The sequence below is a fragment of the Rousettus aegyptiacus genome, unplaced genomic scaffold (assembly GCF_014176215.1).
Source record: "Rousettus aegyptiacus isolate mRouAeg1 unplaced genomic scaffold, mRouAeg1.p scaffold_m13_p_3, whole genome shotgun sequence".
Classification (NCBI taxonomy): Eukaryota; Metazoa; Chordata; class Mammalia; order Chiroptera; family Pteropodidae; genus Rousettus; species Rousettus aegyptiacus.
This window is the reverse complement of record NW_023416306.1, coordinates 158,993,720-159,065,808: the sequence shown is the minus strand read 5'-3', so window position 1 is coordinate 159,065,808 and position 72,089 is coordinate 158,993,720.

Sequence of the window (72,089 nt, the reverse complement as noted above, 5' to 3'; positions counted from 1 at the left end):
AAACACAGTGTATTTCACAACAATGTGCTGAGAATAAGAAAATAACTTTAAGTAGGTTTTGATTAATGAGATGCTCAAAAGGTTAATTGAACTAAATTTTGACCTGTATTTTCTTCTAAAGGCTAATTATAAAGTTTGTATAACTCAATCTATAGCCTTAGAAAACGTCACACTTTCAGATATCTTGTTCTTTCTTTCACTAAGTTTTCACTCATTATTGTTATGTTTTTATTTGGTTTGCTTTGTTTTTTAGAACAGGAAGTTTAGGTCAGGGTCAATAGCCTAGCCTTGAATTATAATGAGAAGCAAAAAATATCCCCATTATTATAAGCAGATCTTCACTATTTTACTAATAATAACTAATTATGCAACTTATTAACATGTGAGGCAAACATATCTGACAGACTTTTGCAAATGAGATAGCTCTCTGTCAAGCATACCAATGAATGCCACCTAACTCTCACATTCCCTACATAGACCTATTTCAGTTACAGAAAGGGGGGGATCCCTTTTATATTTCCAATTTTATAAACTTCTGATTTATTTCTGAGAATAAGAATTCTTGTTTCAGAGCCTGTTGCTCTCTTAAACATGCTTAAGAAGTTTTTGCTTTGTTTTTTTTCTCCCTTTGAAGCAAATTAGTATTTCTTTTTTTTTCTTTTGATGGAATACCTTCAGAAGTTATTGGAGCAAAATGAGTATTTAAATATGTTTTAACTCTATAAGAATGATTTTCTTCTCTTATATACCAAGACTTCCATGAAAGCCAGCACTTTATTTCCTTTGTTTTCCTCCCCTGGTCCTTAGCTCTCTAGTAGGTGGTCATAAATATTTGTCACATGGCATCTTAGTATTATTGGGCTCTTACTTTGTAAGGTATCCTGTGCTAACCACTTTTATGAGAATCATTCCATTAAAGATCACAAAAACTCTATGAAATACATAAAATAATTATCTCCATTTTTAGAAGATGAAACAGAGGGATTATGAAATTTATCCAGTGAAGTAAACAGCAGAGCCCTAACTACATGTGTCAGGCTCCGAAGCCCATCCTTTTAGCCATTATTCAGTCACCGGTGTGCCAAATATGTCACGTGCTTCGCTCTAACCTTCGGTCTTCCTTGTACTTAGCTTGGGACCAAGTAAGTCATTCTAGCAATGGGCCGTGAGCAGAATTACATGTTATTTTCAGTCCGAGGTAATTTATGATGAATTCGTATTTTTCTCTTATTTACTTCTCCTGTGTAAGCAACTCTAGAAGCCACGTCGGCGGAAATCCTAAGGTAGAGCCTCCAAGCGCCTTAGTTCTTGGATGTCTATGAGGTACAAAGCTACCCTCCACTCCCAAAATGTGCTTCCCTTCCCCCAACTGATGCTGCCATTGTGTATTAAATACAGTCTTTGCTGTCACTGAGAGCAGGACTTTGAGAAGTGGAGCAAGGCCGGATGATGGGGGAGGGGACAAGCTGGCAGGGCACTCCTGGTCCCCGCCGGCCAGCTCCCCACGTCACAGGCTGTTGTCACGGCACCTTTCGAGGGACCGGGGTGTGGCGTGCGGACCGGTGGGTCCACTGTCAAGCCCAGGGCTAGCTGTTGGTCCACTAGGAAAGAAGACCCAGGCCCGGCTCACTGATGGATCCCACAAGGGTGTACAGAGCCTCCTTCACTGGAAGGGGGGGCCTCGGCGGAGCTGGGCCTGCTGGGGCACGTGTCCACGAATATGTGGTAAGAATTTAATAAGATTTGGGGTTTAATTCGTTACTTTAGCAAAATCCAACCTTTCCTGACTAATATAGTGTCTTACGAGAAAGAAAAAAAAAATACCTTCGGTTACTAAATGAGTAAACGATTTCATTGTTTCTAAGTGAGTGTGCATTATATTAAGAATATACAGTTCTCATAATTGTCACTAGATGACATCACACATCACACATAAAAACTTATTTAAAAGTTCTGAGATTCCTTAGAGGAAGAATATTATAAAGGGAAAAATAAGATGCAATAAAACACTACTTATATTAACTTTTGGAGAATATTTACTCTAGTAATTTTTTTCTTCTTTTTCTTCTAAGAAGGCAAATGTTATTGAACTTTTAACTTTAGAGGGAAAAAGGGAAATCTAATATTTTGGATCTTTTATTCTTTAGTGAATAATATTTACTTTATCTGATTATAAGCCACTTCTAAGGCAGACCTGTCTGAGACCCACAAAAATTGGGGAGAGAAAGGTTCAAATGCTGTGGGGGTATGGTGGGGGGCGGTGGGTAGGGAGAAGAGCCAGTCTGATCTATGTTGTACATAATGTCTTACTCTTCTGTATAAAGATTTCATGACAAAGAGGAATCAGAGTTTCAAGTAGCGTTAGTCTCTGCAAAATATGACTCACTTGCATAATGAGTTTCATTTGCTCAAATTGGGGGAAAAAAGATTATTAGTCATAGAATTTTCTTTTCTAAATATATGCATAGAAAAAAAAAACATTAGAAGCTTTACTTTAGGAGCAGAAAGTTATGTGTCTCAATAAGGGATAACCGAAACTATGGAATATCACAACACTGAGCTATGTGGTTAGGTAAATGAGTGAATCATGTGGCTGAAGTTGTTACTTTGGGCTAGGAGCCAGGAGGCATAGCTGTTTATATTACCATAGGCAAGTCATTAACATGCCAGGCTCAGTTTTGTGTAATTTATAGGCATTTGTGTAGTATGGAAAAATAAGGTCTGAAATCTCTCCTAGCTTAAATATTCTGAAAATCTTTGACTCTAATAGCATAGTGGTTCAAAGCATGTACTCTTAAAAGCTTTGTAGCATGGTACATATTACCTAACCTTTTGTAATTGTTTCCTGAGCTGTAAAATGGGAATAATAATAGGATCTATCTGATAAACTTATTGTATATAAAGTATGATAATGAATGTAAATGATTAGAATTATGTCTGACAGGTAATAACCACTTAATAAGTAAGAGTGACTTTTGTAGATAAAAATTACGTATATTCAAAATTGTTTGTTGATTGCCTACCAGACAGTTAAGCCAAGTTCTCACCCCAAGAATGATCTGATTTGAGGTTGGCTAGGATTGTGCTATTTAACGCAATCATAAATTATGTCAAGTTCTTTTATGTTAATTGTAAATGTCTTTCCTCTTGTTTATCTCCCTACAGCCTGACCTCACATTTTCTTCCAAGTGGGTCGAAATTGGTTGAACGTTAGCATGTATAATACCATTTTGGCACATTTGCATAACTCCCTCATGATTATTTTACGGTTGAAGTAGTGCTCTAATGAAAGAGTTCTTTAATAAAGTTACTTTCTATTTTATTTAGGGGCTAGACACCTCAGCTCAAGAGAAGATTTATATATTTTCTCTGTTATCAATACAATGTATTGAGACTTGTTTTTCAGCTGGAAATTGATATGTAAGTGGAGGGAACAGACACACATCAAAACTGGCATGGGCTTTTGTGTACTGTTTGTGGCTAGGACTAAAACGATCAGTGGTCTGTTCCCAGGAAGCAAGTATAATAAATATGAAACTTTGGAGGGTGGGAAAACCTCATTAAGGGACAACAAGATGAGGGTTTTCCTGAAACTTTGGCCTTTCTTAGATGACTTAAGAAGAACTAAGTAATGACGATTGGGCTACTGTTTCAACAGAAGAAGACTTTGGCCCCTAAATCCTAGAGTAAGCTTAAGAAATATGTTTAGGTTCTACCATTATTCTGTCTTCCTTCCTTTAATGCCATAGAAGGAACAAGCATTTCAGTGGAAGATTCAAGAAGATGTATGTTGGCGAATTAACACAACAAACACATATATTATGAAATACGCAGGGACTCGATGACTCAAAAGGTATATATTTCTACAAGCCCATCTGATTGTCAGGTGCTCAACTCAATGAAATCTCAACTCACAGCCCTGGGATCTTTCTACCATTACCTCGCAACAGAGATTAATTAGTACCTGAAAAAGCTATGCTGGGGATGTCGGTAATTGCTCAGCTATGCGCTGAGACTGTAGTCATTTCCAGAACGTAAAAGGGTGCTCTGCTAACAATGTAAGAGGTGAGCTTTGTTTATATACTTACTCCAACATTAACTGAAAGGCAAAGAAGAAATAACTTTGTTAAGGAATTTTGCCATTAAACCTTCTTTCCTAGCACCCTACCATCACAGAGCATAGTTTGTTCAAGCTGAGGCCTGCCTGTCTCTTTTCACAGTAACGCCAGCATCTGACACATTCAGGGGAGGCGAGGCTATAATCTGAGCCAAAGCACTAATTATAAAGAACATGAAAGGATGCTAAATTTGGCTTGAGAACAAAAGCAAATGACTGTTCTTTTAAAAATCAGTTCTAACATTTGATCTTCTTAATCATTTACAGTGCTTGTTATAACATTGGAAAATAACACCGCATTAAGGATTAACAAACATTGCTAAGAAAGAATTGGCCCGAAGATAATAAGATTACATTTGGCCGAGAAATCGGGTTCCCCATCAGATCGTCCCTCCTCAGGTCTACATTTTTGTGCTATATTGCAACAGACGACATCGCTGGTTTGCCAAATCTTTGCTTGATTTAATTATTTATAACAATTATCCTTAATACTATAGATAAAATTGTTTTATAATTGTTTTTTTGCTTGGCAAAAAGGAGAAATGTTCTTTAGCTTTTAGTGAAAATCACATGATTAAATGTAGGATACAAAAGACTGTTACGCACAGAGGGCTTGTTCTTAGCCATTGGTCCTCACTCTGCGCTGCTCTTTGCCGCTTAATTGTGACTTCCTGGGGATGCTGCCCTCTATTTCTTCTCCCCTTCATCGCTCACCACTTCACAAACAGTTCCATGTGAGCCTGTTGTTCATGCAGCTTCCTTCCAACTGAGGACAAATCGGTTTAGCTTCAGCATTCCATCTTTGCACATTGAAATTTTTACCAACTATAATTCACATTCAGGTCTGGGAAACCCTCGTCGGCAATAGAAGAGAATTGTGTACTGGTCGTGTCAGTTGTCAAAGAAAATCCTATTACTGTCAAATCGTCTCAATTCCTACATTTATAGTACAGCTACAAGAATGAGTATCAAAAGTATATTTTTTTTTCCCCTAAAAGCTTAGGTAAAGTTTAACTCTCATAACCAACATCAAATCCTGATCCTCCAGGGTGTAGAGGCAGAGCTGTTGCAAAGAAAATACTTAATTCAGGAGAGACCATCCGTTTTGAACCTTTCCAGATGAATCTAACTCATAACACGCTCGAAAATGCTCCAGGGAAAAAAAGAGTCCCCTTTTTTCTCTTCTCTGAACTTTCTTCCTGGATAAATTCAGGCACTTTTCCCAGTCATGTCTATCTCCCTCCAGCAAGAACTGATCTTTGCAAATGCATGACTGGAATGGCAGACTCTCTTCTTTGGCAGAAACCCAGAGTAAAATAGATATGTGCCTGGGAAACCAAGTTCCCAGTCCTGAGAAGGTCAAACCAAGATGAACTGCAAGAAAGTCACTTTTCATTCATGCTGATTTCTTCTTAACTAAACAGTGCTGGAACACACAGACACTGGCAATACTGCTATTAAGGTAAGTTTGACTCATTTAGCAGCAGTAGCAAACCTGGGAAGCTGATCCAAATGAGCAAACCGCCAGTAATGCTGGTAAACAAGTGTTTGCTCCTGTTAACAGCTGTGTGGGTTTGCAGTACCAGGTGTGCTATGTAAACTCAACTCAATGCCACATTTATCACTTAAGAGTTATCAAAAGGCATCATGCAGACTATCCCTCTGGCAGTTGTCACAAATAAAGCTAGGTGTCATTTGTTAGGGGACTCAAGTAAGTAGATTCGGAAGCATAATGTAAAATCAGAGATCATATCAAACGGGCTCCAATAAAAATACTGTGCTACGAAAAAATAGTTTCAGGACAACTTCTCCAAAGGCATAGTGCTGGATGGTTGCCATATACCATTTGATTCCAATATTTTTTACAAGCCAGTGAAAAACTTTCCTGCTTAAAAAAAATTTTTTTTTTTTTTGACAACAAAGAGGGGTGGCGTTTACAAGCATGTTAAACAATTGTGATGAAGAGATGTAGACTGCGATTAATCTTCTGCAAAGCCAGTCAAAAACTAGACTTTCCAATTTGAGGATGATATTCATATCCAGTGGGAGAGAGACTGGGCTGCAGAATCTCTAGGTGCTAGTTAGGTGATTAATTTGATGTTCTCCCACCGCTACATAACACACTTAATAAACTGAATACTATCATAGAGAACGAGCCCCTTTGAATACTGAATCATAGAATTTATGAGTTGGAAAGTACCTTAGGAGTTGTCTAATAGAGCCTCCCTTTGATATATTAAGCTTTTCTAGAAAATCCCTTTAAAGTCACTGAGGAGCTTCTTCTTAAATATTTCTAGTGATAAAGAACTCGGTACTTCATAAGAAATATGTTTCATTTCTGCAGATCACATTCCTCAATTAAGCTAAATTATTCTTCTCCATAATTTTATACACTATTCCTAATGTAATCCATTTTCTCTTACTGCTTTCCACCAGCATGTAGCTTTCATGAGGGCAGGGACTGTGTTTATCTTGTGCATTTTTTATCGACATCATTTAGTACATAGCCTGGCAGTGGACAAAGTAAAGACATATTTATTGAATGAGTGAAACAACCGCAACTAAACCTCCTTCTTATTATATCTTGATAATCATGAAAATGTTTAAGAACAGTTTAAAATCCTGTAATTCATATATCATCGTTCAATTTTTACTCATGTATTTTACTGTCCTGATTACCCATTTCTCAGCTTATTTAAGTATAGGTACATGTGAATGTGAGTGTGTATGTGCACATACGTGCACATGTTTTGAGAAACAGAGAAACTATGCCTATGCCTTATCATATTAATGCTAGTATCCCTTGGTCTTTAACAACTTTAAAATAGTGTGACCAGTTTTACCTGGTCATGGGTGCTTTGTCTTAGTCTAACAAAATCATGGTCTACAGCTATAACTCATAATGAGGACACCATACACACTGTTACTTCCCATCTTGTCTTCTCTCAAAGTCATAGATTCAAATAAAAAGAATATTTAAAAAAATACCTTTTTATGCATTTCTATCAGTTCCTTATGCAGGCTTTGACAGTTATCTATAAAACAGTCCCCTTCAAAATGTAGATAATTGACTTCTAATTGATGTCTAGAGCATCAATTAGAGTTCCTCAAAATTTAAATTATGGCGACTTATACTTTGCTTTGGATTTTTTTTCTTTAAAATCGAACACTTCATAAAATTAGAAAATTCAGTTTTTTACCTCTTCTTCATGACTTATGCTGTACTTAATTCCTAGATTTTAATTTTGTTATCAGCTAGAGCTGACATTTCTGCCAATTATTGACAGTGAGAAAATTATGAAAACTTCTTGGGGTCAGGTCTGTTTAAGAAAAATAGTTCATGTAAAAAGTATTAACTTAGTACCTACTATGTACCAGAAACAATTTAACTATTATTCCTAATAGAGATTATATTTGGGTGGATGAGAGAAATCAGAAAATAAATAGAAAAGTAAAAAAATGAGTGAAGAAATATAAATTAGATAACGATAGTGAAAAAACAAAGCAGGCCTTGTGTTCTGGCCAATGAACGTGAGTGACAATGTTGGTTGAACATTGCAAAGGTGACATTTGAGTAAAGTAGTAAAGAAGAAGGAGGGTAGAGTTATGTACATAATTGGGGAAGCAGACAAAACAGACTATTTTAAAACTCTCCGTGCACATAAACAAAGACCAGTGACACAGGTGTCTACAGATAACTCATCAGGACAATGTAATTTGTTGGTATAGTCTCATGATAGGAGATATGAAGGGAAGAGCAAAGGAGAATAATTTTAGTTAGAAAAATTATAGTCTTTTCTATAAAATAGACAAGTACTTTTCCCAACCCTTAATCTCAGTGTAATGCTCAGCTTTTATGATTTTCATTTCTGTGGCCATTATTTGAAGCAATTTTACTATACTATCTCATTTTCATGTGCCGTCTCGCTTTTAGATCCCATTAGATGCTAAACGTGTAGGTGCCAAGAGCATCTCATGGGAGCCTCCTTCGCATAATTCAAGAAACAAATTTGCATTCAGAAACGAATGGGCATGGTTTCAGGAAAGCTATTGAATTTTCATATGGGCGCTCACATGAAACCTTGAAGCCATTTGAATGGACTTCATTGCTACGTACAGATAGTATAAATTTACATTACCTTTTGTAATACCTATTTACTTATTTTTCTTAGCCCTATGGTAAACCAGGAGGGCAACTAGATTTATAGAAATTCTAATATCCAAATTAAAAGATCTGAAATGGTTTTAGGGTGCATTCTACCTGTGGCACATGTGCATGAGCTTTCTCTCTCTCACATGTACACCCATGTAGCTGATTTCAGGAAAATAGATAAACCAACTCAGTCGGAAAGGATAAAGCCAGTGAGAAAGAGAATCAAAGCTTCCACACATCATCTCTCTTTTCCTGTTTCTGCTTAGGTACTTAGGTAACGTAATCCAATTCTCTCCTTTGGTAGAAAACTTTAACGTGGAGATTCTGTGGAGGAATTCACTCTGATAAAATAATTCCATCCTTTGGATATCATTACCTTCATGTATTAATCATCATTTAGAAAAGTGGTTGAAATGTTACCTTTAGGTTGGGGACTTCAAGAGACAGAATAAATGCCTAATGTCTTTGGCTGGCTTTGCCTATGGGTTGAGTGTAAAACGAATCACAGGAAATCTATTTTTTCTTTTCTGCACAGAGCTATTCAACATTCATCTGATATAAAAACAATTCAATTAGCGACTCTTGGGAACCAGAATATAGTCCTACTATCTGTACCTTAATAACATCTCTGTATCATTGCAATTTAATTTCCAAGTTGAGCTGAATATAAATGGCAGTTGCTTATAAATTTAAAAAATAAAAAATTAAGATCATACAATTTTAGTTCCATTCGCACAATGCTCTCCTGCTATATACATATTAAATGTTTTCCCTAATTCACATTCCGAGTTCTGTAAATTAATACTGCTATTTTGATTTCAGATAGACTTTTTAATTTTCAGATAAATCATTTGGATGAAAGAGAATTGTTTGCCAGTTGGACCCTGTTTGCATTATCAGTGAATTATTCAACAGTTATTTTCCCCCTACAGTGCTCAGAATACCAGCCCTGCGTTTCCCCTTCACTCCCTAGTGTTTTTCTCCTCCTTAGGACTGCATCTGAGTAGAACAGAGAACGCTGAGGCCATGTAGGATTCCATTTTTCTAGGGCACAGTGTCACGAAAGAAGGGCCTGTGTTTAATGCCTCTAGTAGGAAAACAAAGGCTTCGCAACTACACTCATTTGCTCTCTCCCGATTCGATGCTTCAAGTATGGAGCAGATGAAAAAGAGGAAGCGTTGCCACTGCCAAAGTAAATGAACGTGAAAACGTTCACCGGCTCCTTCAAAACCACTGTGGGTTGAACATGCTATATTCCCCTTGGTCTCTTCTATGTAATTCTTCAAAAACAGATCTGGTGGAAATCTGTGCTGGAAAAGGTAACTGCAAATAGGGTGGTGCTCGAAATAATTGCAGATCTTGTCTGGGATGAGTTCTGGCCTGGCACCCACAGAACTGCAGAAAACAATTAGGTTTAATGGAAGAGCAGAAGAATGAGAAGTTTCCACTGTGTATCTAAGGGCATTCCTTATGGGCACGCGTGATCTCATGTTCCCTGACAGCACCCTCATCGCAACCCTTATCACTTTCGCTTCGAACTAATAACTTGTTCCCAGACACTGGCCTCTTCCCGTTTATCCCTCCAAGCCATCTCACCCTGCCAGATTAATCTTCCTACAAGATGGCTTTGCCCATGTCCTCCCTCTGCTTTAATTCCTGCAATTGACCCCTCTGTTGCTCTCTGCAAGATAAAGATCGTTCTCCTTAATCATAGCATTTGACACATCCTGATCTTTTCTTTCCCTGCTGTTTTAAGTAAGGCCTCTGTTCAAATCTAGCCTGCTGGGTCTTTTTATCTGAGAAGACAGAAATATCTTTTCCTTCCACAGTGTGGAAAGTCTTACTTTCTTTTCCCCATGTTTGTATACCTTTTCGAAAATCAGCTAATGCTCTACCTGGCCCTTTAGGAGATGCCCCTTTGAAAAAACATCCTTTCCAATGTTATTTCTCAACACTGTTTACGTACCCTGACATGAAGGAACACAGGTTTCGGCACTAGTGCACTATACTGTACGCTTGCCTGTGCCTTAGGCTATGCCTAAGCTACTACCACGTCTCCATCCCAATGTTCCCTTTCCCCATTATTCTTTCGTGTCTTGTGAGTCCAGTGAACTCCTACATGCCCTGCAAGGCCCAAACCATTATTTACTTTTTTATGTTTTTGTCCCCGATTTTCTCAACACGATCTCTAGGAAGAATTAGATTCACCCTCATCCGCATTATCATTCATCTTTATCTATACACTTTTTATTGCATGCATTTTTTTAAGAGTTAGTGTTTACATGCTTGTTCCTTTCACTTCTCAACCCATGCTGCAACTCCTTGAGGATAAAAGATGAGATGTATTTATGTACATGTCCTCCAACCTTAGCATAGTAATTGACATGTATTTGGCGCTTTATCATTAATAACACTGTGCCTTAGTTTCCTTTTTCATAAATTTGAAGTGAAAGTAAACTTATCTCTTTAAGTAATCATGAGCATTTTTTCAATCTCATCGAAAGCAATAGTCTTAATAAATTTCACTCTTATACCAGTGAGTGTCTTTTTTCTTAAGACTTCTAAGCATGGGGGAGCTAGAGAGTAAAAGTCTATCCTACCAAGAAGGAACGAAAAATATGCAGAGCTTATTTAAAGCAATTCAACAGTCATAAAAGAAAAATTTCTTTCAATATTTTTTCAAAAGGAATGATTATTTTATTTATTTACTTTTATTATATAAGTTTCCAGAGTACAACATCAGAAGTAGCATAGCCGGATCATATGGTAGTTCTTTTCTTAATTATTTGAAGAATCTCCAAACTGTTTTCAATAGTGGCTTAACTAATTAAAAGTTCTACCAACAGTAGACAAGGGTTCCTTTTTCTTTATATCCTCTCTAACGCTTGTTATTTCTTGTTCTTTTTTTTTTTTGATAATAGCCATCTCTAACAGGTGTGAGATCCTATCTCATTGTGGTTTTGATTTGCATTTTTCTAATAATTAGTGATTTTGAACATCTTTGCATGTGCCTGCTCATCTGTATGTCTTCTTTGGAAAAATATCTATTCAGATCCTCTGCTGATTTTTAATCAGGTTGTTTGTTTTATTGTTGATTTGTATGAGTTCTTTATATATTTTGGATATCAACCCCTATCGGATGTATAATTTACAACTGTCTTCTCCCAATTAGTAGGTTGCATTTTATTTTGATGATGGTTTCCTTTTCTGTGCAGAAGTTTTTTTTTTTTTTCTGTTTGATGTAATCCCATTTGTTTATCTTTATTTTTGTTTCCTTTGCCTTTAGAGCCAACTCCACAAAAACATTACTAAGTCATATGTTATGAAGCTTATCACTTCTAGGAATTTTGTGATTTAGGCCTTATGTTCAAGTTTTTGGTCCATTTTGAGTATATTTTTGTGTATGGTGCAAAATAATGGTCGAGTTTCATTCTAGAGTGTATGGCTGTCCAGTTTTCCTGACACCATTTATTTAAGAAACTGTACTTTCTCCACTGTATGTTCTTGGCTCCTTTGTCATAAATTAATTGCCTATGTATGTATGACTGTATTTTGGGGCTCTAAATTCTATTCCATTGATCTGTGTATGTTTTTACTAGTACCTCACTACTTTGACTACTATAGGTTTCTGGTGAAGTCAGGGAGGGTAATAACTTCACTTTTGTTCTTCTTTCTCAAGGTTTTTTTGGCTATTTAGGATCTTTTGTGATTCCATACAAATTTTAGAATTCTTTGTTCTAGTTCTGTGAAATGTGGCACCGGAATTTTGATGGGCATTGCATGGAATCAGTACATTGCTTTGGACAGTATGGATATTTAAACAATACTGATTCTTCCAATCTATGAGTATGTAATGTTTTCCATTTATTTATGTCTTCTTCAATTTCTTCTGTCAATATCTTATAGCTTTCAGTGTATAGGTTTTTCACTTCTGTGGTTAAATTTGCTCCTGGTTATTTTATTCTTTTTGATACAATTGTAAATGAGATTGTCTCCTTAATTGCTCTTCTGAAAGTTTATTTTAATGTATTAAAATGTCATAGATTTCTGTATATTGATTTTGTATCCTGTGACTTTCTAATTGCATTTATTAGTTCTAACAGGGTATTTTTGTTTTTTTGTTTGTTTGTTTGTTTTGGTGGCTTCTTCAGGGTTTTCTGTATATAGTATCATATAATCTATAATTAGTGACCGTTTTACTTCTTCCTCTCCAATTTAGATGTCTTTTATTTCTTTTTCTTGCCTGATTGTTACAGCTAGATCTTTCAATATTGTGTTGTAATTGTCTACCTGAGTTATTCTTCATATGCCCCCATTGTTGAGAGTGTAACAAGACATGTCAGTGTCCCAAGGGGAGGAATCACTTAGCACCTAGTTTCAGGGCAATTAGAAGCTGGATCCTCAGACAACAGTTTTTATATGTAAATTTATACAGTTCTGTGGAGTTGCAGTTGGTGTCCCTGCCAGCATCCAAGCCAGAATATCTAGTGGGGTACTCTGGTTCATGGTTGCCACATCAGGATGGCAGATGTGTTCCATTCCGGGAAGACTGTTGAGCCAACTGTGTGCACAAAGAAGGAATCTCTCTGCTTTTGTTCCCTTAGATAACAGGTCCGTTGGTATTCTAAGCAACATATTTTGGGAGCTCCTCATTTTGATGCATCTTCCAGGGGTTGGGGCATTGATGTGGGCCACCAACCCCTCCCTCCTTAGGAAGAAGCACCTGTCAGGTGACATTCCTTTCTACGTGTGTTGCTGCTCTGGGGGTAGGGGTTTTGCCAGATCTGTCTCTGCATCTCAGCATGGTTCTTTTATATCTTGTTGTAGAGAACAGTTCATGTAGTTTTCAGATCTTTTCAGAGGCAAATGATACACATGTAGCCATAAATTTGGTGTGTCTGTAGGAGGAGGGTGAGTTCAGCATCTTTTTCTGCTGCCAAGGTCCTCCTTCAACTCTCTCTGATTTTTAATGAAGAAAAGGATGAAGTTGCTGAAGAGTGACAGATTGTGATATTGACCTTTCAACTATTCTCCCAAGAAATAAACACTTTATCATACAAAGCTTGGTGTTAGAGAGAGAGAGAGAAAGAGAGAGAGAGAGAGAGAAAGGGGGGGGGGGGAGAGAGAGAGAGAGAGAGAGAGAGAGAGAGAGAGAGAGAGAGAGAGAGAGAGAGATAACAATAGCTGTAACTATGGGAACCCTTCACTCCCCCAGCTTTGAATTAAAAAAAAAAATCTCAGAGGAATTTGTTTTATCATCCCTAACAAAAGGTGCTACTTAGGAAAAAGAAATGACAGCTTGCAAGTTATTAGACATATATCTGACACAGGCCTGTCAATCAGCCAGCCCCTCCATCAAAAATAAAGATGAACAATAAAATTCTGGAATCATCAAGCAGACTTAAGAAATGGAAATTCAGACAGTCGTTCCTATGGTTCTGCTTCTTTTCCACTGGTCTCCTTAAAATCCACTTCATTAGATTTTATTGGAAAGGTTAACAAACATTAGTGACATGCATTCCTAATCTCCATAGTTCAGCAGAAAGAAGTGAAAGAGTTAACAGTATTGTGTAAGATGTTTCTCTGAAATAATTTGCATTCCAAAAGGGAGCAGAAAGTTATGGGGAAAAATTATATCCCTCTTGGCATGTTTTCAGGCTAAATTTGGGAGACCAGAAAAATCTGAATAAATTATAAATCCTACACCAAACACCTTAGAAAGTGACTTAAATTGAACATATTTTTTTTAATGTTCTCAGAAGACTATTTGACACCTTGACTTTTGTGTGTTAACAACATTCAGTGCTGCTCTTTTTAATTATTGAATTTCTCTAGAATAAAATTAGATCATAAATACTTTTTTTCAAAAAGAAAAGAACTAGACCAAAAAGCTGAGCCCACACAGAAAATTGCAAAATGAATAATTTACACACAGGAATTATAACCTTTTAAACTATTTTGACTCAAGATATCTCTCTCTCTCTTTCTCTCTTCTCTCTCTCTTACCCCTATGTAAGTGTGTGTGTGTGTGTGTGTGTGCGCGCGCGCGCACGCGTGTGTGCATACATATACATATACACACTTAGGATTTTATATATACCTGAGATTTTATATATACATAAAATTTATTGCTAAAAATAGGGACTTGGAAGGATTTATATTTTTAATAGTCCAGAAGTATAGATGAAAATCTTTATTCTCAATTTCTTGAATATCTTTTATATGAACTACTCTAAGAGTCAAAGGAAAAAAGGAGGAAGAGGAGGAGACAGATATAACCTGTGTTGACATGAAGCATCCAGATGAGTAATATTTAAAATATGTTCAAAATGATTTGTTCATTTAGTAAAATTATCACTCATGTGCAATGGTCATTATTTATCCTATGGTTTCAAGCACCTCCTGGCAACTTCCTCCCCTTCCAGGGAGTATGGGCACTCAGTTTGAAAAGCAGTTTCATATAGAATTGCAGACCAGGCAACGGATTCCTGCCACTCTTTCTCCATTTCTCCTCTCCTCTGTTTGCCTCCAAGTTACTCAACTGCTTCCTGTCTTAATTTTAGAGCAGGACTTGTGGCTGTGAACTGTGAACACCCATGTGGCAAAAAGTACTCACCGGATGTCAGCCTAAGCTTTGAACGACACAGGCTTGAGCTGTACAGGTCCATTTATATGCAAATTTGTTTCAATAACTATACAGTCTGCTCTCTGTATCTCCAGGTACTGCATATAGAAATTCAACCAACCATTCAACCAACTGCAGAGCAAAGATCGTATTTTTGAATTTGACATCGTGGGGAGTCCTGGAAACAATGCCCCACAGATACCAAGGTAGAGCAGTAGTGAAGTTTTGGGGGAGTTAAAAGTTATACACAGATCTTTAACTGTGTGAGGAGTGGGCACCCCTAACCTCTGCATCGTTCAAGCATCATAGCCAGTTTTTATTTCCTTATTGTTCTTTTTCACTTCTCCAAATATTCTTTTTGTTCCCTCTCTGTTCTTCCTTTAAAAACCTCAGCCACCTCTGTCTTAGTTGGAGTAGGGTTACATTGGCATTTCTCTCCCCTATTGCAGTAGTCTGAATAAAATGTCTTGCTGCCTTTAACAATTATTGGGAGCTATTTCATTTTGCTATTTCAAAAGGATATGCTCGTTACATAGGGAGCAGTGAATTAATAAAGCTTGTAAAGAAGAAGGTGTTATTCCATATGGCAAATGAGATGAAACATGCTCATCTGAAGAGACAGTCACAATTCAGGCTCTGTCTATTATCATGTGTGCATATTAGTCCACTGGTCTCAGATTTTCTAATTTTTTCAAGTAAAATCAGAGATCAGATTTTTTTGAAGTAAAGTTGCCATGTTTTAAAATGATAACTCAAATTACCTAATTGATAAACACCGTACATAGACACACGTTTCCTCATGTATTCTGGCAGATTATGAATGAGAATGTCTATGTGCATGAGTATATTTCAAAGTCTTCCTAGATTATAAAGAGCCAGAATAAGAAAAGTAGTTTCTGTCGTTTAATGTAAATTGCTAAGCTCACTGTTGTATCAACTGCATGAGACAATATTTTAGTCAAAATAATACATATGAGATACCTGTTCTGTAAACCCATGGAGGGATTCTATCTCTAGGCTGTCAATTACACTTCAGTCCTGCTAAATTCACTTGAAAAACAATCTGTTTCTGAGATATGGATTATTTGTCTGAATAAACAGCAATGTTATGCTCAGCAGACACCACTGTGATTGTGGATGCCGCCTCAGTTATTGTATCACTGTTAATACCATCTAGCTACAGATTTTTAATTTGGTTACATTTGACAAAACTAGAATGCTTTGTTTCCTTTGTGTTAACATTTTCTATTGTGTTTCATCACCAAATAAAGGCTAAGATCACACTAAGACAGGCATCTAAATAAAACTGTAACCAAAGCATGATTTTTCTTGAATAATTTTACATCTTTTGCTGAGGCTTGTTTCTCCTTTCCTGTTGCCTCTCCTCTAAAAATATAAGTACTCCTTTTCTCGTCTTCATTCTTCACTTATTTTCTCTTTTATATTCTTGCATATCTCTCTCATTCCATTTCTATTACCTATTATTAGAGTTTTCAAAGTAATTATTAACATAGCAATGTTTATGAAAAAAGTTTCCTCCATTTTATATCTAGCATGTTTTCATTATACATAGGACTCTCAGGGAAAATTTTTAAATGAAACATAGAAAATTGGGGGAACAAGCTATACTCAATATTGGGTATTGCAGTTGCCTGCACAGTATGCATCCCACATGCCACCAGTGGGTAGTTTGAACAAACAACCCTTTCGCCAGTTTGATAGGTAAGTCTTTTTTTTTTTTTTCAGTCAATAACAATATTGATTCTCAAGCATTTGAATCAGAGGAAAGACCTGATATTTAGTGGCATAGGGGAAAATAATCTGTAAAGAAAGAGACAAAGCTAAGGATCTAGCAGTATCTATGTTTTATCCATAAGCAGAGTCTGCTAGAGATAAAGCAGACTTATAGAATAGGACAAAGCTAAAGGAATTGCAGAGAAATACAGCATTTAGTCTCAAAGACATCAGAAATATACCCTTTTCTGGAGCTCGCCCATACTTTTTAATTGCATAGAACAATAAACAACTTATTATTTAAGCCAGTTGAAGTTGAGTTTGGTGTAATTTGCAGACAAAAAGATTTAAATAGTATACACTCAATGCAAAGTCGTGTAAAAATTTTAATATGTCTCCTAGGTCTAAAAAGCTTGATTGAGTATTTCAGTTCTGGACTTAACAAAAAAGTAGTTTTAAGTAAGTACTTGCAGTCTCATAGCCTTAGTTTTTTCCTCTGTAAAGTTGGTATTATAATATCTATTTCACAAAGTTGTTAGAATTGTTTGATAAAGTATATAAATGATTATAAACTATATAAAATACTTGGTAAGGGATGGCAACAATAAAGAAAGAATTTGGGGTTGATTGTTCATGGAAACACATGACTGAGACATTGACTTGACATCATGACTATACAAGAATATTTACTCTGCATATCTTATATTTTACTGGTCAGTCAATGAAAATAAATACAATTTTTAAATTTTTAAAATGTTGTTATTTTTCAATTTGTTATGTATAGAATTTTATAATGGGAAATAGTTTCTTTATGAGAACTATAAGATTACCATTATAATTAAATACTTCATAATAACTATAAAATAGTAACAAAACAATATTACTGTAATAAAGACAGTATTACTGTAAAAGATTAATTAATATTTCAAAATGTATATAATTTTAATTATTTTAGAGCACCTTTTCACTCTAGAGTTTCCAAGTTGAAACAGTAAATTACATGGTCATACCATTTATAGGTGAATTGATCTTTATATTAGGGCAGGGGTAAGCAAACTAAGGCCCACCTCATTTTTTTTGTATAGTCCATGAGCTAAGAATCATTTTTACTTTTTTAAATAGTTGCGAAACAGAAACAAAAGAAGAATTATATTTTATAACATGAGAATTATATATAATTCAAACTTCAGTGTCTATAAATAAACTTCTATTGGTACACAGCCTTGATCATTGATTTATGTGTTTATAATGGCCTTCCTATTACAAAAGTGGAGTTGAGTACTTGTAACAGAGCTGATTGGCCTAAGAAGCCTACAACATTTACTGTCTAAGCCTTTATAGATATTTTCCAACCCCTTTACTAGAGTATTCACCTCACTGTAAGAATGATCTTTCACTATACATTAATAAATAACCATGTTTTCCATGTGATATTGGTTAACTTAATTCTTCTGTAATGTAAACTTGGGTGCTAAAATATAAAATATCAAATTCTTCTGTAATGTACACTTGGGTGCTAAAATTGCAAATATGGGAACTAGAACCTAGTTCTTGGTAGATTTACCAGCTTAATGATTTCCATCCAGTAAGACTTTTTAAGCCATTGTATGGTAAGCCTTTTATCCATCAAATGATACCTTTTAAGTTATTGTTTAATTCATCATTTTTTAAATTATACTATTTACAGAAATATTCTAAGTCTTACTACCTATTTGAAAATTCACAGCTCCGAAATTACTTCTGATGATAAGCATGTTGTATTACCAAGCTTATGAATAGGTATTATATGTACTACAGCAAGGTTTTCTAAGTACAATTATTCATGCTCTATTTAAAATAAGAGTAGAATAACAAGGTCTGCTAGGCATTTCATAGAGAAATATTTTTATTTTCAACAATAGAAGAGAAAAAAAGAACAAACTTTTTTGTGATTGTCTTCAACATTTGGGCCAGTGTGGGTTCAATACTATCAATTTTCCATCTGTTGGATTGCCATCCCAGCTACTTTATGCTTAGCTAATTAAAATTAAGTGAGAAATTGGGCTATTAATGTGTAGATTATAGCACCATTCAAACAATTGATTTAGATAATTAAGGAAAGCAAATTTAGTTTTGGAACTAAGGCTGAGGCCCCATGCCTAGAGAAAAACTGAAACTAGACTCACTTTAGTCATCCATTTTAACTCAGATTTAGCTATCAACATATTATACAGTTAATAGTAGTTGCAGGGGGTGAAAAACCTAGGCTAGAATTTTCTAGTATATTTGGCTACAATGTGTAAGACAAAAAGAGATTGAGTTAAGTGAAGTATTTTAAGAGTGAGGTTATACTGAATACTCTACCCACTATAAATTTGAACTCATGATTGAAATGTGATGGTGCTTTCTTTCAATAAGCGTAGCTGCCTATAAGTGTCTATTACAAGTGCATAGTTCTAAACATGGGCTCTGACTGACATCGCTGGCATTTGTTACTAATCTGCACAGCTATGCAGACTAGAGGCAAATTACTTAATCTCTTCATAACTTCACTACTTGGTTTATGGGGATTAAATGAAATAGTACAGGTAAAAAGCTCAGAAAAATTGTAGCATAATCATTATTAGTTTTCATCTCACATCTTTCAAAAGAAGAATATCCATTTTGCAAAGGAGAAACCACATGATTAAATGAGGGAACTACAGTAACACACTTTGTAAAAGACATTGAAGATTCGAAGACGATGTTGACTGATGGTAAAACTCCCTTCTGTTCTCTCCCTTTTGGCCCATTGACTCTTAGACGCTTCTATTTATATCAGCGGCGTCTGTGGCTCACACATCAGAGGTTTACAGTACCTAACCAGGTTTCCAACAAACCCAAATTTGATTCATTTAAATTTTGTTTTACCAGATTACCTGATAAATGTTATTAGAAAGTTTTGGAGTTAAACCCATTATTTTTAATTTGCAAAGAAATGAGGTATGGAATTACACCCAAATGGAGTTATTTTTGTTCAGAGTAATTTCTAGCACTCCTCAAATTATATACACTGCAAGCCAAAAAAACTTTCCAGATATCTCTCTGTTAGAGGAAGGAACAAAAAGAACATTAGAATACGTTCTTAGGAATATCCAAACTGAAGGCTTACTTGGAATTCAAAAAGCAAGTGAAAAGCATTTGGATGCATTTTAAGAGATAATTGCTACCAAATAATTTATGGGTGCAGAGCAATACCCAAGGAGAAAATACCACTAGTTATAACCTAGTAAATTAAAACCAAACACTCTGCATGCCTGGTTTCGTGTTTAAGATTAATTGGATCATAGCAGAAAGTGCACATTATGAAGATCAAATACTAAGAGAAAAGTCATAAAGTTTGAAAACATATCAGTGTGTCTTCATCTCTGCAGATGCCTTTTATTTATTGTCAGTGTAAACAGATGTTAATGACATTGTAAGAGCTGGAGAGGGAGAGAGGGAGAGAGAAAGAGAGGGAGGAAGAGAGGGAGAGAGGGGAGGCGGGGAGAGAGAGAGAGAGAGAGAGAGAGAGAGACTTTTCCTGAAGATAAAGGAGAAAATGATAACAGAAAATCTTTTAACGTAGATTTACAAAGTGTATATTTTCCAGTCTAAAACCAAAATTTGTTTATTTTCTCTGCTTTAAGACTAAAAATTCATTCCAAACTTTAAGGACAAAAGCATGGGATGGTGTGAGGAGGGAAGAAAAATGGGGAGTGAAGATGGTTTGTATTATTGCATCTACTTATTAGCCAAAAATGTTACATTTATTTGGCTAAGAAGAAAATTTTTATTTGAATTGTGCTATTTAGAATTATATACTACATTGGATTAATGAGGTTTTGGTATAAAATAATGGCTTAAAGAATGAGTGAAAAATACTATTTAACTCTTGTTTTGGATCCTTTAATATTCATTTATTTTTCCAATGAATACTAAAACCTACTGCATTGGGGCTGCCATCATTCTAAATTATACTGAATTACTGAGGGATCTGCCTCATTCTAGACAATAAACTCCATCGGATTAGGAACCATACATACATCTTAGAATGTCATTAATGTTCAATATATATGTGAGGAATACAAAACTCTAAGGATGTGCAAGGCTGTCCACAATAAATTTAGAGTAGGGTGGTTCCACCGTGGTGCTACTGGCATTTTGGGGTTGGATAATTCTTTTACCCAGGGGAGGCTGTCATGTGTTTCACAGGATGTTGAGCAGTCTTCTTTACCTCTACCTTCTAGATGCCAGCATTACACTCTTTCAGTCATAAATTTTAAAATGTCTCTTTAGATATTGCTAAATGTCACCTGGGGGTGGGGAGAGAATGGAAGGGGGAAGGCAGGCAAAATCATCCCAGCTGAGAAGACCTTCTGAGTTAAAGAATTAACATTTTATACACGCGCGCGCGCGCGCGCGTGCACACACACACACACACACACACTAAGTTGGGTTGTATGGTTTATTTATTTCTGTTGCAGCCATGTTTTCTCTCTCTCTCTCTCTCTCTCTCTCTCTCTCTCTCTCTCTCACACACACACACACACACACACACACACACACGCCTCACTGAAAACGATTCTAGCTGGATGGAATATAAATTCAAATATGCCTGGAAGGTAGAGTTAGATAACCCTTTCCTTTTCTTAATCAAGAAAGTATTTGTTAACACAAAAATTCATAGAGACAAGCAGACCCCTTGGTAAGAGCTTTATACACTTGGTATTAATTCAAGTCTGTTTGAAAAACTTACATGTGTGGAGTTGGGTGACAGAAGCAAATCGTGAGTAAGTAGGATCAGGGAAGCAATCTGTAAATTAGACTAAACAATAACATTTGATGCTCTGAGGAAAATACTTGAACCAACCCATGACCCCGAGACCTTGCAGAGTTCTGCATATCCTAAAGAGAGAAATGTATAAGTACTAAAATGCCTTTATTCTTGGGAACCCTAGCTGTTTCTCGGGTGGAATTCCAAAGACCCAAACATAGAGAAGGGAAAGCTATTTCTATATCAGGAGAAACAGTCAACTCCTTTTACTGAGAGGATCAGGAAGCATCCTCTGGTAGCTGTGGGCATATTGACTGGCCCACAAAAAACTTCAAGGGAAGAAAAAGCCTGATAGTATAGTTAAGAGACAATGGTAAACATACTGTTAAAAAAACAAAAACAAAAACAAAAAACAAAAACACATCAGGAGTCAAGCACCAAGGAGTAGAAGGAGAGGAAGCTATGAGTGTGAAGGCAGCAGAGACAATAGGAAGCCACAGAAAGTCCATGGGGGCTGAAATAGATCTGAAAATCTACTAGAGATTTCAGTGGTGGGATTGACATCCTGAAGGAAAGAAATGATGCAAGTGCGGGTAAAGGCCCCAGGTGCTCACATATCTTCGATACCCTCCAGAGTTTTTCCAGGAGGACTAGAGAGATAAAGAAAATGCGATTGAGGGTGGGTAGAAGTTAATGCCCTATAATTACATGGCTGAGGTTGTCAAGAGAAGAAGTGTTCTCATTCCACTTAGAATTTATCCCAATGATGTAAAGTTTGTTAAATGTTAGGCGATGTATCAATATACTTAGTGGTTAACATATTAAACAAGATATTTATGGCATTTTACTAACTAAAGAGACTCCTTTTACAATTTCACATGCATTTATGATGGAATCGGACAAAATTTTTATAAAACATTTATTAAAAGTAACTGCCTCACACCAATAAAAAGTATCCAACAAAAACATAAAGCAAATATCTTACTTAGAGGTCGAATATTAGAAGCATTGCCTTAAGAATAATACACAAAACAAGTATTCACACTTAAAACCTTAGTAATATGCAAAACTTTACTGAATTTCAAAATATATAAGAAAAGAAAGACCAATAAAAGCAATAATCATAAGAATTAAAAAAAGAAGAAATTTATTGTTTTTTATTTATTTTATTATTTTATTTTGAATGTTAACATAGGATGGATGTTGTACGTTTTCATAGGTATGAAGAGTTTAAGTTCTTTTAATGTAGTTCAGCTCAATTGAGAGTTTATTAATCTTTTCCCTACATAGGTATGCCAAACTTTAAACTAGATGCTGAGTATATAAAGTAAAAATTGTAAACAAGCTCTGTCCTCTAAGATTCCATATGCTATAAAGGTTAAGGGTTTTTGTGATTAAGATCTACAGTCAGAAAGAGTTTCAAATCTCATTCTTGTCACTTTAATAACGGTGATCATGGATCAAGTTAAATAACTTCCAAGTCTCAGTTTACTCAGGCTAAAACAGGGATATGTCATTTCATGAACATTTCTATTGTAAATTTGATCATTTAAGTTGGCAAACATTTATTCAAATCTCTAACCCCTACATAATTTCTTTTATAATTATTATATTATTTCCATCATAAATTTTAGAACTAGATAATTATATTATTTCCATCATGGATTTGAGAGCCAGTGTACAATTTTATTTTTATGTTATCAGTAAATTAAAATGACAATGAAATATCACTACATATCTATTAGAATATTCAAAATCCAAAACGCTGTCAACACCACATGCTGACAAGGATGTAACGCAACAGGAACTCTTGTTCATTGCCAGAGGGAATGCAAAATGATATAGACACTTTGGAAGACAGCTTGGCAATTTCTTACAAAACTGAATTCTCCTTGGTATTTAACCAAAGGAGTTGAAAACTTCTGTCCACATAAAAACCTACACATGGACATTTATAGCAGTTTTCTTCATAACTCTCAAAACCTAGAAACGGCCAAGATGCCCTTTGGTAGATGAATAGATAAACTGATACATCAGGACAATGGACTATTATTCAACTCTTGGAAAAAAATAAGATATCAAACCATTGAAAAGACATGGAGGAATTTTAAATGCCTAAGATTAAGTGAAAAAAACTGGTCTGAAAAGGCTACATACTGTATGATTCCAGCTATATGACATTCTGGAAAAGATAAAATTATGTAGATAGTAAAGAGATCAGTAGTACCAGGGTTTGTGGAGGGAGGAGGAGGAGGAATAGATGGAGCACAGAGGATTTTTAAAGCAATGAAATGACTATATGATATCATAATAATGGATACATATTATACATTTGTGCAAACCCATTACGTATACAATACTAAGAATGAACTTTAATATAAACTATGGACTTTGGGTGATTATGATATGTCACTGTGGGTTTTAACAACTGTACCACTCTGGCAGGAATATTGATAATGGAAGAGACTATGCATGTGCTGGGACAAGAAGCGTGTGGAAAATTTCTGCACGTTCTTATCAATTTCGCCATGAATATGAAACTGCTTTAAGGAAATTAAATCTTGAAAAAATTCCCTTAAAAGAGAGAAAATCATACCCAAACCTTAATACCTTGAATATGTCAGCAGGCAGGGGGGTGTCTAGGATCCAGACACAGGCCATATTCACTAAGATATTAGTGAAACAGCCTAGAACACCCAGTATGAATCTATATGCTTATTATTCAATGGCACTAATAAATTAAATTATCCAATGACAGCTATGAAAAATTGTATTTTTCTTTTATAAACAAAGTTCACAGTAAAATGTGAACAGTTCGCAAATTAAAAAAAAATAGTTGCAAATCAAATTGTAGTAGATTTTGTGAGTTTGACCTTTCCTTCCCCACTCCCCTGCCACCTTAAACTGGTGAAACACACATAATACTTATTGAAAATCCTGACAAGAGCACATTAAGGAAAAGTGATTTCCTCTCCCACTCAGTCCCCACCCCCCAAAAAATGTCACTTATTTTGATAGCGCAATCAATGAAATACCAGTTTTTTCAACTAGTCAATTTCTCTTATACATGTTTCATTCCAAAACCAAATGTTTGGCATTATTTTGTTTTAGAAGGTTACTTTCACCATCTTTCATTTCTAAGCACTGTTGCTATGAAAAGAAAACTAAATTATAAATTACTACCTCTGAGTGTGTGAGTTAATGCAGTTCTATTATAAAGGGTGTCATCAAGTGTTTCCTGTGTAATTGTTCCATTCTGTAGGGATCTTGAGTAAGTGAATCATTTATGAGAAAGACTAACTCAATTTGGCTATTCAGCGTTAAATTTAATTGTGAAGAATTAAGCATTTATTTATTTTTAAAAACTTCTAATGAGAACTTACTGTGTTCTGGAGATAGTACGAACAGCACAAAGATAAATTAAATGAAGATCCTACTCTTTAAAAACACACAACAGAATAATGGAGAGATAAATTTAACTCATCCCATTGCATGCAGTAATAATGTGCAATATGTGGACAAGGTCAAGTAGAAGACATCTAAATTTTGTTTCTAGAAGTGAATGGGAAGTTCAAAAGGTGGACATTGGTCAGAATAAAATGAATATAGGGTAAATTATAAGAAGAGAGAGCCATGCAGTAAGGTGAAGGCTTCAGATAGCTCAATGATGGAGCTGTTTTGCCTTGCTAGAGATAAATTTATAAGATAGTTATGCCATGGTCTGAATATTTGTGTCCCCCAACTCAAATTTATATGTTGAAATCCTAACTCCTAAAGGTGATGCTATTAGTAGATGAGGGCTTTGGGAAATGCTTAAGTCATAGGACAGAAAGCCCATCCCACCATGTAGGGACACAGTGAACCAGGATGCGGGTGGGGGGGGGAGGCCTCACTCACTGCTGGCACACTGATCTTGGACATCTAGCCTCCCAAACTGTGAGAAATAAATTTCTGTTGCTTGTAAGCCATTTAATCTGAGGGATTTTGTTATAGCAGCCTGAACAGACTAAGGTTAGTATCAGTAAATCAAACCAGCTGACTTCTACTGATGCTCCAAGTCTTAAAAGGAGCATCTTTTAGCAGAAACACTGACCCCTTAGTCTCAGTCCCCCATACATTGTCCTCCCAGGTCATCTTTAATCAAAAGAGAATTATTATAGCATCCTTCCTCTATTGTCCCTGATAAAGTGTAGGTCCACGAAGGCAGGAACTATGCTGTCTTGCTCAACAATGATTCTCAGTGCCACACTGCCTGATAGGAGGTTCAATAATATTTTTTGAATGAAAACCGAATGAGTAGATTATGTAGGAACAAGATCAGAAATTGTTCCACATAGAAGTTTACTGAAGGAGATGGGGGAAGGCAGCTAAGGATTTGTTTAAAATATACGCTCAACACAATACAAACAAACAAGCAAAGCGATGATTCTTCCCACATTGATTCTAAGCTCCAAGGGGCACGATCTGTGGCTTCCAGTATATTTCCAGGGGCTCCTGAAGTGCCTGAAACACAAAGAACACTTGCTAAAATTGTCCGGTGGAATGAATGAAAACAATAACTGACGTTAATCGAGGTGCTCTATTATCTGTTTTTATCTTCATCAACTCTAAGAGGTATTTTATATTCCTATCTTAACCTCCTGCCCAAATTCAAAGCAAATAAAGAAAAAATGTGCACAAATTTTCTAGCAAGCTAAGACTGCAGCTGGGATTTAAAACCAGAGATATCAGATTCCTGAACTTGAGCTCTGTCCTTCTGGTTCAAGTATAGACACCCATCTGTTTGCATATCTTTATTTAAACCTCATCGTGACCTAGGTCTCAGTAGGCTTATGTATTACTTGCTATATTAATCGGGGTTTTGTTCTCAAGAAACAGAACCAGTAAGATATAGAGAGAGATATAGGAGAAGATTTGTTACACAAAGTGGCTCACATGATTATGGAGGCCAAGAAGTCCTATGATTTGCTGTCTGCAGTTTAGGGAGGTGGATCTTTTTTACTCAGTCTACTGATTCAAATATTAATCTCTCCGAGAAATACCCTCCAAGACACACCTAGCAATAGTGTTTTACCAGATATCTGGGCATCCGTTAGACCAGTTGAGCTGATACATGAAATCAAGGTCACTCTCCCTCATATTTTTATAGACACTTTCTAATTTACAATTTATTCACATTGCCTACTGTTCCAGTTACTAAGGCAGTGTAACAAATTATCGCAAAATGTGTGGATTAAAACAATGACAGCATTTATTTTATTCATTCATCTGCTATTTGAGCAAGCTTTAGCAAGGAGACCTCTTCTCAACTTGGGATCAGCTGTAATACTGAGATTATCTGAAGCCTTGCTCACTCACGTGTCTGGCTGCCAGTGAGCATTTCTTCCCCCACATTCTATATTCTACTCATTAGAATGAGTCATTATTACCGGCCAATGCTCAAATAAAAATTAGACTATATTTTGCTTAAGAAGTTACAGAGTTTTAGAATAGCACATGGGATCAGAAATACTGCTGGGGATATTTTTTAAAAATACAATCTGCCCCACCAAACACAGCACCATGGGGAAATTCCTTTAGAAAATGGAGTATGGATTCTTTATATTTATAAAAAAGAGAAAATTTTTATAAGTACTGATAATAACAATAACATATTTACTCAGTAATAGTACTCGCTTAATCCTCATTTCGAACCTGTGAGGTGGATCTAGTTATTTTCTCCATTTTACATGTGCAGAAATGGAGACACGAAATGCAGTAACTTGCTCAGTGTTACACAGCCAGTCAGTGAAGCCCAGGCAATTCATTTCCACTTTTAGATACTGCACTTTACTTCCTTTCCAAGGGAAGTCATGAAGAAAGAAGTTTTTTCTTACTCTATAGACTACTTTGACAGGTTGATTCCTTTCCTCACATACACGTTTTTGCCACTCCATGTTCTAGATGTTCATAAGCTAGTTTGAATATACAGATTTAAAGCATCTGCAATAAGAAACCCCACTAAGCAACTGAATTTCATGAATTTTGGCAAACAAAGACTGTCATTCTTTAGGAAATATTAGCAATAAACACTCAGAAATACTCAGAAAAAGAACAAATAATTAAAACTGTGAGACATAAAGAGTACAAGATACATTTGAAATGTTTTCTTAAAAACAAGTTACTTAATCGTAACAAATTTAAACTCTTGTCTTTATAACCTGACCACCACCTATATGAAAACAACACTATATACTAAAAGAACAGTTAGGGGATATTTAAGTGAGATAAGTTATGTCCTGTTCTTAATTGAAATGGTCTTAGGATCTCTTGAAATCTGCTCATGAAAAATTCAAATATTTAGTCAGGTCTTTTGAACTGACGTTGGCCTCCAATGCAAACACTTAGAAAAATTGTTTCTAGCGCTATGGGATTATTTTTTATCAAAGCACCACTGCCATTTCAAAGAGACACATTGTTAAGACTATGAAAATATGAATAATTGACATATTATAAAACAATGTTAACTTCCTAGCATTGTAGTCGTCACTATTATCAGCATAAAAATATTTTAATAATTGACTTTTTTGCATCTGACATTTGTATAAAATAAGGAGAAATAGTTCTTGACTTCTAAATCCAAATCATGCAAACAATAGACATAGTTATTTGTAGAAATTTTGAAAAGATTCACGATATTTATGTGCATCTTTTTGAAACTAATATTTATATACATGAGCTGAATAAAAAATGACTAAACTTCTGTCATATTTTTAGTATACAATCTGATTATTTAATCTACTATATATATATATATATATATGTCTAGTGTACAGAATTTATCATCTGTGATTTGATGTTTTAATATTTAGGTAAAATATATTCTGTTTTAGTTTGACACAAAATTGTTAAGTTAAATAGGTTAACATTATTTAACATATGTTGGTTGTATTTCAGAATGATTTGGTCCCCTTTAAAATGTCAAACTGTTGAGTTGTTTTTAGAATATTCCAGTGATTCATTCTGACAATCTGGGTTGTAGGTGAGATGGATAATAAGAAACACCTGGATCAGCTATTCTGCCATCAAGAGATGTCATAAAAGAGAGAGGTTTATAGATGCAAGTTCGTAAAATTTTAGAATGACAAAGTACCACAAAGACTATATAACCAAACTGACAGATTTTATAGATGAAGAAAATGAGGTAAAAAAAAATGACTTACCTAAAGTCACACAGCTAGTGAGTGTGTAGTCAGCATAAGTCTAAGTTTCTGTTTCCCCATCCAGGGCATTTTCAACTATGTCCTGCCATCTGGATAAAAATACGTTGTGGGAAAAACCAAAAACTATAATTCTTTTAGTATTACTTTACTTGCTCTAAGGAAAAATAAATAACAACAGGACACAGCATTTCTATGAGATTTTAACTTCCTGCCCTCCAAAAATAAAAATCCAGAAAGAATCTGACAAAGTTGCCTCCAAAACTGTACTTAGTTCTAGAACAGACAGTAGTCTGGCTTTTAAAAACCTTGCCCTTTAAACTTTTCTTGCAGTGTAGTCTTTTGATTCTTAAACATAAGAGTACGTTGAATAGCAGCCATCCAAAGACATAAAGCCCTAATCCCAGGAATTTTAAAATTTGCCTTATTTAGAACAAGAGTCTTTAGAGGTGTAATTAAATTAAGAATTTTGAGATGAAGAGATTATTCTGGACTATCTGGGTGGACCCTAACGGCCATCACAGATATCATTACAAAAAAAGAGGACAGAGATTGGAGGGATGCAGCTACAAATCCAGTCAGAGCTCTCCAGAGAAACAAAACCAATAGGTTGTGTATATACACAGAAAGAGATTTATTTTAAGGAATCGGCTCATGTGATTATAGAAGCTTGATGAGTCCAAACCTTATGGGAGAGGTTGCCAGGCTGGAGTTGGGACAGAGTTAAAGATGGAGTCCAAAGGCACTTAGGCTGGAGAACCAGGGAGAAATGATAGTGCAGACAAAGCCTGAAGGCAGAATTTCCTTTTGCTCAGGCGAGATTCTCTTTGGGCTTCAGCTTGTCTGGATGAGGACCACTCGCATTTTGGAAAACAATCTGCTTTACTCAAAGCCCATCCTTTCAAGTGTAAATCTCATCCAAAACACCCTCACTGAAACATCTAGAATAATGTTTGACCAAATCTGGACACTGTAGGCCAATCAAGTTGATATATAAAATTAAGCATCACATTCAGGATTATTGACAGCCACCAGAAGCTAAAAGACACAAGGAAAAGATTCTCTCCTAGCGTCCTTGGCTGAAGCATGGCCCTGATGGATTTTGGATTTCTGACCTTCAGACTGTGAAAGGATATGTTTATTTTGTTTGAAACAATCAAAGTTGTGGAAATTTGTTTTGGCAGCCTCAGGAAACAAGCATAGCTGTGTTTTGTATTTTCCGTTAGTTTGTTTTTTTCTTTATTCTACTACTTGTGTTTTTTTCTTATTCCTCAGCCAGGTATATTTTAAAAATCAAAATCAGCTATTATTAATCTCTAAGTCTGTGATATAAGGGGCACCTCATATTCTAATCCCCGTGACTTTTTGCCCCGTTACATTAACCACCGTCTAATTAACAAGGACTTTTAATTGTAGTAAGTAGGAGTCAAAGTGCCTTTGGGTGAAATATACTTTCCCTAGAAAATGTTCTCAATCATCAAAAATGTACGTGAAGCAAAGCATATGAGAAAGTTTATTTCAGCATAGATTTAGCAGACTCTCTAACACCAACAAGACAGTCAGGCAGGTTCGGGTCAGTCTCATCTCTCCCACAGGCTCTCTTTAATCAAGTATTTTCCCTTTTCTAAGCCACAGTTTTCTCAGTACCCTTTTTAAAGTCATTGTGATGATTAAAGATGAAAAATTGTACCAGAGAATAAATTAAAGTTGATCCCAACCAAAATCATAGGTGGGCAATGATACACACACACACACACACACACACACACACACACACACACACACACGATATTTATATACTGGCTTATCACTTAAAATAGTGCCTGACACTTAGTAGTGCTATTAGCAAATTTGTCAAGTGCATAAACAAATAATTTAAAACATACAACTTAAATAAAAATACAATAAAATACATGAGGAATAAATTCTGCAAAAGATGAAAACTAACTATTTAAACAGTTGTAAAGCTTTATGGTAATTACAGAACAAATAAATATATTGAGAAAGGCAGCATCTTTAAGAATTTCAAAATAGGACGTGAAGGAAATCTGGCTGTGACATCTGTCCCCCATCAGTCACCAGGGTTGATTCAGCTGATCTGGCTGGCTAGGCAGGTGTTCCCTTCCTCCCTCACAACTCCATGCATATCCTGCCTGACACTGAGTGGAAGATGAGACCTTCTCCAGTAGAGAAGAGGACCATTCTTCGGTCAAGAGAATGTAAGTAGCTGTGCTTCCTTGCTAGAACCTCCAAACAAGCTCTCGAGAATTTGAAAACAAAATATGATGATTATGTTCTCTCCTACCAAAATAATCAATAATACAATTCTAGTCAAATCATTATAGGAATTGCTGTGGAACCTGTAAAGCTACTGCTAAAATTTACGTTGAAAGGCAAAATGTCAAGAATAGCCAAAATGATCTTCCAGAAAAACAATCTGGGAGGACTTCCCTGCCGGATGACAGAGCATATTACAAAACTATAGTAATTTAAGAAATAGAACTATCATGTATTGCTGGTGGGTATGTGAAATGCCATAGCCACTTTGGAAACACAGTCTGGTAGTTCTTCAAAAAGTTAAGCATAGCATTACCATATGGCTCAAGATCCAAGAGAAATGCCCACACAAAATCTTGTAAATGAATGTTTGTTGCGGCGTTATTCATAATAGCCGAAAAGAACAGTCCAAATGTCTACCAATCGATGAACAGATAAATAAAAGGTAGTATATCCAAATAATTATTATTCAGAAATAAAAACAAATAAAATATTGCTACATGCTAAAATGTGGATCGACTTTGAATACATTATCCTAAGTGAAAGAGGCTTGTCATAAAGGACCACATATTGTTATGATTTCATTTATACGAAATTTAGGGAACAGGGAAATTTGTAGAGAAAGAAAGTAAATTAGTGGTTTCTTGGGCCAGGAGAAAGAGATAGTTGTGAGTAGGATGAGTTAAGATATGACTACTAATGGGTATGTCATTCTTTTAGGAAAGATAAAAATGTTCTAAATTCGGTTGTGATGATGGTTACACAATCCAATGTATGAACTAAAAATCATTTTATTTTATACTTTAAATAAATAAGTTGTTTATTGAATAAATTATATCTCAGTTAATAATAGTCTCTGTGTATAGATAAAACAAAAAGAAAAATTAAACAGGATCTAGAGCCTAGAAACAAAAGTATTTATATAACTAAATTTGATATATTATAGCATTGAGTTTTCGAATCAGTGGGAAAAGTAGAGAATTGCCAGTAAATGGTTTTGGGATAATTTGTTATTCATATGGGAAACATGAAATTAGATTCTTACCTTATGCTCTGCAAAATAACTCATTCTAGGAGGAATTAAATAAGTAAATGTTACAAAACTGAAAACATTTTTGTGTGTGTGTGTGTGAATTATTGCAAACACTTTGGAATAGAATTTGGATTATTTGGTACATTTGAAGATATCCATAACCTATGTCCCGATAATTCCATTTCTAAATATATTTCCTAGAGAAACTCTTGAACATGTACACCAGACAATATTTACAAAAAACATGTATACTACTATTATTTGTCATAGTAGAAAACTGGGAAAATTAACAGATTGGAGTCGGAGTACTTACTACATGGTAACAAGGGTTAACAGATATAATATTGAAATTTAAAAAAAAAAGAGTGTTTTAGAATAACATATCAAGTGTAATTTTGATCTATAGAAGGTATAAATATGCCAAACTAAATAATACATTGTTTAGGATATAGAAAAAATGTGTAATGGCAGGAAAGTCATGGAAATAAGGTCAGGTGACACTGTAAGTTTCTCATAAAGCTATGTGGTAGCTATGTGGTTGTTTGCTTTGTTGTCACTGTTATTGTTTTAAAAGAGCAATAGTTTATGTAATCTATCACATGTATAATTATTATGGAAAAAATTAAAAGAAAATTTTTTTGGTATTTCTCAGTTGAACTGTGAGGTTAGGTAATTTTTGTAGAAATTACTTTTAGAAACTCAGAACTTTCAATTAACCTATTTATATCACTCATATTGGTAATGGGTAAAGTTATCTTATCAAATATTAAATGCATATAAGACCTTATCTAAATATAAGCATTGTAATTAAAATTGCTTAATGTTTACTGGTAAGGAATAATTTTGAATGCAAAATTTTAGTAGTTAGCTTACAAACTGAGAGAGAATCCTCTTATTCTTTATAACAGATTACAAAACTATCATTTTTCTGTTCCTCTACATCAATAAATTTAGTTTTGTTTTGTTTCTAAACATCACCTAAGTGTGAACAAGTAAGAACCTTTCTTTTGCTGCCCTTCCGATGCATTCGAATAGGCAAATAACCTTTGGGCTGGGTGTGTTAGATCTGACCTTCTTAATTTATACATTCCTATAGATGATATTTACCATGTTATCAAGTAAACCTTTCGATTGAAAAAAATCATTAGACAAAAAAAGTGAATCTAACATAAATTAACCCAAGTTCATCTTTAGTAGTCACTCTTTATATTCTCAATGGAATGTTTCCTTAAAGTTAGCTTTACTAGAAGGTGTGATAAGAAAGTAAATTTTAGTTTTAATTGCTTCAGGATATGGAAGCAGTTCAACATTTCATTCATGAATTTTAATTACACCACTTATAAGCAGTTTACAGTGGATTGGCCCAGAGCCAGGGTCCTGTGCTCTGATAATGCACTTAGGTGATGATGAGGTTCTCCCTTCCATATGGCACATCAGGGAAAGGAGGCTTCTCTCTACTCATCTGATCTATTTTGCTGGAACAATCTCAAGTTTATTATTAGGCCTTACCTCTTCTTCAGCCTTTCATTACCTATTCTACTGAGTGTCAAATTAAACATCTCAATGTGAAGCTCATTTTTATGGGAGTACCAATGAGGGTTTCTAGGTTGAGACTTTGACAATAAGTCAACCTTGATTTATACATGAGTACCAAAATCTAAAAAGAGCTATGAAAATGTGGGAGACAAATCTGAAGGGGGCGCAGCGGGGGAGGAGAACGGCTTTGTTTTTATTCTCTCATGGAAAGCTCTTTTGTTTACATATTTCCTAAATGTCAATTCATTCATTCATTTATTCACAGAGTCAATAAATATGTTTGAAAACTAATATGTGTCTCTGAACTGGGTTATTTACTAATGTAAAGTTCCTAAAGGGTTTCCCAAGAAATTTCTCTGTTATATTCCTTGGCACAAAAGGCTGAAAGGCTATACAACCTTAGTGAAGAAATTGGAAAAGATTAAACAAGTTTGTTGTCTGTATAACTTGTCACAAGAGGTTAGAAGACCACATAACTTAAACAAAGAAGTTGAAGAAAGTGAAACGAGTTTGTTTACTGCAGAATTTCTTATGACCATTGATATATAAATATTCATTATAAATCTCCAAAAGAAGTATATTTATATGGGTTTTTTCTAAACTTATTTGATTAATAATTTTTATGTCTTTTTTTTTAATACAGACAATATTTTGGACATGAATATTTTGAGGGGATATAATTTAGAATTATTGATATAATAAAAGGTCTGACTAAAGATTTGGTTTACTTTCAATTTTTCTGTTAGTAGAGATAAGACTAGGGCTTGAATTTGGGTAGATGTAGGGTCAAATTTGGACTGTTATTATGGCTATGTTACATAACTGAGCCATTAAAAATTTATACACACACACACAAATATTTTTGGTAATATATTTGGATAATAACATACCATAAAGAATATTTTGAGGGTGACATATAAGAATACATTAAATTAATCAAGCTCGGCATCTGTCATATAATAGATATTCAATAATTGTGGCTAGGAATATGATGATGATGACAAGGAGGAGGAGGAGGAGGAGGAGGATGAAGAAGAAAAAAGATGAAAACTCTGATGACACGGTATTCTATATGCCAGGAATGAATCTTAGGACCCTATCCAGCCTTTATGGAGCCACATTTTTAGTACCAAAAATAGCAGCCATTATCCTTCCCTTGTTTCCTGGTTATATTGTACATTTAATTTTTATTTTCCTTTTTGACTGATAATAGTCTTGAGTCATGGCCAATCTCCTAAAATCTTCTTCTCCAGACTACCTCCTTCTAACATCCTCCTTGGGTAGCACCTTTTTTCCTTTCTCTTTTTTCCTGCTTTATCTCTCCAGTGCCTAGAATCTTTTTAAGAATGGATAAATATATTGGAAGAATAAGAGAGAGGCTCTTCCTGTTACATGTTATGAGTAATCTCTCATTGCTCTGCCTTTTCTCTAGGCATGACTCTCCAAATTCCCACTCATCAAATGTTCAAATGAAACAAAGCTAGGAATTTGATGAAGTGATGGTGATTGAATCACACATGTCTATATTTTCAATATCACAGAAAAAATAATATTTGTAATTTGCTTTGAAAACCTCATACCCTTACATTTCTATGCACAAAGGAAAATTACCATCAAATGGATATAGGCTCATTTTAAGCAGAATTGTTAACCTAAAAGTAAACAAGCTAAAATGTTTATTTAAGATCACAGAATTGTAATCCAGGGACACAGATTCAGGCAGAGACCCTAACTGTATCCCAATTTCAGGGGGAAGCCAACGGGTTTTTATGAGAAAAGGGAAGAAAAATAAATACATAAATGGAAGAAAGGAATTTCTATTGCTGTTGATAAACGGACTTACTCTTTAGCTATGTGTGGCTGGTTACTGATTCTGTTTTCAGAAATAATGTCCATAATCAACAATACTTATATTCAGGATGTCTGCTTTCCTATGAGCTTTATAGTTATTTGGAAGACAATGTTGGTTTGGCCCAGTTTAAAGATCTGGCCCAGTTCAAACAGTCCTAACATTCAAGGAGTAAGACACACAGGACAATTCTAGAATAGCTGCTCTGGTTCTATTTTAAAATGGGTCCACTTATGTCAACTTTTCACAACACAAGAGAAGCTGTTTTCTGAATTCGCTATTCTGAATATGAATGGTATTTAACATTAACATTTTTAGCTTTTGTTTGCCATGGTTCTTCCCATATATGCTCATTCATGGGACAATTATATCTTGGATACTACTACATATTGGACACTAAAAATAGAAAATAAGTTTTTGAAATACTGTTGCATATTTTAAACTTAAATCATACTTTTTACCTACATAGTGTTATGACCTCTTTAATGCCTTAAATTACTTTCATAATGTTAATTGGTGAGCTGAATTATTTCTGTAACACACGTGTATTAGAACATTTCAAGTGAAAATTGGATGTGATTGAAAAATCTCACAAGAAATACATGTTTTCAATACTTTTTAGCAAGAAAATGTTTAAAAGATGATTGATACAAACTCTATAACTGGTCCCCAAATTTGGATGACAAGGCTTATGCAAATATACTCATTACACTCCTGATAGAAATAGAGACAGAGAGAGGGAAATAGAAAGACAGAGCAAGAGAGAGAGCAAGGGTTAGAAAGAGAGGGAGGCAAAACGAATATGTGAAACGCCTATAATCAAGTTAAATTTGAGGTAAGAGACCTTAATGGAGGAAGAAACATTCTGATAAATTGGGAAGGAGCTATTGAAGTCATATATCATTAATCACCTTCAACCAAAACTTCAATAAAATCTCAAGCCATTTCCAAAAGAGTCCCTTTGTGCACAGGACATAAAAATGACCACAATGGTCAAACTCTTAACTTTCTGCTAAATTCTTTACAAGTAGTCAAGAACCCAGCAGTTAAAAAGCTATGCGAGTGAACCTATTAAAATAATAAACGAGGATCTATTTAATTATATGGTGTGTTAGTAATTGCCATTGAAAAACAAAATCGAGCAGAATGATATCTGAATTAAGTGTTAGATCAGGAAAGGGGGGGCTGTGGTAATGAAAAATTAGCTCATTAGCAATGAGTAATAACATAATTTGAAAACATTTATACATGACCCAAGAAAAACAAATGTGGAAGCTTGGCTTTCTAAACTGGTAAGAGTTTGGCAAAACGTTATTTAGACTGGACCAAAATTTGGTTCCTTTCCAGGCTTTGAAGTTGAATCAACACAGACAGAATGAAGTGTAAATTTTGGGGGACAATTATCTATAATTTGGATTATTACATATCCTTTTCCAAAGTCCACTGTATAATTTGGGTTTAATTTTTTTTTTTTTATTCTCTCTGCATGATTTGTATCTGGAATGACAGAAGGTGTTAATGGGACTAGAGGGACCGTGGGAGCATTCAAAAGTCAATCATATGGGTTTGGAAACAAAAAAATCTAAAGAAACTTTATGTTAGGAAGTGAAACTGATATGTATGTGCACTGATTTAATTTCCCAAAAAGTAATATCTACTTTAAGGTTGGTATGGTAAAATTATTTTTTGAACGAAAATGAGGGCATATGGTTGGACAATTTCTTTTTCCATGTGAAATATTTATAGGTAAAGGTTTTCAATCTTGTAAAATTAAATGATTGTTTATTTATAATTAGCAAATCACCTTTATTAAAAATTTGTTTTCTCCAAACCAGCACATACCATGTATAGGAATTCAACTTGGTGTCATTAGATCATAGGGCCTGGCATATAGATTTCACATCATTATTTTGAATTGTTGAATAAAATCTTGCAGTAAATTAAAAATTTCCTGGAAAACCCAAATCGTTTAGTCAGTTCACATTTAGGCATTCAACTCAGGCTTAAAGTAATCTCTTCTTTGTTGCCAAAGTGTTTCTTGAGAGGGGCTTTCCTTCTGAATTGGATGAAGAATTGCAGCAATTATCCATTTCACACAGCTCAAGACTAAATTCAGCAAGATAATAGACTAAGACACAGCTAAATTGGGCCTACACCTCATTGCCGTGGCTGTTACAGATCAGTGTGTAGTACTGCTGGGTTTACATAGCTACAGAAATCTATATTATCTTAAAATGTAGAGGAAAGTCATGGAATTTAGTTCTACCATTATTTCAGAATTACAGGACCACCCACCATCTCCATACTTCTCTCTGACTGCATAGACCAGTGACACTTAATTTGAGAATTGTGTTAGTCTCTTTAATAAGAAAAAACTATCCTCAAGAATAATTTTAGTAATGACTTTAATTATCTTTATTTTGATATGACTCTTTTCTAGGCAAAAGATCACCTATAATTAAATAGGCTGGTTGGGAAGGATTTAAAGACACTTGACATTTCTTCCATCCTACTATGTTGTCCTCAGGTAAGGAGAGATCTCTATTGTTCACACATGCTTAGAGGTGAACTTTAAAACATGTAACATCATTGCAATGATCCAATTCAAAACCAAATCTGTCTAATCCCAATCATGAGCCATACTCTTATTTTTTCATTTTCTCCCTCTCCATCGCCTATCTTCTCACTCATGACTCATGACATGACATTGTTTTTATATACTTATTGCTATGAGGAACTCAGTTCCAAGGAGAGAAGGGTGTATGTGACAAGGCTTTGACTTATTTGTAAAGACCCTCTTCTCCCAATATCTTCCATACAGCTTTATGTGTATAGGCAGTCTGTAACAATTCCCACAGAACATTTTCATAAATGTATTATTTCATATTGTTTTATAAAACATCATTTTAAATGTAATAAATAAATGTTTCCTATGTTAAGATGTCTGTGGTTTAAACAAGCACCAAAATACTAGTACAAATGTATATACTTCTCATATGATAGATCTACATATGTATGTACATATATATGAACACAGTAAGAAAACAGCATAGAAAACAGTGAAAGAAACTAACAGTGCTAATGCTTCTCTAAAAATAAAATTGATACAGAAAATATATGCATTTGAAGTTTTTTTGCATATGAAATTTAATGCTCATCCTAAGGATTTTCATTAAGGTTAATTATCATTTTCATCTACTTATTTGTTATCAGGTTTAGTTAGCATAGGTTTTTATATAAATTTGAAAAATATAGAGGAGTTAACAAGCCACTGAAATTATCAACTTCTAATGAGAAAATATATGCAGGCTCATATGTCTCAGTTCATGGGCATATTTTGATTGTTAACAATAAATTGAGATGATACATTGGCTTACAGGATTAACACTGACCTTTTTACCAAAGGATTCCTGTCACAACAAATCCTATCAGTTATTCACAGCAGTGTTGTAGTGGAAAGGGTCAACTGGTACAGTAGGAGAATGGACGAGCTTTAAACACTGATCCTTCTAAAATCCATGAAGCATATCTAAAATAAGATTAAGCATCAGATTTGTAGTAGATCTTATAGGCTGAAGAATGTTCTCTCTCCTGCAAAATGAACACATTCGAAACTCCAGAATCTGTGACTATGTTACCTTATATGACAAAGGGACTCTGCGGAAATTAAGTTGAGGGTTTTGAAATGGAGAGATTATCTTGGTGGATTCAATGGGTAGGCTCAATACAATTGCAAAGTCTCTTATAAGAGAGAGGCAGGAGGATTGACGTAATAGTAGGAGATATAATGAAAGGAAGAAAAACAAGAAGTTGGAGTGATGTGCAAAGGTAACACAAGCTAAGCTGAAATATAAGGGCAGGTTCTATCTGCTAGAAAAGGCAAAGAATGGATTTTCCTTTAGAGTTTTTAGAGAGAACTAGAACTAATGCCCTTGAAACAGGTTTTTAACTTCTAGCCTACAGAACTATAGGAGAATAAATGTATGTTCTTTAATGCTACTCTGTTTGTGGTAGGTTGTAATAGCAGTAATAGTAAACTAACACATAGATGTAAATATTTGAATATGTGAGGAAGACAGAATCCAAGAGGAATTCAGATACCCTGAGTGATACTCTCTCTTTTTGAGAGGAAACTTAGAAAAATATGATTATATATACTACATATTTCCACAAAGTCTGGCATTCACGCTGTTCTGGAAAAAAAAATTTTAATGCCATTTGATATTCTTCTAATATCTCTTCCTTATTTGTATTTAATTCTAAAGGATCATTCTAATCAGTTTATTGGCCAGAAATCATAAAAATTTTTGTCATTTATGTCTTCTGTTTGAGATAACAGGTCATCATAAGATCTGTTTCATTTAATATTTAGAATATCAATGTGAAAATTCATAAATTAAACTTTCGTCATTGAACTTTGATTATCAAGTTCAAGAAGAAAGACAGGAAATATAATTTAATTGTTGTCTGGAGGTCAGGAAGTGTGGGTTCTAGATGTAATTAGGGTATGAGTAAACTAACAAATCTTATCATTTCCCAGTATCTTAACGTTTTTAGGTAAAATGTTGAGACTAGATTGTGACTAAGGCATCTGGCATCTCTAAAATATATTATGGCTTTAACTGGCAGTGATTATTTTTGTTTTTAATTCTAGGAACGGTTCTAACGTGGGATTCAAAAGACAAAGCAAGTAGGCTGTCTGAGAATCCCAGAGGAATCTATACAAAAAAAGTAACCCCCAAACTGGTCCTTCACTAGAGTTTCTTGTACAGTTGTCATGTTCCAACAGTTATACGGTATCTGCTGTGGAGAAGAAACTGCAGTCATAAAGTTATGAGAGTTGGAGTGGTGAATAATGGGAAGGAGGCATAGGATAACTTTTGTCATTATCAGATGAAGCATTTAATTGAGCAAATGTAGATCAGGTTCACCAGTACAACATTTACAAATAGTTTTGAAAGAGCAAAGTCAATTATTATTTGAAATATAACTTATTTTAGTAGGATTATCTTATTTTTCCTGTTCAGTTACTTTAGAATTTTTAGGATGAAGTTCTAAGATTTCTTTTCTAGATAAAGCAGAATTTTGTAGTACTTTGTATTACCTTGTAGAAAATTTTTCAGTATTTCAAATGCTTCTATTGTTTTTTCAAAGAAAACACCAACATTGGAAATTTAAAAATACAAGACATTTTTATTCAAATTGTCAAAAACAGTGAATTAGAAACGCATAGATTACATCTTTTTTACTTGAAGCAATGGGGACATTTTAACTAAATTTTAGGTTGATTTTGTGAGTAGGTATAAGGACAAGACTATTTGACAATCAAAATTGTCCTCCTTCTCCAAAGAAAACTTGACATTTTCCCATATTATTGCATAAGGCAAAGAGGAACTTGATATTGGTAGGGTATGTATCTACAGTGTATAATATTGCAAGCTGATAAGAATAAGCCTTTTAAGTTAGACAGACTAGTCTCAATATGGTTTCTTGTTACCTGTAACCAAGGACAACTTTATGAAGTCTCACTAGGGGTTAATGAAACTAGACTTTCAAATAAGCTATTGTGAGGATTAAAATTTATAACTTATATGAGGCACTTTTCCTCACAATCTCACCAAATCCTCAAATGATAGCTATTGTCATTTTATTGCTATCATTATTTGTCAAGCTTTACTAATTCACATTCATTAGACAGTGATGAAGATCTAGTAAGCAAAGATAAAACTAAAACAAAAACAAAAATCATTTAGGCTTTGGTCCAAAGACAAAAGCCTGGTAATAAAGAATTCATAAGAAAAATAATTATTTTAGATTTTAAAAGTAAAATGTATAAATAAATTTTTAACTTTGAACATTCAAACATTTACCATTTAGGAATAAAAATTGTAAACAATGCTTGGAAATTTCAGATATGTTATTCACAAAGAGCTTGCATCTGCAGATTATTGAATGTCAAAATAAGAAATTAAGCTCATTTATCATCAAGACGTTTAATGGCATAACTGCCCTTCTTTGATGCCTATTATACTAAAACTAAATCACTAAGTCCCCTTCTAGTCTCCACCTGGGATGAAGAACATCCCTTTATTTGCTCTATTCTATGGACAGCTGGACATCAAGTTAATTTCTCTGACACTCTGTTCTCATTCTGGGAACTGACCTCTTCAATTATTTCTAATGAATAGAATATATTTAAAATAGGAATAGTTTCTGTTTACAAGAAATCCTTTTTGTGGACTGGGACTTTACTAATGAAGCAGTCCTTGACTTAGTTTTCTGCTCAGATCTTTCTTGTTTATCTCGTCCTCTTAAGTCCTGGAATAATGTTCTAGAGTTCTAATACTGATCCTGACCATTCCTTCAGTGCATTCCCCATGAACTCTCTTGATTATTTTCCTTACTTGAACTTTGAAAATTTGCAGAAAACCTCCATTATGATATTCATTTTACTTTCAAGCCCGAAATCCTTTCTCTCTCCTATTGAAAATCATGATCCTAATCATGCCACTCTCTCAAGACGTTTTGCATTCTGAAGCCCTGCTTGCTGAGATCTACTCATTTCCAACACCAACAGAGATCTAGTCCTATTCTGGTGGTTTACTCAGATTCTCTTGAAACAGACAAGCATTCTACTGCTCCTCAGCATTAAATGAAGCAACACATTGTTTGCCCAACGAACACGGTGCGAGGGAAAAAAATAACTCAGTGTGCTTGAGTGATCCATAATCACACTGTATGCCCAGCAGTGACTCTGCAGGTAAGGTAACTCCATAAAGTACTCTAGGTGGAAGACATTCAAGTTTGATGACTCTGAAAGTATTTGGAAAGGTGAGTCATCTCAAAGAGCATGGCACAGGTGCAGTCAGGAGGCAAGGAAGTACATCTGCAGACTGGGAGTAGGGCTGTTCTGGGTTGAGATAAATCACTGCTTCTTACTTGGTGTGTGATCTCAGTCAGTCAGCCATCTCAGAGTGTTACTGTTCTGAGAGAAAAATTCCTCATCTATAAAAATGAAGGAAGAAAACTACCTCACTGGGGGTGAGGTTAAAAATGAAACAATTTATGTAAGAGACCTACCACAATGTAAGTACACAAAATATCAGCGATAATGATAATGATGATAATGATAACAATAACAATAATAATAATAACTACTTACTACTACTACTACTACTACTACTACTACTACTACTAATTAGTATAATCCTTATATCTTTATTAGCCTAAAATTGCTTCTCATCAAGCAGTCTTCCTCCTTTTCTATTTTCTTCCACATATCCCCCCGCCCAGGACATAGAATGTCAATCCATGAATTTTTAAACTCTAAGGCTGCCTTTGAACTTCAATTCAATCAAATTCTTTCTACACACAAATGTTAATGGCCATGATTTTCCCAGGACCCTTACCCTGCAGTAAGTTCCTCTCAATTTCTCATCTTCCTTTAGCAATTTCTCCAGGCAGAGCAAGTGACTAGTTGCTACAGAAGCTTCGAACTTCAAGTTCCCTGCAGAAATGAGGCTTGTGTTTGAAACAAAGAAAATCAGGCCATGTGTGTTAAAAAAAAAAAAGTGACTATTTGCTGGATATAAACATTTTAAAACAAACTGTGTTGCTGAAGTTGTAATAATTGTCTGCAGAAGAAATAAGTATAAAACTGCATTATTTAGTTTGGCATTTAGTCTTTTGCAGAGTGATTTGATGTTTCATAGCCTAAAAATATTGTGTAATTTATTTAATATTTATATATCAATTTACATTTGTTAATATCTTCTAAGACATTTATTACCTTGTGATTCATGCTTGCCCGTTGTACAACCTCCTTCTTACATATTAAGGGAGAACTTTGAAATTGATTACTTTTTCAGCCTCAATATGTTGTCATGTCATAAATTACAGTCCGATTAAATACTCAATAGTTCTGTAACTTGTTAAATGCCAATATAAGCTAGCTGCAGCCTGAAGGAAACAAGACCGCATTCATAGGAATGATGTCCATCTTGATGCTTTATTTGGCTAATGTCCCTTCCAGTGATAGCTCTCTAAACTCTAGATACATAAGGATTTAATAAAATTTAGTAGTTTAAATATTTAATAAATTCAAAATTTCAGATACCTACAGTGTTTCAAAGCAACGTCAATGGTTTTAAATTATCAGGCATTCATCTAAACTTTAAGAATATGTCTTGATTTGATTGGTTTCATTTAAGAGTATTCAACTATAGTATTCAATACCTGGTTTAAAACAGTACACAATAAGCAATTATAGGGCATTTTTATACAAGGTGACCTTTCCTACATTCCTTTTTCTACCTACAGTATAATCAAGATACTGGATGAATCTGGATTCTGAAGAAGGAAGGCAGGTGTAAACTACACAAGAGCATCACTGGTCTGACATTTGCTTGGAGCATGTCACTAGAACTAAACAGTGAATATACCCTTGATACTGCTTCAGCTTTTGGTGATAAACAACAGAACAGGGTGATACACAGGCCTGTGTACTTGTAAGTTATTGTATTGTTTTGTTGGTTACCCTGACTCAAAGTTTTAAGGTAAAAATATCTTTAGAAACCACTGATATTTAAAATCCTGTTGATAACATAACATAAACACATATTTATTGTTTCTCAGTAAGAATAACTTGCATTTATAAGACTTTATTTTTATATGATTCTGACTTTATTAAACATAAAACACTAACCACTACCATGTATGTTACATCATTGAGTAATTAATAAATTTTATTTCTTTCCCAAATGATACAGGAGAGAGCAAAGCAGTTTTGGCATCAATCAATAAAATGTGCATTATCATATTGACTTGGCCACCAGTTGCAATAATGCTGTTTCAGTTTTATTTTCTGTAAAATGGGGCTAATGTTACACACCTTATAGAGTTTTTTGTGAGAATTAATTTAAGTAAGTGAAGCAACTGACAAGGGAAGTGATTATGTAACTTGCCTAAGTTCTCCCAGTTAAGAAAGATGCTGCATATATTTAAATTTCTGCCTTTGACACTAAGAAAAGTGCCTTTTTGAGTGACATCTCATAGGTGCTGGAAATAGTACACAATAAACTGTTATGTGCTCAACATTTATTTCTGGACAGAATCTTGTTCACTGCTTCTATTAAATTCATACATTTATAAATCTCATGCATTTAAATTTCCTGCCATGGTGTGTAAATGTTCTACTCTGAATACTAGGACAGAGAGAGAAGAATATATTCCAGGCTACAAGAATATTACATAAGCCAGTTCTAAGGGAGAGCCAGATCTCTCTGTCATGTAGTGGTTTTAAAATAGGGCACAGATTATTCGATATTCCTCCTTTCTAAAGTTGGAGGCTGATTACCATCACCTTAAACAAGAACTGGACTTAATGACTTGCTCCTAATGAGGAAAATATGGTCAACATGATGGTGCGAGACTTATGGACCAAATCATAAAAGACATTGACTTTTCCTATTCTCTCCGTCATGATGGCCCTCCAGGGGCCTGAAGGAGAGGTCCATGTGACAAATAACTGAGTCAACAGACAGCAAGGAAATGAGGTGTCCTGCCTATTTTTTAAATATAACAACAAATTATACTGAAATCCTTTCCAGATATATACAAGAAAACAAATCAATGTGTATGAATCCATCAGGGATTTTCAAGTAGAATTAAAAGGAATTATCCAAAAAAGGAATTGAGAGGTATATGTACCATGTGATACTCATTTGAGTATCAGATGGTAGTTTTGAGAGATGCATTGTAGCACTTTTTAAAGACAAAGATGGAAGAATACAGATGATGATAAATTTTACATCTTCTTCTACTATCCCAAGGGAATTATGTCCCCCAGATGACAGTAGAACTAAAGTAATATTCATTGAACATTAATGCAGATGATAAAATCACACATCAAAACCTTCGATCACAATTCAGGCAAAAACAGTGGGATGCAAAGTCGACTCCAAGTGCTTGGAGAGTGAAATCCAGCTCTGTGGATTGTGCATACAATTCCTATCAGCAAATATGGTCAGAGAGAAAGCTTCTGACATAGTGCACAAAGCATCCAGCCTGCAGGCTCTTTAGACAACCTCAAATCATGCATACCAGTTGTTCTTTTTTAAGCTAGAATCTAATTCTTTAGACTTAGATTTCTAGCCCCATTTATGGAAGAACAAGGACAGTTCCCTCTGTAATTAACTTTACTATTTTGGATTTTTATCTTACTTAGTCTATGATGTATTTTTCCAGAGAAAGAAACTATAGAATAACTGTTTAATAATAGTTATTAGTATTAGTATTATTAATGATACAAAGCATTTTTATAATGATGACAGAACTTTAAAGCCTTTTGTTCTCAGCACATTTTACCTTTCTCAGGTCTATTCACCTGTCACTGTCACACCCACTTTGTCCTATCACATACTCTGGGTACACCATAGGCACTGATAGGAATTACTAAAGCAAAAAAATATGTATATATAACGTCCCATAGATGAAATGCTAATTGCTATATTGTACTTCTTTGGTGAAAGGCATTGTCCTCTTTGATCTGCAGTAAAATGAGATTTATTTAGACCATCAAAGCATTATCTAAAAACTGAATAAGTGATTTGAACAGCAATATAAGCATCACACGAAGGGGTAGCAGTGTGAATAAAGAAGCATCACACTTTTTGAAAAAGGAGATAATCTTTCTAAATAAAAGGCCAGTATTTAGGGGATAACATATTTTTTTTTCAATCTGTGGTCCCATTAGCCTGTTTACTGCACTAACACTTATATTAATAGAATACCATAAGTGCAATAATCCCTATTATTTCTTTTTTTCTAAAAGAGAAAAAGAGGAATCAGAATATCTCTGATGGTTCATATTTTAATACTGTATCAGTTACAACATTAAAGGGGAAGTATGAGTAATTTCTGTGTGGACAGGCAAACTAGAGTAAAGGCCCAAAATCAGAGTGTAGATCTAAGACTGCTTTTCATATAGTCTGTAGATCTACCTATAACCAAAGAAGAGCCTTTATATTACTAAACAATCTAATTTAGTCCAATAGAAGATAATGAAATTATGTAAAGTCCTCTAAATTAATTTAAAAATATGTATTTTTCTGATGTTACCTTTTGCATTTCTTCTTTGGTTAGTAGTTATTGGGGACTAAGGGCCTTAGATAATAAACTCAACATAATTAAACAAATCCATTTTAATTAATTTCCTCTGAGGATGTTTAACAGTAATTTCTTATCTCCTGTAATCATAGCTCCATCTTCCATAATTCTTCATCTTCAAGTGATGCAGTGAACTCTAAATAGGAATTATAGCTGACAATGGTCATGCTATACATATACATTTACTAATATGTGCATAATGCAAATATACATGTACATGAGTGTGCACACACTCACACACACAGACACATACACACACATACCACACACCGTGTTAAGCATATCTTTTCCTGAGGGAGCCTAAGAAAAATTTCAAATTATTACCTTCCTAAATGGTTGACAACACTTTGAATTGCTGACAGAGGACAGAAGAGGTATTGTGGGATGCTGTCCATCATCTTGGACAAGTTTAAATTATATTAACTAGGTCTTCAATAGGTGTTCATGGTACCGGAAGAGGATTTAGGTAGGTGTTAATGTTGCTTTACACCACAGAGTAGGACAATAGTAGTTTCCTTACTGCTGCCTTGAGGTAGTAGATAATTTTTAAAAATACACGTTTAGTGGTTTCGTTTTTTTTTTTTAAATAAATGTGAAATATGAAGTATGTTAGAATGAACTGAATAGCAAAATGTAGAAGTTTTTGTTTGTTTTGCTTTGGGGCTTGTTGTTTCTTCTTTCTTTCTTTTTTAATTAGCAAAGAAAATTTCATATTGATTGGTGATATATCCCTTGAGTTCTTGGGAGTGACCAAGCTAATTTCTATTACTTTCGTATTTCCTCTTTCTTTCACACATCAATTCTAGTTTATCACTGAGGCCAGCTTATTTTGTCTGCAAAGTATAACTCTAACCCATTCACTCCTCTCATTCTCTACTCTCCACATCCTAGTTCAAATCACCATTCTCTCACATGCATGCTGTGATGGTTTCAGTCTGGGCTCCCTGTTACGTGCAAATACCCATCACCTACCCAATAGCCAGAATGAGCTTTTAAAATATGAATTATGATCATGTCTCTTTTCTGCTTAAATCCTGTTAGTGGCTTTTACGAGACTGACAAGGCCCTTCATGTTCGACCTTTATGCTCTCTCTAACCTCGTACCCCTACATCACTCATACCTGTCTTTTCTATTTTTGAACAAAAGAAATCTATCTCTATTGTGAGATCCGGTTCTTGCTCTTCCTTGTCCCTGGAATGCTCTCTTGGGACCTTCTGTCTTCTTGTTATTTACGTCTTACCCAGAAAGGCCCTCCATGGCCTTCACCAACTAAATTTGTTATTTATACCCCCTTTTAAACTCACTTTGGAATAAAGTTCCATGAATCTATTTAATTGCCTTCATGTGTCCTTTTATTATCTGGAAAAACAGATAAGTACTTTTTAATTTAAATTTATAGTTTATGGTCCATCTCCAACACTACAATAAAAACACTATAAGAGGGAGAACTTCATTGAATGGGTGAGTATTATATACCCAGCTCTTTGCATAGTAATCAGCATATTATTATGTGCTCAATTAATGACAGATGTTGGCTGATGTTTCCAGTAGTTTTTAATTTCGGCAATTTCCTTTTAGAAAAAAAATATACAAAGAGCTCCGAGGGTGATATTTATACCAATAATCCTAAGGAAAAAAATATGATAGAAGAAAAATATTTTTCCAAAATTATATTTGCTATGTTAGTGCCTAAACCAGTAAAACAAATGATTCTATATTAAACATCTAAAAGTGAAGAAATATCTTTCTTTTTATTTTGTATTGCTACAGATTATTGTATCATATACACACAAAAACATAATAACAGTAATATGTGATAAAATAAGATGTCGAAACAAACATTATTATAAAACTACATGAAAGTCTATTAGATTAAAGAAGTTAGCACATAAAATCATATTTTCAGTAATATTTTGACTATATAAAACATATTTCACATTGATAAAATATAAGATAAATATGAATGGATAAAGATAATATTGGATAATATTATGGATGATTTCATTTTTTATTTCTTAAATTCTTTTTAATATAGTTGGTATACTATCTTTCCACAAAGATGTCTAATCTTTAAGAGAAGAAAATAATGCGAAGAGAAGTAACCATGATGAGCTGGTTAAATTTAGATCAACTGATAACACGTCTGCTTTCCAGAGCAAAGGGTTCTTGGCTTAGTCCCATGTCCTTTCTTGCCTCAACACTTTAGGTCTTTGCCACGCTGAATCAACAGAGGCTATCAGTTTTGAAAATGGCCGTCTATTTTCCCCTTACCCTTGCTTACTTAAAGAGAAACCACATCCTCGAAGGCATATATTTCTGCTAAATTCTTCGTTTAGGAAACTCGTTGGCTAATCTGCATTAACAAATTTGGAGTTTTGCTTTTAATTACTTCATTTTGTTTAAAGAATTTGAATGTGTTCCTACAAATTATCCCAGTTTGACATCCGAGTTTCTACATTTCTCTAATTTTGAAAGGATTGACAGAATTTAAATCCAGTCTTTAGAGGTAACAAATTCACTCACTCTGTATGTTCTGGAACTTTTTATTTCCCCATGTATTTGTTACTTTCAGCAAGAGTTCAATATAATTATAGCATTCAGAGGTAGTTCACAAGGGTTTAGTTCATTCCTCAGATCTCAGGGGATCTTTGAAGAAGTAAATAGTCCCAGATCCCTTTAAACATTATTCTTATAAGTATACTCAGATGTATACTCGAATATTTAAAAATCAAGAATGTTTTATTAACCCAATACCTTTGATATTTTCTAATTGGTAATATGAAGAAAAGAAAATTCAGGGTTTGTCGGAGCTTCAAATGAACCTGATAAGGATAAATAATGCTATGATAAATAATGTCTTCAGGTACTAGATGGCCAGATGTAGTGGTGATTTAACACTATATTCATGATATGAGCATTTTTTAGTGTGAATGTCACATGACATTTTATACTGTAAATTGTTTTCCGACTAATGTGCTTAGATTTTTTTTCTAAGTGTCAGCGCTTTGATTTATTTTTTAAAGTAAAACTTTTTAAAACCTTTTTTGACTGATCAAAACTTTTTTTTTTTTTTGGATGGGGGTGATAGGAATTCAATAATCACTGTGTATAATGATTAAAATATACACTGAGTTCAGGTAAAACAAATATATTAATTTCTTATTGAATAACCACCTCTAATATATGAAATGATGGATATTTACAAAGGATGAGCTATGCTGTTGAGTATCACTTGCTCTATTTTTTTGTCTTCTTACTATTCCATAATATGATGCAATAATTTTCTTTAAACTTTAAACTTGTGAATACATGGGTTATACAATTATGACTATCATAGATGGAAAAATCAGAAAATAACATTCTACTTGCCGATCGAAGTAAAGAGATGAATATAATAAATTTAATAAAAATAAATATAAATGTAAGGGCCAGAATCTATTAAGTGCAATTATGTGTGTGATGGTACCACAAGCTTTCACATGAGTTATCTCATAATTCTCACCACAACCTTATGGACTATTACTATTATTCATGTTTTATAGATTTGGAAATCAAAGTTCCAAAACATGAAGCAATATCCTCAAGGTCACAAATCCAGGCTTTGACTATACTTATGATTTCAGAATTTCCCATCTTATTTTTTGTATACTAGTGCCCCACTAAGAGCATGTAATTTTGCCTAAGTGACTGGCCAGAATATTAAAAAAAAATGGAGATAATGGTTAGGTAATAGCACACATGAAAATGATTTAGGACTCTAGAGAGTAGTGAATAAAATGTAAGTCAAAAATAGGAATTGTATCATCAAAAATTGAAGTGACCTTAGATAGCAACAATTTAAAAGGAAAGTCCAGAGGGGGCCACTGCTGGCACAGATAAGACCATTTGTGAGAATTAAAAAAAAAAAAATAGTGCTGCATCAGGAAGGTTGAATGGCAAATATTGTCTCCCATTTGACAGACCAATTAGAATAAAATCCCCTTCCAGCGGACCAATTCAAAAAAATACTCCTCCCTTGGGTTGAGAGCCAGGACACATGCTTGGGTACATGATCATTAGTTTCATTTATCCCTCCATATTTTCACAATATGTGTTTCAGTTGAATTTGGAAGTTGATGTGAATAAGTATTTAATTTAATTTTTTTTTTTTTTTTTTTAGGGATGAATTATTTTTGCCAGTTGTGTCTGTTAAGTAGTTCTCCCTTTTGTCAAAAATTCACAGTGTAGAGATCCAGTGATATAATTTATGATTTGAACTGATAGTTTGAGTGCTAATTACTGAACTAAGTGAGACATCAAAAATAACTGATATAAACTGTACCGTCCTAAGAAAACTGAAATAAATGGTTACCTTACTTTTCTTGCAGCAATTCCACACTATCTGAATTTTTAAGGCTGTCAGATAAATCTTACAGGGCAAGGTTCTATTTTTGAGAGTGCTTTAGCTGATTCAGTGCTAATGTCAATTAATTTTTTGATTTCCAATAATTTGCTGAAAGTCTACTTATTTTTTAATATGTCTGCTCATTTTTACAGTGTATTTTTGCTCAGGCTTTCATAATATAGTACCACAAACTGGATGGCTTAAATAATAGAATTTATGTTCTCATAGTTCTGAAGGCTGAAAGTCCAAGATCAAGGTGTTGACACTCATAGTTCGTTCAGACATCTCATTCTTAGTGTGCAGATGGTTGCCTCTTGCTGTTTTCTCACACAGTACTTTGTGTGCATGCATTTCTAGTGTCTGTGTGTGCAAATTTCCTCTTCTTATAAAGATACATCTTGTGATCAGGGCCCACCTTAATGGCTTCATTTTAACTTAATTACCTTTTTAAAGGACTTATCTCCAGTTACATTCTGAGGTACTGGGGAGTTAGGGCTTCAAAATAAGAATTTTAAGGGAGCAAAATTTTGCTCATAACAACAGACTATTCATTGTACATTTAATGTGATTTTTAAAAATTATCTTTAAGCATATTAAACACATTTAATAGTCTATATTTGGTCATTTAATATCTGTCATTTTTGCAGATCTGATTCAGTTGCTTGTTTCTGCTTACTTTGGCTTCATGTGGCTTGTTTCTCTGTTTGTTTTCTGATTTCTCTTTGTGATCTCATATTTCTTAGAACTTCATGCATAGAATTTTTTTTTAATATCTGTGTTTAAAATGCGGCCTACAAAGAAGACCTGTGATTTTCCTGCAAAATATCCGCTGGCACTAACTCATAGGATTACTTAAACAGGACATTTTTCTAGGATGTTTTGAGCCTAAGTGTTGTGAATACAGGTTCCAAAGCTCCATGAGAGTAGGTTTGTTGATAGTGATTCTCAATCAATATAATTTTCAGATATGTTTTTTCCTAGTACCAACTGCAGTAAGAGGTTTTTAGAGTTCTTGGTTTTATAAAAATGTTTACAATATCGAATCTCATCTTGGTCAGATCCAAGGCTTTGTCTCTTACTTCCATTGTTACCTCATTAAAACAAGATCTAGCCTACAGGAGATTGATAAATAATCTGAGAAATCCTCATCCACATTCTATGGGCAATTTATCTGTCTTTGGTCCTTATGACCTCTAATTTTCTTTTACTTTCTCACCATATCAAACCTGCATTTTTAATTTTTAAAAATTTTATTGATATCTTGGGTTTTCTATAGCAGGTGTATTTCGCTGGAGGGTTAGTCTACTAAAACATTAAAAAGTAAAGGCAAAGTTTACTTTTTATTCTGTTTCATCTTTTCCTATTATTTTGTAGATCATTACATATGTGCTATAATTATACATTACATATTTGACTTCCTATTTCTTCAATCCTGATGGATAACAGACTATTCAAGATTTATAAATTAAAGCATTAAAGGATTATGAAATAACAGCCCATTTGGCTTATTCATCTTCATCTAATATAGCCATTCCATACCTAAGTAATTTTTCGTCTTATTTTGAACAATAATCTATTTATGAGCACTCACCGAAGGTGAGACATCCTACTCACTGTTATTTGTATATTTTTTTTACTTAATCCTTAAGAAGACCATAGGATCACTGTTACTATCCCTATTTACTGATGTGAAATTGAGGTTTATTGAGATCTAGTGACTTGCCATAGATCACAGTTAGAAAACATCTCACACCCTCCCCTAAAATTTGTCATCCTAACTAATAATAAATACTTAAAAACTTGTGTTTATACTTATAAAATTTTGCTGAATGTTGTTCTCTACAATTTAAATAGTAATGGTGGTAATTATGTATGCTTATAATTATATAAATAAGTAATATAATACTATACTTATGAAGCACTATTTCTTGTAAAATCTCAAACTCTATTAAAGTCTATGAATCCAATTTATTGGTAACACAATAACTGCAAGTGAAAGATAACTTAAGCATGTTTCAGTTCAACCAGTTAAAGTAATTTACATATGAAATTCATTTGTCTTTTACCTGGACCCTTCTTATTGTTAAATGGATCAGTTATCGTTTTAATAAAATTCATTTGAATAAATCAGTTGAAATAATACAATTATTGTTCTAGTTCAAGGTTAAAATACATGCAAAAGAGAGATGGAAAATTATTCTTTGTCCACTGTAGCTTCAAGTTTAAATAAAAAATGTTCAGCAACAAAAGCCACCACAACCCACACCCACTGAAGCCAGTTATCTGCTACATATGTTCATAACAAAACTAAGAGTTGAAAAATAGCCAGGCATCCCCTGGTATCTATTGGTTTTTCTCTATTTACTCATTTGTGTTGAATGATCAGTACATTTTAACTTTTTTTTTTTTTTAAATCTGTTAAAGAGATTTATTTTAAGTTTTTTTTTACACTGGTTCAAATTGGAACATAGACTGTTTTTAATGGTATATGTCATTAAAACAAGTCTTTTACATTTTATTTTATTAATTATATTTTAATAGTATATACTTAAAATATATTTTAAAATCTGTTTTCTGTGTAACAGCTAGGTAGATCTTTCAGTATTAAGGACTAAATAAGCCCACAGTTGTTAAAAATAATAATATTTCTTCATTTATTAAACTTTCTGATACTAGCAGAAAACATGTTCTTTTGTTGTGCCATTTAGAGAATGAATTAATATAAAAAGCATTCAATATTTATTTAAATGTCTACAGAAATTACAGTTGAATTGGAGAAAGTAAAAACATCCAAAACAACAAAAACAAATAGACAAATAAAAACTGACAAAATGGAGTCAGTTTAATGTGTATTAAAGTTCCACCAACCACAATCTAAGCCAGTAGCTAGCACCTGTTAGCATTTATGGCCACCATTTTGTTGTGGTTTCATTTTTGAGTGGCTAAGCTCCACACAGTTTATTATGGTAATTTTAATTGATCCAAAAAGTTTGTTGAAATGAACTACACAAAATGTTCTTCATCTCATGTCTACCATAGGATAGATATTATTATTTTTTCTTGCCTATGAGGGCCAGCTTACTTATTTTAAGTGAAACCTTAAGATGACCAATTTTTAAAGAGATTAGTAATAGTAATTCTGCTTTCCTCATGGGCTATAGTTGTCGCTTTGGACTGTGATAAGTAACACCATTATTTAAAATAGAAATTGTGAAATGAAATTCCCTCATCATTTTTAAAATTGTTGTATTTAAATAATTGATAAAATTATTTTTAATGTCTGTCTCATCTACATTAGAAATCAAAGATAGGATGTCATTCACACTTTATCCATTGTCATATGACCATCCACAATGGTATAACAGGTGCATCAGAGGTAACAACATATACTTGTTAAAAAAGAGTAAACTGGGGCAATAATTTAAATGAATCAGTGAAAACCAACCTACAACACTAGCAAGCAAACAATTAAAATTCAAACCCAGTAATCAGGAAAATGTGTTAATTTATGAGCGAGCAGGTGTTAAAAATCATCCATAAAAATTGATATTGAAGTATGTCACGTATAACAGTCATGGACAAAATGATGAATGTAGAATCAACAGCCAGCAGAAAATGTCTAAAAGGGATTTTAAAATCCTCTTCTGGGGAATCCCTTTCATCCAAAGGAGAACATTTTATATCAGAGATTGACAAAAGTTTCCCCTATGGCACCAGTTGGTGTGGTTTTACAATATCAAAGACTTCCAAGAGTAGCTAGGAACAAGAAATTAGTGTAATCAGCTTGTGAAACTTGCCTGGCTGTGTAAAGTAAACTGCATTATATAGGAAAGAAACAGCCCCTTGATGAGCTCCCACAAACAAAAGACACATCGGTTTACTAGGAAATGAATTTTTCATTAAGTGAAAATTAAAATCTCTTATATCTGAATAAATTTAAAATTGAATATTCTATCTTAAATAAATATTTTTAAAAGCATGGAAATATTTAAAATTAAATTTACACATATAGTTTATCAGCCACTGTGATAAAAGGCAGATGTTATAAAACGTACATACTCTTGCATAGCACTCTATGGTTTCAGCCTAGACTAGCCTAAAGTCTCTACTAACCTCTAGGTGCCAGGATTTCTGTGTTGTACATCACTTAGCAGAAAGTGGTTAGAGGATTCACTTACTAGCTCTGTGCAAACTCTAGATTTCTATAAAACAGTTGTATGTTTTAGAAATGCAATCTCTTTCTTAATTGAGCATCCAAGAATTATGTCTAGCTTACCCCATAATATATGTAATTAGATTAAAAGGTCAGGCTTTATTTAGTCTTGAATCATCTAGGAAAAATAAAACACATATGTGAGAAAAAAGAAAAATTTTCAGGAGATTTATTCAGGAAAATCATTGTGGTTGATATATGATTTCTGGCATGTCAAAAACCACCTTGTTTAGCTAATTTACTTTAAGCTTTGTGTCTTTGTGAATATAATAAGCTTGTAATTAGACAAAAATAAAAAAGATGAGTGGTGATATGGATGGTCTCAAATGCACATATAACCTTTGGAATATGCTCATCTTTTTGTATTTTCATATTTGAAGTCAAGGAATCAAGTTGCAAAATAACTTTTTCATGGTCTTTACTTGATAAGAGACTTGACCCTATGGTTTGGCAGCAAATGAAAGAAATGTAAAGTTGAGTTTCAAATAAGATCATTTATAAAGAACCAGTAAGTAGTGCTAACTTTTGCAGAATGGATGAAACCTATAGATATTCTTAGAAAATTATGGTAAAAGAAACCTGATTATCATTGAATATTTAAGTAAGACTGTAAAAGAAATCTTTAAGTTTGTTTCTGCTGCCTGGATGTCACTTAATTTGCCTAAGTCTTCATTCTTCTTGATAATGATGTCCAGAAACTATCTTGTTAATCTCTCTACTGTTCATTTCACAGACAATGCTAACCAGATATTGTCACATTTCTCCAGGTAAATTGTTTTTATGAGAGACTTAATGTCCATTAGATATTTAATTTTCAGTTACTCTTCCCAGGTAATATTGAAGATTTCTATACCAGTAACATGATAAGCATATTCTATAGTAATTCATTTATGCCAAAGGCATAAAAGTTCTTGAAAGTTACCTAGATATGGAAATCGTTTTCCTCAGGTACTGTAGTTAACCTTATTTAAATTAACACTGAGAAAATACTCCTCAGTGCTCTGAAAATAATAACTAAAAATTATTTTCGAAATCTTAAAAATGAGTTCTATCAGCCCACCTTAACAAATTAAAGTTTTTCTTTACAAAGTGACCATCCTATTTTGGGGCAAGAAATTTTCTTGTAATTTTTCTTTCTAAAGTGGACAATATTTAATAGTCATTCTAAAAATATGGTAGTCAGATTGTTGTTTCTATAGCAGTGGTAGTACTACTTATTATAAGTCATATATAAAGAAAAGTTACTATAAATGGTTGAGTCCATCTTTCTTTTAAGTAATTGATTGTTAAAATTCATTAGATTCATTAAAACTAGACTTCAAAAATGCACTTACAAAAGGGAACTAGTTAAATGGAGAAAAGTTTCAAGAGAACTGAGCATTCTACATTCATTTATTCAATTGGTTTTTCAGTCATTATTCTCACAATGATATGTGGCATAGTCTTATTCCTCCTTGGACCTTAATTTTAGTGAGAATGACAAGTGATAAAAAAGATAAAAAGTCAAAAACAAGTATATAAATAACTGAGATAACGTCAAGAGTGATAAGTCACATGCTTATGTGAATAGAGAATAAATATGAGTGACTCTTTTGGACCAAGAGAATAAGGGAAGACATTGTTATTTGAGCAGCGGCATACATTAAGTAAGGAGGTGAGGCTTGTGTTTTTCTAGGGAAAGAGATTTTCAAGAAGAGTTGAAAACATGCTAAGCATGCTTGAGAATTAGAAAATAAGCGAAGTAGTTGAAATACAATGGGCAAAAGGAAGAACACAAGGGATGGAGTGTGTGTGGAGGAGAAATCAGATCCTATAGAGGAGAGTAATTTATTAGGAGAAATTGGAATAATTTAAGAGTTAGAAACAAGACTTTTATATTAAAATAGTTACAACGCCTATTGTATGAAAGAATAGACTATGGGTAGAAAGAAAAGTGGCATAAGTGAAGCAAATTAGATTATTTCATAATCAAGGCAAGAGATGATTGATAGCTTAGTTGGGATAATAGTAGTGAAAGTGATAACAAAAATATTTAGGATATGTTTCAAGGCAATATAATTTTCCAAAAATTGAAAATTTGTGGAAAAGAACATATGAGTAAAATATTAAACTTAAGGCTAAAGCCGTATTAAGATGCTTACTAACTCTAAATAGGAAGTCAAGCAGGTAAATGTAGACTAGTAAATGTAGAATTCCAATTAGGGGATTAAACTTAGAAGCCTTTGATGTTTTTAAAGCTATACCACCCCCGGGAAATGAGTATAAAAAAAAAACCAAAAAGATATTCACGTCCTAAGTCCTGAAGCACTATAGCATTTCAAGATTTCAAAAAGTAGAATCCTTGTAAAACAGACTAATACAGAATGGTTAGCAAGATAGGAAGACAGCTAAAAGAGTGTGGGAACCTAAAATCCCAATTAAAAAAAAATGTTTAAAAAAGGACAGCAAGATTGATTGCTAAAGAAATATCAAGTAAGATAACTGAGAATTGGTCATTGGGTCACTGGCAACATGTAGGCACCATAAATATCAATAAAGATAACTCTGGAGTTCGGTAGGAAGAAAATCAGTCTGGGGCAGACATAAAAAAATTAAAGGTGAAACATTAGTAGACTGTCTAAGAATAATTAAAAAAATAATTGCAAATGGCATGATCTGATTAAAAGTACAGGTCTTTACTATTGGACAAAATAGTTTGCATTTTTCAAGGTTTCATCATTCAACCAGAAAATTGATATTAATAGTAAATAGATTATAATGCCATTTGACAAAGAAAACTAAATTCGTATGAAGTTGTAATTGATTCGAGGAATGTCAAATTCAATTCTTCAGTCATGAAAAAGAAAATACAAAGATGAAAGTTTAATTTAAGAATGTTTTGAAAAACATTATATATTACAAATGACTGGGTCCTTTAAAGAATAAACTACACGAACACTTACTTTTCTATTTCAATGACATCTTTACTACCTTCAAAAGTACAGTCTGTAAGAAAGAGTTCAATAGGATGTTTGTCATGGTTCGAATATAAAGAGTAACTTTTGTATTTAGAATTGCTTAGTTGTAAGTGGTTTCTTTCATGGCTCAATCCAACAAATTTTGAATATTTTTCTCAAAATCTCTCTACTCTTTGTTCAAATTAGACCGTTTTCCTTCTGTGTCTTTCCTTCCATAATTTTCATGAACAACTTTTTAAAAACATGTCATTGAAGTATAATTGATAAAATTGTAAAAATATTTAAAGAGCACAATGTGATGATTTGATATACATATACATTGTGAAATGATTCCCACAGTCGTTAATTAACAAATCCATCACTTCACATATTTATTTGTGTGTGTGTGAAAATACTTAAATTCTACTCTTTCAGAAAATTTCAGTTATAAACAATATAGTGTTATCAACTATAGCCATCATGTTATAGTATTAGATTCTTAGATCTTATTCATCTTATGACTGAAAGTTCATATCTTCAACTAGTCTCTTCTTCTTTATTCCAACCACTGGTTCATTGCTAGTTTTTGTGTCTGGGCCCAATTTATTTTAAATCAGTTATAGCTGGGATATTTTTCTGAAAAAAAAAAAAAGTCAAGCTAGAAGATTTCTATAATTCTTTCCTACCTATTAGGTCTAAGACTATAATGTGAATTACTTAAAATTATTTAGATTATTCTTATCTTCTTCTAAGATATTGGTCTGTGACCCCATCCATTGTAAAGTATTTAATTTGAGATTAATTACAGCCATCCGTATTAGTCATGGTGTTTAAGTTTTACACTAAGAACAGATTTAGATAGTTATTGAGTTTGATATGCATAAAGTAAAATATAATGGCATTTTTGTCTGTTTCACATATTTATATTTTTATTAAATACATATGATTAAATTCTGAATAGAATTGCTTAACTAGGTATCACGTAAAAAAGAGAAATCTGTTATTTTTTTACTCAGTTCAATTACATTTTACTCATCAGATAAAAGGCTAAAAGTCAAGCATTCCAAAAGTGAAAATAGCTAATTCATTCTGCACTTAAAGTTTTGGATTACTTTGAGATATGAAAAAAAGTCTATGAATTATTAGAATTACTACTAAAGGTGGGAGGGTTGGATCCTCTCCATATTTATGATTTTATGATGTCATAAAACCATTAGATTGATTGTGGTTTCTTTAAAAAATTCATAATATTTAAGTATCCACATTTGTGGCATATCTTCTAATTAGAGGGGCATTATTTTTCATTTTATTAGTACTATCCACACTACTAAACCACCATTTTTTTTTAGTACTATGTTAGGCAATGTATTAACTTTTTAATAGAGAATCCTAACAACCACTCAGTTTTTCATTCTTATCCAAATTTTATAGATGAGAAAGTTTAATCTCAGAGAAATGAATAAGCTTATGTTAGATTCTCCAGTTACCAAGCAACAGTTATGATTTCAAGCTATCATAGGTACCATACTTCAAACCCTTCATTCTTGTAGCTACACCTTGCCACATCAATCAAAAAATCCATGAGAACATTTGTTCAAAAGATATGATAATAATTTAGACTTTCTAGATTAGACAGGCTAATAAACCTAGTAAAACTTTATCTGAAGAATGAATGAACTCTGTTGAAAAGTTTGGGACAAGAATGTGTGGTGCAGATATATCAACCAAGAGGAATGTCAGAGTCGGTAAACATCAATGAGCATTTACTTTTCTCTCAATATCCTGATTTTTTAATTATTAGTTTCCAGTATACAGTACATTGGTTAGACATTTATATAGTTCATGGAACAATCCCCCTGATGGCTCTTTGTTCTCTCTGGCTCTCCACCTAGCCATTACATTACTGCTGACTACATTCCCTGTGCCATATTCCTCATCCCCATGATCATCTATCGACTACTAATTTGTGTACTACTTTAACCCTTCACCCCATTCTCCCAGCCCCGCCCCCAACCTCTTCCCCTCAGGCCGTCACCAGATTGACCTCTGTATTTGTGAGTCTGTTTTCAATTAGTTTGTTCTTTTTGTTCCTTAGACTCCCCCTGTAAGTGATCTGGGAAGATGTCTCAGGGCTGCCTTCCTCCTCCATCCTCATGAATGCTGATCTCTCTCTGTGTATGTGTGTGTGTGTGTGTGTGCGCGCGCGCGCGCGCGCGCCACTCTTGTCCTGATCATTTTTGTTTTATTAGCTCTACAGTTGTTAAAGTAATACGATTAAAATAATTAGCCAATTGCTACTTACTTCACCTGTTATTTGCTTTTACTTCACGTGCCTGTCCCTTACCTTTTATCCCCAGTTAACAGTTAATCTCTGTCTGATTTCTGAGTAACATACACCAACCTCTGAGTGTACCCAAAGGGGACACGTAATGAGTAGAGGAAGCTGCTTTATTAAATGGACCCTTGAGAACAAACAGCTACAAGGGACAATTTACATCCTGTGTGAAAAAATTCTCATACTAGAATGGAATAGATGCTGCCTGTGGGGTAGGATGAAATATGGAGTAACTGATGGACCTGTCCACTCCCCGACGTCTTGGCAGTAAGTTATCAACACAAGACAGAGGTCCAGGTAAAGCTACCATTGCTGGGGAGGGGCAAATGAGCCCGATGAAGTTATTACCTCCACAAGGGAATAAGGATCTGGAATAAAAAATAATTTAAATTTGATTTATAATCAGAAAGATAAATTTCATCATGCCTGAGTGATTGGCCAGAGAATGTTACAGCTGCATGTATTTATATTCATACCTCTCTCCATAGCCTGATATCCGCTAGTAAACAGACACAGATGATCCTAGCACAGTATGGAGCCTAGATCAGAGTAAGGGTCTATTAAATATTTCTAAAAGAATAAAAGCCGATCTTCTGTTTTATCTTTTAATTTACTATAAAATCATAGTTTCAGTCCTGCTTTTACACAAGAAATAATTTGTTCAAGCCAAGTCTCACTCAGAATGAGAAAAGGTAAAGAAGAGTGGCTAATTATCTTGGAGATGATTTATTAAGTACGCAATTTATTTAAAATTTGATTTTATCTCTAAAAATGTCAATTAAATTATTCTTTCTTTTTTCAAAGTCAATGCACTTTCCTTTTGATAAAATTGTTTTAAAATGTATTTAGAAGAAATTTTTTTTAAACAATGAATCTTAAAAATAATCTCCACTACATAAAAGTGATATAAGTATTTCAGAAACTCCTTAAAGAATTTTATTCTTTGGAGTGAAATACTTCATTATTTGCCAAAGACTTGGGATAAACCTTCAAGAGTACATAGGTCCAGGGAGTATAATTTGAAAATTGCTGTTTTCATATAAGAAGATTATCCTTATAGAAACTATTGATAAAAAATTTGATGTTTTGGATAAATAACCTTTTTGTACTATGGATTCAGTTCTTCCTTTAGCCCACTTTTCCATGAGGACAGAAAGAAGCAAAGGATATTTTAGCAATATCCTGGTTAAAAGAGGAGGAAAAGACTCTGGTCTGTTTAGTCTAATTTATCAATACAAAGAGTAAACCATAGTCCTGTGTGCTGCTTGTTTTCCCATAATTTTGTCAGAGATATTAATAAACCAATTATTCAGTGATAATTAACATATTCATAAATCTTTCATTACAAAAACTATCACATTTTCTAATACTGAGTCTCCTAGTAGGTGAGTGTTGGAAGTTTCTCTCAAGACTTTTTTTTAGCCCAAGAGATTAATGAATTTAAAAATAAACTATTATCTACTTTTTCATCATTAGGGGGAGAATAATTCAGCAACTCCATAAATGAGACATAATAAAAGAAAGTGCTTGCTTTTTGCAACTATTGTGTAGCTCTGTCTAAATTAAATAATTTAGACTGAATTCTCCCATTCAGTCTCTTCAAAGCTACTCACTATCCTGTTTCCTCAGGTTAAGTGTGATGAGAAACAGACCCAGGGGTTGTGAACTTCTGTGGGATGAAAGATGCCATGTGCCTAAAATATCCTGTGATTAATGTACATTCATTTTGCTTTTGATAGAATTCGGTGTTGATTCAAGTTTTTGAAATAATTAAAAACCTGACTTGGTGAGTTACTGCTATGTGTATTTTGAACTGCTGTGATCTCTGGAATATTTGTGCCCACATGATTTAAGGATTTGGCTTGATGTACATGACTTCAGCTCTTTTGAGGTCTCACATCCAAAGTTCAGCTAATAAAGAACACCCAGCTTGAGCTTAATTAAGCACTAGCCTTTTCTTCTCAGTGACTCCTTAGAAATACATAAGGAAGAACAAATGGTGATTGACACCTGCCTAGGAGAGGAGGCAGCTTCAAGAGTCACCACAGGGATGCAAGGACTTAAGCCCTTACTGTGTGTGTGCATTGGAGCTAATCCCTGTGTGTAAGTTTCCTCACAGGCATGAAGCCTGCCCTGTCCCCATCTCCATTCCTCCCTTCATTTCAGAATTCGCAGGTCTTATATGCGTACTGCCTTAGCACAATTTATAGATGAAAATGTTCATCTATTTAGTAGGTATTTCATTGTGCATTGTATTATAGATAGTTTATGTCTTTCTTGCCACCACTGTGTAAACTATGAAAAGGTTAGAAGCCACCACTTATCATTTGGTTTATAGTTCAATATGTGCCCACAGGACAATCCCTGCCCCACAGAATAGAGAGTGCTAACTGTGGCCCATAGTGAAAATAATCAAATTAATGTTGAAAGATCTCTGATTATAAGGAGTTCATAAAACACTGAAGGAGGCAAGATCAAGCATTCAATTTTCCCTCATATATTAAGTACAAAAAGAGAAAATGCAATTATGCTATTTCTTTTTAAACACCACTTTAAAAAGTTATTAATACCGGATGTGTTGCTTTTGTCTATATTCAGACTGTGTTCTTCTTTACTAGTTTTGTTAAAATTTCTTAATTAAAAAAAAATTTATTACTCCAATGTATGCCTAGAATCGTAACTCTTTGGAATCTTCTTATTCATACATTTAGGTTAGTACGACTGCATTTTTATAGTTTTATTGATATATTATTGGCATACAATAAGCTGCACATATTTAAAACATATAATTTGATAAGCTTTGACATACATGTGTACCCTTGAAATCATCATCATAATCAAGATAACGAATATTTCCAACATACCAAAAAAGTCTCCTCATATTCTTGCTTTTAACACTTCCTTTTCACACTCTTCATAACCCTTAAATCTAGGCAAACAATAACCAGCTTTCCATCACTCGCTCTAAAGTAATTTGCATTTTGAGGAATTTCTATATTTCTGAAACCCATTGTTTCATTTTTTTTTAGTTGTTTTAGTCAGGGATGTGAATCTATGCCCTGTTATTCTATCTTGGTTGGATATGTAAATAATTAGCTTTTGAGATCAGAAATATATTTTTGAGGAATAATTCAATAAGAAATACATACTAAAGTTTTATTTTTTTTCAGTGTGTTGTAAATATTCACTCCCATAAGGAATTCAATATAAATTATGTAAATCTCCATCTTCATCCAGTGCTCCATAGGGTGTCGTGGAAACTGTAAACAATTATAAACATGATTATTATGCTTCAACAGATTGCAGTGTCTGTAGCTATGTAAGAAATTATTAGTTATTCTAAAGTCTTCATAAATGAGTCATTAATTTGTAAATCTTAATCTATGTATTGGTCAACAGTACAACTGGATGTCATCTGCTTCCCAAACTAGATATTTATGAATAGGGTAATGCTGAAATTATAAAAATTATAAGTATTAAAATCCATAATCATGTAATTGTAAAGTCTGTTACTGACTTTAAAATGGAGGCTGATAGGTTATGATTAAAACAGCTCATGAAAGAAAGAAAGAAAGAAAGAAAGAAAGAAAGAAAGAAAGAAAGAAAGAAAGAAAGAAAGAAAGAAAGAAAGAAAGAAAGAAAAGAAGGAAGGAAGGAAGGAAGGAAGGAAGGAAGGAAGGAAGGAAGGAAGGAAGGAAGGAAGGAAGGAAAGAAAAGAAAGAAGGAAAGAAAGGAAAAGTCTTTATAAAACTTAACCACAAAATTAATTAATACTTAATCCAGCTTTTGTTTAAATTACAGAAATTAGATATAACTATTCTGGAATCTGATAGATATACAAGCTACATAGCGTTCCCTTTCTCCTCTGTTGCAAACTTCAAGTAATTGATCACTTATGCACCTCAATAGTATTTAGAATTCACAGCATAAGAATGTTGCGAAAAACAATAAAAACCATCTAGTTTGTTTTCTTTGCCATGGATGTTAGCGTTTGTCTCTTCTCTGGGGTCCTTGATTTCCTAATGCTCAATAATTCCTGAACCTCTCATCCCCCTCCTTGGATTTGATCTACTTTCTCAACTCCTTCCTTTCTTACCTTGCCCAAGGAAGATTTTACCTTCTAAGATCATTACTTCTCTTTCAGAGAATATCAAAATATAGTAATGTCAGTAAAGACTCAGTGTCTAGGATAATAATAGATTTTTTAAAGCAAAAGTGTTAATTTTTTTTGATTTTGCTTTTACTTAGTTTAAGTCGTTCATATGCTTATTTCACAAAGCTAAAGCTTACCAGCTAAGTTTTGTTCTCTATATTCTCTCTTTCTCTCTCTCAGTCTTTGTTTCTATGTTTCACTTTCATATTTCTTAATTTAAGCTAACATACAAAATGAGTTATTGCTCTTAAAACTATGTTCTATATTGTTCATCTAAAACAAATATGTTGCACATCATTTACATTGCCAAAGGGATCCTTTGCAGAGACTGATTGAAGCTCTATTTTTATTTTATTTCATTTTGTTGTGTTGTGTTATTTATTTTATTTCTTAAAGAAAATCTGAATTACAGATTATGAGTAGAAATCAAAGAATTAAGATGCTGGATTATTTAATGCCTTGGAGAGAAGAATGTGTTTCATCGTCTAGAGGAAGACTACCTAGTGAATATGCCTGGTGTGAACTAGTATTATTTATAAGTGCAGAGCAATCCGAAAATATCATTATGGAAAAAATGCACCCCATGGTTGTTATAAGGTAGGTAGAGCCTTGATTTTCTTCTTACCTTGAAGTCTATCAGTCCAACGGCTGCTATTCCCCAACTACAGGAAGACATTGCAAATGTGATTTAAAAAAATGAATTTGTTGGATGTCTGACAGAGCAGCTCCGACTGAGAAGGCAGGCACAGTAAAAAGAAAAGTAGTTTTTTAGACACATCATATTAGTGGAAAATAAATTTACAAAGAAGTCTCCTGAATTATTTTCAGAATCTTGGGCAAATTTGAAACTTGAGTCACTGTGAACTGAAAATGCTCTGGAAAACTTTCTAGCGATGACAATGTAAACTAACAGCAAAGAAGATCACATGGCAGATTCTCATAATTTTTCTCACCACTACTGAGTTAGTAAATGCTAGTAATCTCCCAGAAGAGGCTGTTTTAGGGAAATTTTTAAAATAAAGACGTTAGAATGAGAATCTGAGATTGTGCACACTTATTGATGCTAAGCTTTGGAACCGTTTTTGGTTCATCTATTCTAAGTTATTATTACTAAATTTTACTCATGCTGAGAGGCTCCCTAACACTGAGAGTCTCACACTTTATTTTAAACCCTTGTTTCTTAAATCAAATCCAGGATTTAGTGTACTTCTGGCTCCTCAAGAAAAAAGGCCCCAGCTAAATCCTGAGAAAGACACAAGTTAAAAAATGCCAGAATTTCCATTTTTCTCCAGGAATATCATAATGTCTCTACCTGCAGTCTCTACCTATAATTTTGATTATTCCATCCAAAGTTAAGAAGTAACCAAAGGGATTTGCTCTTTATTCTGTACTTAGCCAGTATTGCGCCATCCGCTTAAAGATAGTTTTAAATCAATCTTTAGCTTTTACTTCCTGGGAAAAAATACATAATTCTATTAATTATTTAGTAAATATCCATGTATCTTATATTTCAAGAGTGATCTTTTCCCATGATTCTGTGTAATATTTTTGTGATTAAGATAAGAATTGGCATAGACTAGGTGCTCAATTCATGATTATTAAATGAATAATGAACATACTCTATGCGCGTGTAGGCAAGCATGAGTAAGTAAGCTTGCCCAAGCTCAAAACTTGGTCTGTCTACTGGGCTTCCAAGTGCACACAGTAGCATGGTCGACTAAACACATGCCATGACTTAAGAAGCACCTCCCATCAACATGAACGTGAGCGAAATGCTATGCACAAATTAGAACTACTGCTCGAGTGTTCCTGTGTAAACTTCCCTTTATTCCTCACTAGGAATTAGTCAATTCTCAGCCTGATGTAGCTGGGAACATTTTTTCCAGTTTCAGCATTTGCTCACAAGATTGGAGTATATACGGTTTACCGAAGAAACTGTTTTAAATGCAGATTTCCAACTTCTTCCTTCAAGAGACTCTGATTCATTAGGTCTGGAGAGAGTTGCAAGAATCATCAGTCCAGATGTCCCTTATGGAGGTGGTCCATGTCTGAGGTCTCTGCTGATTTGATATCTCTAACTCGTAGTGAAGATTTTATTACCTATTGCAGAAAATTTCTCAATTTTACAAATTTTAAGAGTGATTTGTTTCCTATTTTATTATTACAAGATAATCAGACACATAACTTCAAGAACTGGTTATACAAAACTTTTTCTCAACTTCTTTTTAGGTGTGAAGAGGCAATTAGCACTGCCATGTTATGGTCACACTTCTGTCCATTACTTCTTGACACACTTCACAGCTAAGACTCAGTGAGACCTACTGAAAACAAAACATAATGTTATATAAAAAATATTTCATACCCAATTAAAATGATTCAAAGATCCCATCATGGTCTAATGGATTTTTTTTTTGAATGATATCAATTACTCAAAATCATGTTCTATTTATAGATCATGACTTTTAACATAGTATTGTCCCCAAAGGAGCAAAAATTGGTTTTTGAGGGTCAAAATATTTTACTCTTTTTATTAAGTTCTGGTACATTAACAAGAACAAAAAAAATGTCTAAAATGGCTTAATGAGGTGATAATGAAAAACAATTGAAAAATATTGTTTTACATATTTTAATATTTGGAATTTACTTTCTAATACTACTTTTAAATTTAATTTTTGATTAAAAAATTTTAATTTATATGTTCTACCTTTTTTTAACCAGAAAAAGATAAATCTCTTTGCAGTCAATTAATTATACCCTTTAATTTTGATCCAGTTATTTTCTATTCTTACAATAGCAACAATATTAGGCCTCCCGTACTTCTGAGCTAGGAAGACTGTTTTGGTATCAGGACAATTCTTGCCTCATCAATGAGTTGGTAAATCTTTCCTCTTCTATTTTTGAAAGAGGATAAGTATTTATTTTCACAAATCTTTGATATAATTAACAAGTAAAGCTATCTGGACCTAAAGTGCTCTTTATGGAAATGTTGAAATTAAAATTTTTAATTTTTCTTTTGATATAACTCGATTTAGATTTTCCATTTCTCTTTAAGTCAGTTTGGTAATGTGTGTCTTTCATGAAATATACAACTGAATGAATAGAGTATGATTCTGCATGTTTAGCCCAGAGCCAAACAGACGGCAGACAGTAGGAAGATTTAAAAGTGTAGTTGGGAGAGGATTTGGGTAAACTCATCTGACTCAGCTATTTTATAGACATCAAAATTAACCCAAAGCTAATGAGTATATTTTTGGAAATAAATAGTAAAACATAAAATATTTAATAAATAATTTAGATGTAATATCTTCTATTATTTATAATAATATATAATTATATACATAGTTGTTCTCCATACCTACCAACATAGGAACATAGATTTGGAGCAGAGCAGAAATTTTTTTGGACAGTAAAATTTTCTAAGAATTTTCTAGGCTGTGGTTTTCTCTATTTTAGTTGTCATTTATTGAAATGCTATCCTTTCTCTGTTGGCAGTCTCCACCTTTTATTCTATGCCTTATACTAGATATATTCTCTTTAACACATATTTGCTGTAATTTCAATTGGGAGCAAGGAAAGTTAATTGTGTATACCAGTCTATCCTCTTGAACTTGATGCCCAGATTTCTCATAGAAGAGTGTTCTCTGTTAAATGCCTGCCACCAATTTCTTATTATGCCATAAATAGCTTCTATTTGTACACCACTTATATTCTACTCTATGTCTGTTAATTTTTCTCTCTGATTAAACCCTATAATAATTCTCATAGTAAGTGTGAATTAAAAATGATTTCCTATTGGGCCCACATCAGTGTCTCTCTGTATAACTTTATTAAATATTCCCTCTAGCAACATAATTCAAGTTTGAAGGATTAAACATTTTGTGCCATTTTTTATGCAAGCTGCACTTCTAATGCTTTTTACATCACTTAAAGTGATTTTCCTATTGATTGGTGTGATTTATATTTTCCAGAATGTGCAAAGTTGACAAAATGCTAAAAAGATGAACAATGACTAAGAAGCTAAGTATTCCAATTTGTAAAATTAAGAGATTGTGCTATCTCCTCCCTAAACTGGCTTGAAACACAAATTATTTTGAACAAGTAAAATTTTTTATTTTTAAGCTCAAAAATACTTTTTTCTTCAATTTGAGTGATTTTTGATTAAAATAATGTACAAAAGTTAGCATATTATCAGTTTTTCCTTTTAAAGTTCCAGTTATTTTATTCTATTTATGTCTCCTGAGTACTTTTCCGTAAAATCAAAGAAAAAGATATGATATATGTTTTAAGTGAAAAATATGGTTAAAATGTTATTGGTTAAATGTTCTCTCCTGTTCCAGAACAGCCAAAATAAATTAGTTATTGCTAATAACATACATACAAAAGACTGATATGATCACAAAATATAAAAATTAAAGGGTCAATCTTGTCTTAATCCTAACATATAACTGCACATGAAATTAAATAAAAACTCTTTAGAATTGACTTCTAGATAAAGAAATTGCTCTCATTGAAATCTACATCAAGTTACCTATCTCTAAAATGACACAGCACATGTGTGAGTTACTTGGACTAAATTGTAAAGAATAACTCATTGGAAACAACCAAGTTTAACAAAATATACTAATGTCAACTTAATGTGTGTCTCTCATTTGAACTTTTATATCACTGTAAGTCTAGTATGCAAATAACTGGAAAGCCGTAACTGTAGATATCGTCTCCTGGCAAATGCTATTGTCCATTTACACTTGTTAGACATAGATCACCTAATTCTAGGGGAAATCTCATAGATTTGGCTGTGTCTTACACTGCACTGTTAATACATTATTCTTTTGACATAGTATCAACTTTCGCTGCATAATTAACGTAATGAACCCGAATATACCCTTTGTGTTCTTCTTGTCATTTATAACATCTCACAATTAAGGTAAACGTGTCCTATTACAACCATTTATCCATTTTAATTTCATATTTATTTGTTAAGAAGTCATCTAAAATTTAGTTCATTGTTTAATGTTTTATAAACAATAAATGATTGTGATTCACTCATTTGTTAACATTGTTTCAAAAAGCAATCCATTTCTCTATAATCTCATAAGAAATGGATTCTATTTAAATAAAAACTTCAACAAGATATATTCGCTTCTGTTCCTTATAAAATGAAATTTAATAAAAATAAAATAATTCCACAGCTATGAAAATTGCTATTAATATATATTATTAAAATTATTTCTCTATAACGGAGAAACAACTGTTACTTTTCAACATGTGTTATTACTGATCACAATATTGATTGTAACTTAGATCACTTTCTCTCTGCTTAAATAAAATTATATTGCCTATTCTCTTACCATTAATTAGGCTAGAGTGTACTTAATGTTTAAAGTAAGTTGTATTCTAGTACATGCACTATTTGACCTTATGAAAATAGACATGTTTTTCAATACTCATTAATATTAACATTAAGTTGTTCTGTGGTTCTTGGTAGAAACACTTTATATTTGCTAGTGGATAACCACTTTTTGACCCTTCACTTTGAGTTCAGTCCAAATACATTACCATGTTAATGATGAATTCCTAAAATGCCTACAAATTCTAATATTACAGAGTGACCGGGGCTCAGACAAAATACTTCAGTATGATTGCTCTTTGAAATATTCGTAATAAGGATGCATTTACATCAGACACATGCATTCAGAAGCAGTTCTTTTTTGATGCTTTAAAGGAAACCAACTCTACCTTCTGTTGTGATTTTTATAGATTTTTTTACTTGCATGTGTTACTTAAATGGTCATTGTTCAACTTTGGTAATAAAATCTTGTTTTTTATTCTTAAGAACAAATCTTCAAGTTTATCCAGTAGCTAAGATTTTTCACTGAATCCGGGCTGTGATGTTATTCATTATTTCATTGAGACACACTTTAAAAATCCATTAGCAGAGATTCCGAGGTATACATTCAAAGTCATAGGTACACATCTATAGTTGCGATTTTCAGAGTGAGTACTCAGTGCTCTGATATATATTGTAATGTTCCCTCTGCAAGGCAAATAGCTTTATGGTGGCCGTAAGGTGAATATTTTCTATGATTATATAATTGTTTAATTTTGAATCTAAGAAACCACACCTAAATTACCTAAATATGAAGGCTACTTAAATTTATAAACCTATTATATGCTAAAACCTCTGAGATCAGGAAAGACTTTCAGAAACCACAAACTTCAATAATGGTGCAAGGAGTGGTCAGGGTCAGAGGGGATGATGAAAGTTTCGGCAGCAACAGATGTACTCTGAGCACCCACCAGCAAGTGAACTCAGTTGAGATTATCTACTAGCCACAAATTTAAGTATATAGTTTTTAGTTAATTGCTTTTATCCACTTAAACGCATATCTTAGTCTATGCAAGCTGCCATATCATTACCACAATCTGGTTGGCTTAAACAACAGAAATTTATTTCCTCACAGTTCTATAATCTAGAAATCTGATATCAGGGGACCAGCATGGTCAGGTTCCAGTGAGACTTCTCTTCCTTGCTTGCAGATGGCCACCTTCTGCCTGTATGAGCACATAGTCTTTCCTCAGTGCATGCTCATGGAAAGAAGAGCATAATCTCTGGTCTCTTTTATAGGGCACTAATTCTTTCTCGAGAGCTCCATCTTCATGACCTCATGTAACCCTAAGTACCTCTCAATGACCCCATCTCCAAATATCTATGAATTGTGGAGGGACACAAAAATTGTCTATAATGAAACATTAATGTGCTTGGGAAATTAATTTATCAGGCAAAAAAACAAAACAAAACAAAACTTCATGACTATGAAATAATATAAAGTTTCCACCAAAACATTATTTTTGTTTAGGCACATTTTTGTCATATTTTTGCCATTTTTATTGCCCTTTATTATGATCTCATTGAGCCAATTTATGGATCCAGATTTTAGTTCAAGATCAGACTAGAATGTCAGAATACATTTTATAAAAAGGTTAACCTACTATACAGATACTTGTAACCAGAAAATTTGTTTCCCCTTTGTAGCAGTCCATAAAATAGATATAATTAAACCAAAAATTGAGTCACTCTCCCAAGTAAGCAGTAAAAATGAATGCTTACAAATAATAGAAGAGCAATGGTTCTGTTTTTCCCAAGTGAAATAAAATACTCCCTTCACAATATTTACAATACTCTGAGGGTAAAGGTTTAGGCACAGATAGAGGACTCCAAAGAAAATGGTCCACAGAAGATTAAAAAGCATAATCAATAGTAAATCCCCAGGCTATAAAGTCATACGTTTTCAGTATTCTTGCCTAATCCCAGAAGATTAAAGTTATTAAAGATAATATTTTTGGACTTGACACATTTGCTTTCCACTTAAAAAGCATCCTGGGTGAATGGCATCACTACTAACACTAAGACCACTCTGCCCGCTATTGCTGCTATAAAGGGTAGATAGATCGTGTGTTTGTTTCAGGTATAAAGAACCTTTCATGATTCACTCTTTTTAAGGAATTAATTGCCTTCAGCCTGAGTTAAAATGACTGACATCTGAAATTCACTTAGAACAGGTTTATTAGTAACTCGATCTCTTGACCTCACTTTTGTAGTCAGT